The following is a 72089-nucleotide window of genomic DNA, read 5'->3' as shown; positions in this document are numbered from 1 at the left end:
CTATCATAGTTTGATTAGAAAAGAGTTGGATTTGATACAGATTTCAAGTGTTATAATATACTGTATTAATGACATGACACTGCAATTCGAGCAGCTGTCTTTGAACAAATTTCCTGACATTTGACCTATGACTACATGCTCAAATTCTCCTTACTATCCAGAAATAGGCATTTGTTGCCTAGTTGACCTAAAGTTGCTCAACATGCTTGCTACAAATACAAAGGATTTCTTTCAAGGCCCATTAATTGCACCATAAGGTGCTTATCCTTTCTCTTCCAGAAAGCAGTGTCTCTATCAGCTCTGACCCTTGTCATTAAAACTGTCAAAAGATCTGAGAGGTTACCTTACTTGAATGCTAACATGTTAGCCTGCCACAGTTTCATGGATGCTGGAAGCTGACATGAAACTCCTGGGTCAGAAGCAAAGAACTTTATTAAAACTCACAGCAACAGCAGTGCCCAGAGTAGAAACGTTCTTGTGCCATTTTCCTGAGTTCCAACACTTACAGGATAATAGAATGCCAGGTGACACCTGTATACTGTGAATTGCATTATAGGAAGGCAACTCTGAACTTAGGGAACTCAAATATTTTATAATGCACAAATCATGCTTGTTCATTTGCTCCAGAAGGCAACATTATCTTTATTTTCCTGAACAGTAAGTATAGCTGACCTGTGTTCGGGAGGGAGATGCTATCTCTATTTCCAAGGCTGTAAACAAACCTTTCCTTTGCTCCAGTGTGAGACACTATCTTCCTGTTCACTGAACAACCCACCTTGAAAAGATAGTCTGGAACAAATATAGTCAGCGCTTCTGTTACCAAGACATGCAAAGATCCACATATGTTTATCTCCCAACAATGACTAAGTTTCTTCAGGCCACTACTCCATCAAATAAGCTAATACAGGAAGCTAATCCCAGCTACATAAATCATATTCCCAGTCCATTTTTTGTGAACAAAGGCTTTGTGAACAAAGGCTTCTTCTAAACAAAGTTTTTGAAATCTGATAAATATAACTCATTTTTAACAAATAAAGAAATATGTGCATTCTAAAAGCACAAAAACATCTATTCAAAATGCCTTACCATTTACTTTCCTCTATTTCTCTCTGGAAAAGTGAGCTCTTGTGTTTAATAACATAAGTGAGCTCCAAATGGCTTACTCTAGAAAATGAGGTCCAAAAATTAGTTTTGTGATTCTTTTTTCTAAAATACTGGCCCCCCTTTCTCTGTTCTAGTTTCCATTCCATACATAACATTATTTGTGAAAACCTATCTGGATATTGCAGGAATATTGGGACCATAATTTCATAAATAGAACATCTAAACTTGTGAACAAACTGTTACCCAGCTGCATACTGCTGTGAAGAGAGTATTTTGGGGTCTTTGATGAAAAAAGTGTTTGCTGGATTTGTTCTGCAAAACTTGTCACTAATCCACATCCTACCAAGTTCTTCTTACAGTAAGAATTTTACATACCAATTCAATTAAGGCCATTATGTTTCATTTTTTCCTGTATTAGAGAAATAATGTTACATATTCCATAAGCTTTAGAAAAAAGTATTCATAACTCACTACTTCACTTGAATTGAACAGCTACCCATTTGTTTAATGTATCACACAAAAGGAGTTTCTCTGATCTAAGAATTATTTTTAAATAACTGTTCCCTTATAAATAAGTATTTGTAAAGTAGATAAAGTACTTTTACAAGCTGGCTAACCATAAACCTACTTTCCAATTCCTCTCCTAGATGTTAGTCATCTTCCATGTAAATGAAAATTTAAATGGTGTAACATCACTCAACAATATAAACTTTTCTGGCAAGACGCACTACAATTTGACAAAATGTTTGAATAGTCCTCAAATATCATTCTTCTCCTGAATTGAATGACTAAAGCTGCACAAACTGATTATAAAGTAAAATTTAATAGATTATAAAATTTTAGATCTGAATAATAAAATTGGCTTCATTCATTAAAACTTTATTTCATGGCAGAGTTATGCAACTAGAATCCAATATAAGTTCTGGGTTAATCAGTCTTTCACCAGGGTTGTAAGGCATAATCGATTCCATTTGGGGATCTCTTACTTAAACTTCGCAGGAATTTTGTAGGTCAAGACATAAGTTATTCAAATACTCTTACATTTTCAGTAATCTCTCCTTTTGGAATGCAGTCAGACAATTTTTAAAACTACTAAAGTTTCATTCATTTTTGCTAGTTTTTAGATAAGTAGCTTTAATATGTCACAGGCTCTTTTTTATTGATATAAACAGTGTTATGTCAATTACCACGTACAATGTGTTGATTTGATACATTTATATATGATTACCACTGTAGAGTTAGCTAACACCTCTATCACATCACATAATTATCATTTTTTTGTGGTGAAAACATTTAAGATCTAGTCTCTTAGCAACTTTAAAGTACAGAATACAGTATTGTAGACTATAATTACTATGCTGTGCATTAGATCACCAGGACTTATCTATTGGTTTCAAGACTGTACCCTTAAACAACATCTCCCCAAGTCTCCCACCTCCCAGATCCTGGTGACCACCATTTTACTGCTTCTACAAGTTCAGCTCTAGGGATACAGACAACAAAACTGATACCTATCCTGAGCTGACACTGTAGTGAGGAATGGGAGTGATAGGACATGAATAATAAATGTAAAATTTAAATTACCGGCATTCCTCAGAGATATTGTAGGTTCCATCCCAGACCACAACAACAAAATGAACATCAATAAGTGAAGTCACACAAATTTTTTGTTTCCCAGTGCATATAAAAGTTATGTTCATGCTATACTGTAGTCCATTTAAGTGCTATAGCATTATGTCAAAAAACAAAATCAATGTACATACTTTAATTTTAAAATACTACTAAAATAGGCTATCCATCATCTGAGACTTCAGTTAAGTCATAGTAGTAACAAAGATAATTCATCACAGATCACCATAACAAATATAATAACAAAAAAGTTTGAAATATTGAGAGAATTACCAAAATGTGATATAGAGACATGAAGTGAGCAAATGCTGTTGGGAAAAAAAAAAAATGGTGTCAAGAGACACTCAAAGTAGGGTTGCCACACCTTCAGTTTGTTAAAAAAAAGAAAAAGAAAAAGCAATATCTGCAAAGCATAATAAATGAGGTATGCCTGTATGTAGTATGTTAGATAATAATAGTCATGAGAAAAAGGAAAAATTGAATAAAGTAAGGAGAATAAGAAATAATAGAACAGAATAAGGCAAGGTGGGGTTGGGGCTGGCGGACTACAATATTCAATAAAGAACTAGAGTAGGTTTCACTGAGAAGAACTTTATAGGGATTGTTAAGACATTTCAAAATATTGATAGACAGGAATCAAAATAATGGATCTATATCATCCCTTTAAAATGATATCCTTATTCTTTTATTAAACTTTCCCAAGAGTTTAATCCTAGATCTAATATAGGATTTTTGTTAGAAATATAGATAAAATCTGTACAATTAAAATGCATCAATATTTTAATGTGAACTCTTAGAATTTACTTTCTTAACTTTCATATATATAACATACAGCAATGTTAATTATATCTACCATGTTGTACATTACATCCTCAGCACTTATAACTGGAAGTTCGTAGTACCTTTTGACTGCCTTCATCCAATTTCCCCTCCCCCCTCCATATGAGATGATGGATGTTCACTAAACTTAATATGATAATCATTTAATGATTATCATTATGCTGTATACCTTAAACTTATACAGTACTGTAAGTCAATTATATCTCAAAACTGGAAGAAAAACTGCTGTATTTTATAATCGTATATAATACAGTTATGTTATATAATAGAAACTCTACCCATGCAAACATAAACAGAATTGGAAGGTAATATGTAAAAAAGATTTGTATCTTTAAAAAAACCTGAAGAGTATATATATCAAAAATAGGTTTAAAATACTTTAACCTGATATAAAATGAATAGAGGACATATTCTCAAAAAAAAGAACTATATACGAGTTATAAACAATATATAGCATACAGATACCCATAAATGAAAAGTTGCAAACTGTAATTGTGGGATATTCCTTTTTACTTAGAAAATTTGCAAATAATTTTTAAAAGGCAATAGTCAATGTTGGGAAATATTTTGCGATAAACTAATATGCACTACTAATAAAAATGCAAGTAGGATAAACCTTTCTGGAAAGCAATCTATGTATAAAGAGTCCTTGTATGATAGAGTAACATAATCATTCAATTTTTTTTCAAAAAGTACTTAACAGAACATGCTCACAACATGACATAAAATCAAAAATCCAAGTCGCAAAATCTCGAGTTTGTACAATGCACGTAAATATGTTTGTGAAAATAAACGTAGATGAAATATACATGACTCTAGAATTCAGTTTCATTTATTTATGCAAATAAATTCTTTCAGGGCTAATCTGAATCATGCCTTAGGGGTTATAATACAGGAGGGAATAACAGTGACCAACAATAGCCAACTGCCTAGCAACCAAAGCACAGCACAACTTTTTCTGTTCTGAATTTCATGTTATATATGTAATACTTCATGTCAGTTTAGGAAATTTTTTCATCAGTCCTCCAGAGAAATTTACCCACTAGTATCAGTGATTAAATTGAAGAGCTAAAATAAAGAGATCATTTTACTTTTATGTACAAACTAAGGGAACTAATTTGGCAAAAGTTCAGCTCTATTACCAGAACAACGCTATTACCTTGAAGGATTCTGCTTCCTTATATGCTTAAAAAGATTTAGAGAAGTGTTTCAGTGAGGGCCCTAGGCAGTGTTACAAAACTTTTCGTTGGAGATAAAATGTTAGTGAAAATTCAAAAGGGTATTAATTTGTGATATGATGATATATCTAGAAAACATGCAACTTAACAAATATGCTTCAAGGAAAAACCACTAGCCTACACAGAGTGAAGGCACCAGTGCAAATAAGTGTTAAGAGGTTTATGAAGCATTTCTATTTTTATTATGTAAGTTTTATTATGTAAGTTTGGTTTAGCTGTTAAGTAGATATGAAAGGGTTTATTTCTGAGCTAAAGAGACTCAAAAAAGTGGATTAAAGGCTAGCATAAGCAATCAATAGGGAGAAAATATGTTCATTAGCATACAATATATGATCTGTACTTCAGCAATTATCATTCATTATCAATTACCATAGCTTTGGTTTTACAGGTCTGGAGCAGTTCACAGTAGATGTTACTATACTAATGATGCAGAGTTTATTTTGGTGTCAAATTAATTTTAATACCTCCATAAATTACATTTGCCCTAAGTTTGTAGATTCATAAAAGGCCTGAAGGGATCAATTAAACTACTGCATTATGTAGTAGAAACTATATGTTCAGGCTATAGCTTTTTTAAAAGTCACATTGGTATGAGAATGTTAATGCTACTTTTTTGATCTACTAATAAACTCCATTCATCTTGAGATAATTTTCCTTCAGAAAACTTTTATATTAGTCATTTTCACTTCTTTCTGTTTCCAAACATTTTCACAAATCTTTTAATAAGATTTGGATTTTTTTCTCTTTGTACAATTTTGTATAATAAAAGACAAATGTAAGCCTAGTAAAATTTTCAGCAGAAAGTTGCTAAAAAACAAACAACTATCCAAAAGAAGGGAGGGAATGTTCTGGAAAGCAAGGCCAATTTCACTAAAAGTAAACAGTCTTGGAGTTGAAATATCCAAATACAAATATTGGCCATGTTGGATATGAGTGAAAAAAAAAAGCGATAGAGGTACAGAGAGAAGTATGTTGAATGTCTGCTATCTAGTCAGCACTCTGTCAGGCAATGCATACTAATCTCTTATTCAGTCCTCAAATAAAGTATTATTTCCAATGTACAAGTGCAGATCTAAGACTCACTATTCACACAATGTGGTCAAGATCACCCAGTTAAGAGATAATAACACCAGGTTTTGAAATCCAAATCTCTCTAATCCTAATGAGGTTTATATAAAACATGGTTCAGACCGAAGACTGAGAAAAAATACCTATAGGTGCCAGCAAGCAAAGGTGTGCTCAGTGATCAGTGAGGCCAACAAAGGATGTGGGAGCTGCCTGGAGGGGCTTCCACTAGACTTAAACTATTTTTTTTTTACTCTTAGTTATTTTATGTTTGTATATATTTATCAACTCCTTGTACCTGTGGCTCTTATACAACTATAAAAGTAAGCCAAATTTACAAATAATATTATAAAATTAAAAAAAGACCTATAGGGAAATATAAACATGCTGTGTTTTACATTTATTCAGACACAATTTTACTTGCTATATAAACTCATGCACATACATGTATGTATATATATGTTTTATAATTTAGATAGATGTATAGATAGATTTATGAACAGACTTAAATGTTATAGGCATTTAGTTAGGGAATATTTATTTTTAAATACTCCAAATTCCTCAGAACAGTTTGGACAAAATTACCTTTTTAGATTCCTTGCAGCACCACATATCATATCATCGGAACTGACTGTTATTTAATTAGACTTTTAAATATTCTAGAACTTATTCTAAAAGAGTATTTCTCTTCAAAACAAACTCATCTTAGGAAATTGTTTTCTATAAATTAGAAACGTTTTCTATATATATTTTCTATATATATTTCTATATATATATAGAAGTGTTTTCTATAATACCTCTATCTTTTAAAATATTTTTTAAACTTTTAAAAAGAAGGCAGTTTTAAAATAGAATAGATATATTGTATATAATGAAATATTATATCAAAATTACTTACATTGCTCCAACTATTAATATTTTATTATATTCTAATAATTTAAAACAGAAGATAAAGATTTATTATTAAAAACAGGTTTTTGGTTTTTTAATAAACCATTGCCTTTGCAGATAATTTTAAAACAGAAGTTTGAAAATATTCATAATAATGGCAATAACATTGAAATAGGTGAACTTTCAATAGGTATTACTTTTAAAGGACAATGTTCATTTGAATAAGTATTTTACTATAGTTTTTGAAAAAGTCAAATATTGTTTCAGTCAAACATCATAGGATGGTCACAAAATATTTACTGACAGGCAAAGATAATTCAAAATAAAGTAAATAAATGTATTCATAAAGACAATTCCAAATTAATATATGAGTAACTTTGAGAAAAAGAAACTGTCCCGGGGCTTCCCTGGTGGCGCGGTGTTTGAGAGTCTGCCTGCCGATGCAGGGGACGCGGGTTCGGGCCCCGGTCCGGGAAGATCCCACATGCCGTGGAGCGGCTGGGCCCGTGAGCCACGGCCACTGAGCCTGCGCGTCCGGAGCCTGTGCTTCGCGACGGGAGAGGCCACAACAGTGAGAGGCCCGCGTACCGCAAAAAAAAAAAAAAAAAAAAAAAAGAAACTGTCCCTAAGTGAAGAGTGTGATGAATTACTGAAAAAGTTCAAGCTGTGAAGGTCACATATGAGAGAGTAGGCTAAACTGGGGGGGCAGATATTTTAGACATTATAATCATGTAGTCCAATGCTTAGTTAATTTGGAATGAAAACTCTGCATAATGAAAACTAGGTCTTAAAACTGGAACTCAAACATGTCATCTGAGGACAAAGAGAACTGTAGGAATCACGCAGTGCTACAGGGTAATGATTTGTTGACATATCAGTATCCAAAAGTCCAGATCCAATTCTCAGAATCTTTTTCTAAGTGTATTCCCATATGCCTTATAAGCTTTCGTTTATAGACTAGTCTTTTAGTTTTTGGGGTTTTCACTAAACTTAAAAACTAAACAGAATATGAATCTCTCAATCACATATGTTTTTAAGTTGTTTGGTGTTCATTGAGATTAAATTAAATCATTAAAGAAAAAAGTACGATAAATTTGAGATTCACAAGACCATTTGGGATAAAAATGAGTAAATGTCAGCATAAAACTTCTAAATTTGGTATTTTCTTCTTTTCCAGTCAATTGATTCTTACAGAGAACTAATTCTTGTAAAGATCTTAGTTATCAAAAAAAATTCTTGACAAAATAAAAATGAATTGCACTAAATGCTTATTTGAACATAGTTTCTAAAAATACAAATACTATAACCTTTAAATAATTAAGCATTTTAAATCTCTGTATGAAAATATATAAGTAAACACAGATTATTATAATATGTAGCACATAAGTATGTTCAGAAAACTAGAACTTGGCATTGGGTGACTCAGACATAAATTACAAATTTTAACCTGGGAATCCAGTTTATCTACCTGACCCAGAACTTTCTAGTTTAAGAGATTAAAAAATACCATTGATATTTTAAACAGTGTTGAGATATAACTGATACATTTTAAATTATACATATTTTTGTTTGCTTATGTACAGATTTCCAGGTTTAGACTGTTACAAATTAAGCTGCTATGAACATTAGTGTACAAGTCTTTGTATCAACATATGCATCCATTTCTCCTAGGAATGGAATGGCTGGATCACACAATAGATGTATATTTTACTTTTCTATTGTAACATTAAATTATGTTTTGTACCAAATTATAATGACTATACTAACATGACTAGATAAATTTATGAATAGCTAATATTTGTCTAGCATTATTGGATGACACTAGATCTTTGAAAGTCTGTTCAAATTTTTATCTGACATTCTAAATTAGAATACTCTAACCACGAAAATCTGTAGTTTTTATTTTTTTGAATTTTAAGCTTATAGAAAAGTTGTAAAAGGGTACAAAAGTTTTCTTATATCTCTCACTCAGTTGCCCTAATATTAACATCTTTCATAAAGTTAGTGCAATTATCAAGAGCAAGAAGTTAACATTGGTACAATATATTAAGTAAAATAAGATCTCTCTTAAATCTCACCATTTTTTTGACTGATAACCTTTTCTCTTCTAGGACCTTATCTATATCACATTTAGTTGTCATTTCTCTGACTCCTCCAGTCTGAAACTGGTCTTTAGTCTTGCCTTTCCTCCATGACCTTGACACTTTTGCAGGGTATGATCAGTTATTTTGTAGAATGTCCCCTAATTTGGGTTTCTCTAAAGTTTTTTTTATGATTGGAATAAGTTATACACACTTGGCAATATTACCATAAAAATGATGTGTATCTTTTTAAGAAAAGAAAGTACCAATCTGTTTTCCAAAGTGTTTATGCCACTTGGCATTCCCATAGTCAGTGGTATCATCAGTCTTTTTAGTTTTAACAATTCCAGTGGTATGAAGTGGTATCTGTAGTGGTATGTTGAGCTTCCTTTCACGTGTTATATGCCACCCATATGTCTTCTTTGGTGAAGTGCCTGTTCAAACCTTTTATCCATTTTTAATTGAGTATTTTATTACTAAGTTTTAAGAGATCTTTATATGTTCTAAACACAAGTCCTTTGTTGGATATATACTTTGCAAATAATTTCTATGGTTTACCTTTTCATTTTCATAATGTCTTTCAAATTGCAAATGGATTTTTTGGTCTAATATTGACATTTTTCTTTTATAGTTTGTGCTTCATTTTTAAGTAATTTTTACTAAACCCAAGATTTCTGATGTTTTCTTCTAAAAGCTTTACAGTTTTATCTCTTAAATTGGGGTCTATTTAAAATTATTTTCCATTTTAACAAAAATTGAGGTAAGATTGAGGTTCATTTTTTTGCATATGGTCATCAACCATTCCAGCATCATCCGTCACTATCTATATCAGGATAGAAGCATGTACTAGAAAAAAGCAGGTATGCAGTCCAAAAGCACTTTGACATTCTCAAATATTCTTCTAATAACACAATATTTAATGGTTATATAGTTTACTGATCATATTCTCCATTGTTATCTACTTAGGGTATTTTCAAACTTTTGCCATTGAAAGTAAATTTGTGAAGAAGATATTTATAATATCTGTATACATATCTCTATTACACTAAGGCAAATTTCTAGAAATGTAATTTCTGTGTAAAATGACATATACATTTTTAAAGATCTTGGTATATACAAACAACTTACCTTCCACAAAGCTTATTCCACATTACTTCCCAACCAATATAGTATTAACGTTATTTTGTTTACAAATTTGTTAAGTAAAAAAAATTTTATTTTTTTTAAATTGCATGTTAAGTTACTGACTATACTAGAAAGCTACAGGAATCCAAACAGTACAGTACTGGCACAATAACAGTAATACAGATCAATGGAACAGGATAGAAAGTCCAGAGATAAACCCACGCACCTATGGTCACCTAATATATGATAAAAGAGGTAAGAATATACAATGGAGAAAACAGTTTCTTCAATAAGTGGTGCTAGGAAAACTGGAAAGCTACATGTGAAAGAATGAAATCTGAACATTCTCTAGCACCATACACAAAAACAAACTCAAAATGGATTAAAGACCTAAATGAAAGACCAATACTAAAAAACTCTTAGAGGAAAACATAGGCAGAACACTCGCTGACATAAATCACATAAATTGCAGCAAGATCTTTTGATCCACCTCCTAGAGTAATGAAAATAAAAACAAAAATTAAAAACTGGGACCTAATTAAACTTAAAAGCTTTTGCATAGCAAAGGAAACCATAAACAAAACAAAAAGACAACCCACAGAATGGGAGAAAATATTTGCAAATGAAGCAACCAACAAAGGATTAATCTCCAAAATATACAATCAGCTCATGCAGCTTGATATCAAAAAAACAAACAACCTAATCAAAAAATGGGCAGAAGATCTAAATAGACATTTCTCCAAAGAAGACATACAGATGGACAAGAGGCACATGAAAATATGCTCAACCTCACTAATTATTAGAGAAATGCAAATTAAAACTACAAGGAGATATCACCTCACACCAGTCAGAATGGGCATCATCAAAAAGTCTACAAATAATAAATGCTGGAGAGGGTGTGGAGAAAAGGTAACCCTCCTACACTGTTGGTGGGAATGCAAATTGATACAGCCACTATGGAGAACAGTATGGAGGTTCCTTAAAAAACTAAAAATAGAGCTACCATATGATCCAGCAATCCCACTCCTGTGCATATATCTGCAGAAAACCATAATTCAAAAAGATACACGTACCCCAATGTTCACTGCAGCACTATTTACAATAGCAAGGACATGGAAGCAAACTAAATGTCCATCAACAGAAGAATGGATAAAGAAAGTGTGGTACATATATACAATAGAATATTACTCAGCCATAAAAAAGAACAAAATAATGTCATTTGCAGCAATATGGATGGACCTAGAGATTGTCATACTGAGTGAAGTAAGCCAGACAGAGAAAGACAAACATCATATGATATTGCTTATACGTGGAACCTAAAAAAATGTTACAAATGAACCTATTTACAAAACAGAAATAGAGTCACAGATGTAGAAAACAAACTTATGGTTACCAAGGGGGAAAGGGGGGCAGAAGGGATAAATTGGGAGATCGGGATTGACATATACACACTACAATATATGATATAGATAACTAATAAGAACCTACTGTATAGCACAGGGAACTCTATTCAATACTCTGTAACAACCTATATGAAAATAGAATCTAAAAAAGAGTGGATATATGTATATGCAAAACTGATTCACTTGCTGTACAGCAGAAACTAAACACAACATTGTAAACCAACTATACTCCAATAAAAATTAATTTAAAAAAAGAAAAAAATAGATTAGGATGGCTATTGTCAAAAGAAAAAAGATAACAAAGGTCGGTGAGATGTGGAGAAATTGTAACATTTTGTACACTGTTGGTGGGAAGGTAGAATGAAGCAGCTGCTATGGAAAAGAGTATGGCGGTCACCCCCAAAATTAAAAACAGAACTGCCATATGATCCAGGGATCACACTGCTGGGTATATAATCAAAGGAAATGAAATCAGTATCTCAAAGAGATATCCACACTCCTATATTCCTGGCAGCAGGTTCACAATAGCCAAGATATGGAAACAACCTAAATGTCCATTGATGGATGAATGGATAAAGAAAATGTTATTTATATATATATGTGTATGTGTGTGTGTGTATATATATATATATATACACACACACACATACACATATATGAAAGAAGGAAATCCTGCTACATGCAACATCAATGAACTTGGAGGACATTGTGCTAAGTGGAATAAGCCAGTCACAGGACAAAGACTGCATAATCATACTTATATCAGGTATTTAGAGTAGTCAACATCATAAAAGCAAAGAGTATGTTGGTTGGTAACAGGAGCTGGCAGGAGGGGGAAATGAGTTGTTGTTCAAGGGGTATAAAGTTTCAGTTTTGCAAGATGAATGAGTTCCAGAGATCTGCTGTGCCTCTAGTTAACAGCACGGCATTGTACACTGAAAAATTTAACAGAGTAGTATTATTCAGTTCAGGACTAGAGGTGAGGATGGTTAGGTGTGGGGAGGGAAGGAATTGTCTTTCTTCTCTGACTTCATTTCAGGGTTTTATTTTTATCTCATTTACTTCCCACAGAAACTTTGGAAAATAGTTTTTCTAATTCCCATTTCAGGGAGTTAGTTACTAATATTAACACAGTTCATCAGTGGCTGGGCTGGGGTTCAACTATGAATGTCTGACTCCAAAGTCAAATATCTTTCCAATATTGCCTCTTCTGCAATAAAGTGTTTTGAATCATTTAAAAATAAATAAAATAAAATTGCATTTGTTAAGTTATTGATATGGTCATTTTTTCATATATAACTAAATTTGCTTTTTCTTTTGTGAATGATTTTCTTAGGAGTCTCACAATTTTCCTACTGTTAAGAAAGCTAAACATATACCTAAAATATTGTCCCCCATGCTCGTTATATATGCTGCAAATCTTCCCCCCACAATTTGTTTGCCTTTCATAGTATTGATATGTAAGGCGTTGTCATACAGAATCCTTATTATTAGATACTTAGAGCTTTCACTTTTTTGTTTGTGCTTCTGTATGTAGAATAAAAGCCTTGAGACCAGCTAAAGCACCATGAGATCAGCTGAAGCGCCATGAGACCAGTTAAAAATATAATGACGTGGAACATTCTAACACAGTAAGTCAGAAAAACAGATTACAAAAAGAATATATCCAATATGAAAACAGTTGTATTTTAAGGACATTGGATTTTTCATCTTTTTTTCCCCGAATTGTTAATGACCATTGCTTTGTTATGGTGGTAACACAAGTGACTTTTTAAAAAACTTGTCTATTTCCCACATTTTCTATTATGAATTTTTATCACTTTATCATCAGAAAGTGATTATTAAAGAAGCCGAACAATCTTCCCCAGAATTTTTTTGGGGGGTATCATATACGTGTTAATAAAAGCTCTATCAACACTATGGCTTCTTAGTAAGTATTCTATTAAGTTTGCTGAATAAACTTTCCAAGTTTCCTGACATTCTATTAGGGTAACTGAACCAATATTCATTTCCAACTGTGTTAGATAAGAAAATAACATTTTTTCTCACATTACTTCAGCTATGTTCATGTACTGTGCCTTAAACACTTCAGATGTAATTCAATTCTATCCACATTATAGGCCTATTTAGTGACCTTGAGTCTATTTGAACCATAATGTTTTAAGTCAACTAAGTATGTATGAGATCTAGAATAAGAGAATATATACAAGCTAGCCAGGCTGCTGCTGTTTTATACTATTGCTACCATGCTGTTCTCTCCTGGGTGATGATTATCTCATTAACTTTTAAACCCGTTTGGAAATAATTTACTCAAAATTTAGGCTTAATTAAACATTATTTAGGGTCACTGTAACACCGGGAGCCAATCTTATTTAAATTTTAACTTTTAGAACTCTACCATAATAAGTAGGAAATCATTTATTTTGTAAAGAAAGAACATGACCCTATTACTCAGTTGTAATTAAGATGGATGTGAATCAACTCCTGAAATTCTTTGTGGCATTCGCTGCAAGCCATCACTTACTTGACACAACAGCCCGATTTTTCATTAATTAAGCAATGTGTTTGCTAACAGGATAGGTAGCAGTTTTTCCTATAATATTTCCAGGATGCCTAACAAGCAGTCACTAGTCAAATTTGGGGCGCAGGATTAGAAAAATTAGTTTTCCAGAGTTAGAGAATACAAGTGACTGTACTAGTACCCAGGGTCAGTGGATGTAGAAAGACTGAAAACTGACTAAAGTTCAAAGGATGATTTCTTAAGTGTGTCAGGAGACTTAACTCAACAGGGGTCACCGATGGAGTATGCTAACGCGAGTGACTAAAGTTTAGACAGAAAGAAATATTTATACACATTTTAAAATAATCATATTAGCATTCAGTGAGAAGTTAGTATGAATCCAAGGTAACTGCCTAAGGATGAAAGAGTCTAGTATTCAAAACACGAGGCACTGTGCTATGAACTGCAGAGAGACTGAGATATATTGAATAGAATCTGGTTTGACATACTTTACTACCTATGTGTCTTTGAGAAAGTTATTTTACCAGGTGCCTCAGTTACACATTCGTACTTTAATATAGACAGAAGTTTAAACCAGGTAATCTCTTCAGAGATCTCCAGGTAATCTCCAGCTCAACTGAATCCTAAAACAGCAATGAACAGAGAATGTACTCAAACAACAGCATCTGCTTACTTAAAAGATTAAATTAAAAATCTTTAAACTATAAAATTTTAACAATGGTCTCCCTCTCCTCTCCCTAGGCAATGGGATTATAGATGACTTTTATTTTTCCCTGTACTTGCTGCATTGCTGTCTTTTTTTTTTGAAATCAGGGTTGGGGGGAATAGTAATTACTTTAAAAAGAGATAAAAGAAAACTCAGTCATATCAGAACCTTCTGGGACATTAGATTTGGAATTAAAACTTGGACAAGTGATTCTGATTTTTAGCTAGACCCTAAGGTACTGGTGCTCTTTCTTGGCTTCACTTTATAATCACTTGTGGGAGCTTACAGAAAATATCCATGCCTCAGTCCCATCCCATGGGATTTCAATTTAATTGATCTGGTATGTGACCCAAATATTTGCCTTTTTTAAAAGAGCTCTTCAAATGATTCTATTGTGTAGTCAATAGTAAGCAATACTTCTCTGAAACAGAACTAAGAATTAGTATTGTCTGAGATATGATACCTTTTGGACAAAATAGCTGGAACAATTTGCTACTTTAGAAAATGTAGCATCTGAGGATTATCTAACCTCCATAGACCAAAATTTTTTAAAAGGAAACTAATTATTTTTTACATGCTGGGAAATAGAATATTAGAAGCCCCATCTTTGAGAAAGGAAAGTATATCAGAAATATGTCTCCCAGAAGGGAATTATCCATAACTAAGAAGTGGGCACAATGCACATCACCAGGGTCTTGAGGAATATCATTTATTCAGACACTGAATTATAATTTTCTTCTCTGTGCTAGTAACTGAAACTAAACACCAGTAAACTGAAAAATTTTTAGACTTTTACCACCTAATCAAAGGGAAATGTGTCAAATGATTAGTGTCTTCTGCATGTCTTATTTATTCTTGACACTTATTATACACCAGTAACCATATTCTTACAAATGCCATCTTATTTTCATTCATTTATTCAATAGTGATTATCTATCACATACCAGATATTAGGGACGATACTAGAGATGTAAGCATACATTACAATTTGCAAGATAGTGGAGAAGTAAATGGGAGACTTGAATGCCATATGGTCAATGCTAGAATCAGATGAGCCCTGAGTACCAGAGGGCCCATATAGGAGAAACACACAACCCAGTCATGAGGGGCTAAGTTTTCCCAGGGGCATTTTCAAGTTAAAAAAAAAAAAAAATCCAACTTGAAAGAAAGCTAATATTTAATCAAATGAGTCAGGGAGAAAAGGAAAAAGTAGGTGAGGAGGTAAGGAAAAGATCTGGAAGGGTCACTGCTATAGGGCAGATAAATGAGTATATACGGTTGTAGAAAAGAGAGCATGGCATTTCCATGGAAAAGTAAGTTATTCAGCTCACTGAAGTATGTATGAATTATAGTATGGATTGCTGTATTAGGGTTCTCAGAGAAACAACCAATAGGCAATCTCTTCGCCCTCTCTCTCCACACACAAATATTGAATGAGGCCCCACCCACATTGAGGTCAATTAGTTTTTCCTCAGTCCACTGATTCAAATGCTAATCTCAGAGAAACACATTCACAGATACACCCAGAAATATTTAATATGGGTATTCCATGTATCACTCAAGTTGTCACATTAAATTAAACAACATATTAATGAAGAAAAAGACAAACAGAGTCAGATCAGATCTTAATTGGCTCCAGGAAATTTGGGTTTTATTCTTAGTGCAGTAGGGAAATACTCAAGGACTGAGGAGAAGTAAATGATTGGATTTTCATTTTAGAGAGGTTGTGCTGACTCTTGGGTAGAGAATGGGTTGGAGGAGGGCATGGTTAATTTCAGGAGACCAGTTGTGAAGCAGTTGTTATCATCTAGGTAAAATATAATAATAATGGCCAGTATTAAAGTAGCAGCAGTTATATTTCTCATCCTTACTTTCTGATATAGCTATAATTATTCCCTTTTGACAGATAAGGAAACTGAAGCTCAAAATATTTTAGTAACTTACAAATATCACAGCTAATATGGGCCCGGATTGAGATTTGATCCTAGAATTATTGATATCAAAGCCTAAACCTTGGTATAAATGAGAGAATTGATAAGTGGCTAGAAATGAGTGCTATATTTATCTAACACCATAATTCATTCATTTTTGTTCAATCAAAACATTTCATAAACATATATTGAGCACTCACCGTTTATAGCTCTTCATGCCAGGATTTTACAGAAATAAAAGTGAATGAGAGGGCTTCCCCGATGGCACAATGGTTAAGAATCCGCCTGCCAATGCAGGGGACACGGGTTCTATCCCTGGCCCTGGAGGATCCCACATGCCACGGAGCAACTAAGCCCATGTACCACAACTACTGAGCCTACCTATGCGTCTAGAGCCCGTGCTCCACAACAAGAGAAGCCACGACAATGAGAAGCCGGCTCACTGCAACGAAGAGTAGCCCCCACTCTCCGCAAGTAGAGAAAGCCCACACGCAGCAATGAAGACCCAACACAGCCAAAAATTTTAAAACAATTAAAAATTTTAAAAATGAAGGAGAGCATTGCTCTCAAGTGTTCAGTAAATAAGCCCAGTCTTTTTGCTGTAGGGATTCTTATCTTATGGGTTGCCTAATTATGAGTTAATTTCATAAGCTAACAGACGCTTCCTGTTTATCAGGTAACAAAGATTTTATGTAGAAGCTCTGCATAGTATTTATTAAAGTGGTATGCCACACATATTTTGTGCCAGATGTTCTACATTACTAAATATACACTCTCCATATGCTCTTCGAGATTGAATGAATCCTAAAATCCAGACTGAACAAATCCTAAAATACTACGGTTAAATAATTTATAGATAGAATGGCTACTGACTTTGGATAAAATAAATTTTAAAGGAGTTGTATTTTGAAATATAGAGATTGCCAATAATATAGCATATCTGAGTATAAAGTTGATAAATCCTTTATTGGTATACAACTACAGTGTAGTCGGCGGATCAAATAACTGCCTAAAGTTTAATATACATTAATTCTTTTCTGGGAAAATATATATCCTCCTCAACATTTTTATAATTTCCCCAAAATCTTATTCCCAGTATTTAGCCCTCCTTTTTCCTTTTAAAAAGCGGAGACTTTACCTTCAATAACACTCAATTTTCTTACCTTTACTTTATATTTCCCATTTTCCTGAAAATGAGCCTACATGTAGAAGACTGATGTAAAGGGCATTTCTTCTCTCAGAAAAATTGTTGTTATGGATTGAATTATATCCCCCCAAAACTCATATCAGATTCTTATCTCCAGTATCTCAGAATGTGACTTACTTGGAAATACAGCTCTTAACAGATGTAATTAATTAAGATGAGGTCATTAGAATGGCTCATAATCCAGTTTGATTGGTGCCCTTATAAAAAGGGAAATTTGGACACAGACAGGGAGAACTCCACATGAAGATGAAGGCAGAGATGGGGTGATTCTTCTGCAAGCCAAGGCCTGCCAAAGCTTGCCAGCAAACCACCAGAAGCTAGGGGAGAGGTAGGGAACAGATTCTGCCTCATGACCCTCAGAAGCAATCAATCCTCTGACACTTGGATCTTGACTTCTAGCCTCTGAACCACGAAACAATAAATTTCTGTTGTTTAAGCCACAAAGTTTATGGTACTTTGTTACGGCAACCATAGCAAACTAACACAGGAATGAACTGTAAAGAATCAGCTATTCTGCTTGTAATTCATTTTACTTGCTGACTCCCCTAGATAGCAAATCTCAGATTAACTTTTCCCTGTAATACTACTACTAGCAGGATACATATGAAAATCAGAAGTAACAATAAGTATTTAACAAAGACTTTCCATAGAAATATTAATTCCATAGGATATGATAAGTGTTAAGTGAAAAAGCCTTTGGACAGCAAACCATTTGGGAAAGCACCAAGTTAAAATTAGATTTCTCTGTTACAGGATTTTTCAGAGTCCTTCACATGTTAAAATGTATTGTGAATTAACCAGAGAAGATGACCTCATAAGGGTAAAAAGCATACTCTAATGCAGTTACCTTGACATGGCTATTTTGATGCAGTCATTTTTAAGCTGTGTCTAAATGACACTGTCAAAATAAAAATATTTATAATGTATTCAGCAAACAACTCAAACAAGCATTTCATAACTAAGGGTACCCAAAGTATAGGGAACTTTCACTTTTTACTTCATTTCTGTATCATTTGAAATTTTTGTCGGTATGACTTACTTTTAAAATCAAGAAAAACTATTTTAAGGCTTTTCAGAATTATGTGTTTGTTCTATCCTTCAAAACCTTCAATATAAGTGGTTTAATATTATAAACATATGTATGTATATGAGGATGTATGTGTGTATATATGTATATGTATACATATTATTTTTATCAAATATGTATGAAAAAGGTGTTATATAAAGAGCATGTATGTTTTCCAAATCATCAAATGGATAATATAAGAACCAGTATTATATAGATGTACTAACTGAATGACAAAGTATAAGTGGGATTTCCACTTTTAGTAATGGGTGACTATGTTATTTGGACCAGCCCTTCCATTAAAGGCAATTACATAAGCAAGATAAGCTTATTACATTGTGTGTGTGTATATATGTGTGTGCATGTGTGTGTGTTTTCTCTAAGCATCAAAGAGCTAAGAACTAAAGCATCGACGTGAAGAACTACTGGGTCAAGATCCAGGAAAAGATAGGAAGGAATGTAAGAAGGTGAGCTGAAATGTCAGGTTATATTTTCTTGGGGTGTTTCTATTCAGTAACAAGTCACAGCAGTGCTTCCGAGAGCCATGATGGCCCAGGGAGACAAAAGCTGTCTAGTGTCCACTGAGGATGGAACTCTAGTACACTACTCTATATGTTGAGCTGGAACTCAAAGGACTTCATCCTAGGAAAAAGGACAAACTGAAATTTAACAACTCCACACAGATAAGTAAAACCAGATAAAAATTACTTCACATACAGGGGAACTACATATAAATGGTGACCGACACTTCTCACTAGAAACACAATAGGCCAAAGACTATAGAACATCTTTTAAAGTCTTGAAAGAAAAAAAAAACTGTCAACCTGAAGTTCTGTATCTAATTAACATTCTCAAAAATAAGGAGAAAACAAAGACATCACAATTTACAAAAGCTGAAAGAATACATTGTATAAAAGCCTTAACCATCATAAATGCTAATGGGAGTTCATTAAACAAATAAGAATATTATAAACTGTATGCCAATAAGTTACATAACTTGTATAAAATGGACAAAGGCCTTGAAAACTGTAACTTCCCAAACCTTATACATGAAATATTCTAAAAATCTTAGTAGCTGTATACATTTTAAAACTGAATTTGTAAATACATTTACTAAAAATATCTTCAGAAAGAAGATTCCAAGCCCAAAAGGTGTCGCTAATGAATTCTACAAAACATGTGAAGAAAAAATAATTTTATACAAATTTTTTCAGAAAACAGAAAAAGAACATTTCTCAGTTTGTTTTATTAGGCCAGCATAACCCTAATGACAACAACTAAAATAGCACCAATAAAAAAATTATAAAACAATATTCCTCATAAACATTGACAGAAAATTAGTATTTGTAAATTACATCAAATATAGAAAAGGATGATAGATTGTGACTACATGAAGTTCATCCTAAGAATAAAGGTTGTTAAACTAAAACATTTTAAAATAATGTGATTAATTAAATTAGAATAGAAGAAATATTTGTCACAGTAGATGCAGAAAAAAGCACTTGACAAAATTCAATTCCTTTTCATGATAAAAATTCTCAATGACTGAAAATAAAAGGAACTTTCTCAGTACGATGAAAAGCATCTATAAAAAGCGTATGACTAATACACTTCATGGAGCAATTTTGAATGCCTTTGCTCTAAAATTGAGACAAGGCAAGATTACTTCCCCTAAGTTCAAAATGACTCTCACCACTTTCATTCAATATTAAATTCAAAGCTTCAGCTAGTTCAATATGGCAAGAAAAAAATAGGAAACATTAAAATTGTCCTTATTCAAAGACACTGTCTATGTAGAAAATCTTAAGGAATCTACCAAAAAAAAAAAAAGGATTCTACTTACATGGGTGTGGGTGTATGCTAAAACTCATCAACCTCACTTTATATTACATAACTTACAACTCAACAAACCTGTTTTTGAAAAAATGTCAATGTAACTCATGCATGGTCACATAGTAATAATTCTGCTACTGCTTCCTGACTAGCATTCAAAACTAACGTACAATCTAAAGTTTCTAGGACATTAATGTTCTAGGAAACATCACAACTAATGAAATAAAGAAAACAAATGGGCAGAGGCAGAAGTTGACTGTAATGCAATTGCAACAAAGGCCTCAGCTCACCCCATGGGGCCTTCAGTTTTCTGAAACTGAGTCAAAAGGGCTGGACCTTCTTACCCATTAACCGGTAATGAACTGTGGTGGCCGTCTCCATAGACAGGGCATAACCTTAAGTGATGTAGCTCTCTTAGGCCAGAGGAAATTACTGGAGAGGATCTCAACTATGAGACTTTGGCAGGAGTTAGGAATGTAAGTGTCTCATACCTAAAAAATCCATTCAAGTCCAACTCTTGTTGCTCTCGAAAACATTTTGTATAATAACTGCACCCCGTCTGGGAATAGCTCCACCAGTATTCTGGTTGATCTTCCTATTTCTGGTTGATCTTTCTTCCTCTAGTATTCTGGTTGATCTAAGAAGATGGGCTAAATAAACAGTTGGTCTTGAGTGTTTAAATGGTACTTATCTCCCCATTTATACTTTCTAGATTTCCTCATCCTTGGCTCATCCTCCACTGCCCTAGGAGGCTTATCTGGTGGATGGGTTGGGGCTGTGACCCAGACTCTCAACCATAAGGAATATGAGCTCCTAGTCATCATGCCTTTCTCAGGCTGCACTTGTCAATTTATCATCAAAATTGAGCCTAAAAATATGAAGAAATCACATGTTTTCCTAAGAGATCACATGTTTTCCTCACATATGCTAACCTGCCTGCACTATTTAACAGCATCACTACATCCTCCTGTTAATCAGAGTCAATTATTCCTATCCAGGGTAGTAACTGTTTTCCTTGATCCTGTTCTCTTGGCCCAAGGAGCCCAAATATACCATAGTGTTCAGCTATGGCATAAAGTTTAATATGCTCTTACTATGTGTCCTCTGATAGAAGTAACCTCTCTCTGAGAAGCAGGACCTCTAGATTCACAGGGGCTGGAGCCACGGGGATGGGCAACACACATTCCTCCAGTCCCTCACAGGTAACAATGGAATACAGAGCCAATCCCACTTCCACCCCTTCAGAGCCCATGTATCATAACTGTTGAACACAGCCCTGAAAACAATCATAAAGAGAGGGAATCCACTAAATCCTGGAGTTGCATCTTAGAGTACGGTACACACATCCTTGCAACATTCTATCTCAAGTTAGCATCTCAGCTGCACCTTCAGACAGCCGTTTCATCATTGTATCAGGACACATAATCGTATCCCCATTGCTGGAACTTTTTCTATGAAGTTCCTTCTGGCTCTATTTATACCCAGTCCTCTACTTACCACCGCCACTGGGCACAGGCAAGGGCAGAGGGAATAAATAAGTTGTAAAAGCAGGGGGCTCAGACCCCATGTCCAGTGTTGTGTGGGTAAAAATGTCTAAAAGCTGGCTCTCCAGATTAAAGAAGCCCCAGAGTTACAGCATTTTACAATTTCCTGGGTGTAAATATGCCCACCACAGCTGATTTCAAGCTACCAGTGTGACTTCACTTAACAGGTTTGGGAAAACATGTTTCTCAACAGCACCTCTCACTTACGGCACATCCACATGCACATGGGGGTGGAGAAGACCTGAATGGGCAGCTGTATAATTCTCTGCATGGATGATATGGCCTTCTTCAAAACTTTAAGTGTATGCATTTTGATTCTATTGAAGCTTGACAAACTCCACATGGTGCTCTTTCCCACCCCAGAAAACTGTAATATCACACTGTCCACTGGGTTGTATAGCCTAAGTGGCAAGCTTGTTTTATCACAGACCAAATCTGATAAGAGCCTTTTCCAGCTCAAGGTCCAACTCAAAGTAGACAGTCCTTGATGTCACGTGATAAACAAGTCAATGAAGCATCCCCAAGCATAAGAAAGTTTGTATTCAGAATGCAAATGCCCACCAGGGAATTGTACTTACTTCTTAGGAATGAGAGGTGAGAGAAGTGAAAATTTATCTTTTTTTTTTTTAAATTGAGGTATAACTGACTTGCACCATTGTTAGATTCAGGTGTACAATATAATGATTTAGTATTTTTATACATGACAAAATGATCACAAGTCTGGTTACTATGTCACCAAAGTTATATTTTAACTACATTCCCTATGTTGTGCATTACGTTCCTGTTATACTTTTTAACTGGAAGACTGTACCTCTTGATCTTCCTCACCTATTTCACTCATCTGCCTACCTGCCTCCCATGTGGCAATCACCAGTTTGTTCACTGTATACATGAATCTCTTCCCCTTATGCTCATTTGTATTCTTCAGATTCTACACAAGTGAAACCATATGCTATCTTACTCTAACTTATTTCACTTAGCAAAATATTCTCCTAGGTTCATCCATGTCATCGCAAATGGGAATATTTTTATGGCTGAGTATATATACATCTTTATTCAAATATTGATGACACAGGTTGATTCCATACCTTGGCTATTATAAATAAAGCTGCAATGAATATAGAGGTGCACGTATCTTTCCTAATCAGTGTTTTTGTTTCCTTCATATAAATACCCAGAAATGGAACTGTGGGACCATGTGGTAATTCTATTTTAATTTTTTGAGGAACCTTCAATAGTGTTTTCCATATTGAATGCACCAATTTACATTCTCACTAACAATGAATGAAGGATTCCTCTTTCTTCCCACCTTACCAAGACTTGTAATTTCTTGTTGTTTAGGTGTAAGTTGATTATTCAAGATTGTTCTTATTTGAGGTAGACTTGTACTACATAAACTTTCCTCTTAAAATTATTTTGCTGTGTCCCATACATTTTTGGATTGTTGTGTTTTCACTTTCATTTGTCTCAAGGCATTTTTTAATTTCTTTGATTTCTTCAGGGACCCATTGGTTGTTTAGAAGCATATTGTTTAGTCTTCCCATGTTTGTGTTTTTTGCAGTTTTTTCCCCTTGTAGTTGATTTCTAGTCTCATATTGATGTGGTCAGCAAAGATACTTGACATGATTTAAATCTTCTTAAATTTATTAAGACTTGTTTTGTGGGTTAGTATGTGGTCTATTCTGGAGAGTGCCCCACACGCACTTGAAAAGAATGTGTGTTCTGCTTTTAGATGAAATGTTTTATATAAAGTCCATCTGGTCCAATGTATCATTTAAGGCTAGTGTTTCCTTGTTTTCTGTCTGATCTGTCCATTGATGTAGGGAACTTTAACACCCCACTTATTATTGTATTATATCAATTTCTCCCTTTATGTTTGTTGATATTTGTGTACTTGTTTCTCCCTTTACATTTGTTGATATTTATGTACTTCGGTGCTCCTATGTTGGATGCATATATGTTTATAATTGTTATATCTTGTTGAATTGATCCCTTTATCATTATGTAATGTCCTTCTGTCTCTTATTACATTCTTTGTTTTAAAGTCTATTTTTTAATGATAAGTATTGCTAGCCCAGCTATATTTTCATTTCCATTTGCATGGAATACCTTTTTCTATCCCTTCACTTTCAGTCTGTGTGTCTTCAGATCTGAAGTGAGTCTCTTCTAGACAGCATATATGTGGGTCTTGTATTTCTTACCCATTCAGCCACTCTATGTCTTTTGACTGAAGCATTTAATCAGTTTAAAGTAATTGATAGGTATTTATTGCCATTTTTTCATTATTTTCTGGTTGTTTTTGTAGTTATTTTGTGTTCCTTTCTTACTTTGCTCTCTTCGCTTGTGATTTGAGGACTATCTTTACTGTTACGTTTGGATTCCTCTCCCTCTTGTGTGTACCTACGTTTCTGGTTTGTCATTACCATGAGGTTCATATGTAAAAACCTACACACACACACACACACAGTTACTTTAAGCTGATCATCTCTTAAGTTCAAATGCACTTTAACAACCCTGCACTTTTTACTCCATCTCCCATGCTTAAGGTTGACAACACTTCACAACTTTTTGTTTTACGTACCTTAACTACTTATGTACTATGGATACAGATGATTTTACTACTTTTGTGTTTTAACCTTCCTACTAGCTTTATAAGTGGATGATCTACTACCTTTACTATATATTTGCCTTTACTATCACATTTTTCCTCTCATAATTTTCATATTTCTAGTTGCAGTCTTTTTTCACTTAGAGTAGTCCCTTTAACATTTCTTGTAAATTTGGTTTGGTGGTGCTGAACTCTTACCTCTTGCTTGTCTGTAAAACTTTTTTTTTTTTTTTTTTTTTCCAGTATGCGGGCCTCTCACTGTTGTGGCCTCTCCTGTTGCGGAGCACAGGCTCCAGACACGCAGGCTCGGCGGCCATGGCTCACAGGCCCAGCCGCTCAGCAGCATGTGGGATCCTCCCGGACTAGGGCTCGAACCCGTGTCCCCTGCATCGGCAGGCGGACTCTCAACTACTGTGCCACCAGGGAAGCCCTATAAAACTTTTGATCTCTCCTTCAAGTCTAAAGGAAAGCCTTCCCAGGTAGCCAACTTGGTTGTAGGGTTTTTTCTTTTCACTTTGATTATCATGCCACTCCCTTCTGGCCGCCAAAGTTCTGCTGAAAAGTCAGCACAATGTCTTATGGGAGTTCCCTTGTGTGTAACTAGTTGCTTCTCTCTTGCTGCTTTTGAGATTCTCTTTAATTCTTGCCAATTTAGTTATAATGTATCTCAGTGTGGACCTCTTTGGGCTGTTCTTGTTTAGGACTCTGCTTCTTGTAGCTGGACTATGTTTCCTTCTTCAGGTTTGGAAAGTTTTCAGCCATAACTTCATCAAATACATTTTATAACCCTTTATCTCTTTTCCTTTGGGAACCCCTATAATGCAAATATTTGTATGCTTGATGTTGTCCCAGAGGTCTCTTAATCTTATTTCTTTTTTCTGTTCAGCTTGGGTGATTTCTACTACTGTCTTCCTATCCATTGATCTGTTCCTCTATACCATCTAATCTACTATTGATTCCTTCTAGTAGATTTTTTATTTCAGTTATTATCATCTTCAGTTGTTTTTTCTTTATATTTTCTACCTCTTTGTTAAAGTTCCCATTCTGTTCATCCATTCTTCTCCAGAGTTCATTGAACATCTTTATGATCATTACCTTGAACTCTTCATTAGGTAGATTGCTGATCTCCACTTTCCTAAGTTCTTCTGGGGTTTTGTCTTGTTCCTTCATTTGCAAGATATTCTTCTGTTATCTCATTTTGCCAAATTATCTGTGTTTATTTCTATGTAGTTCGGTAGTTCGGTTATATTTCCCAATCTTGGAGTAGTGACCTTATGTGGGATACAACCTATGGGGCCCAGCAGCACACACGCCTCTGGTCATCAGTGTTATGTGCTCTGCATCACCCCTCCACGTGGGTTGCATGGGTCTTTCTGTTGTGGCGTATCTGACTACCGTGGATGTGACGGTAGGCAGGGCTGGGCCCCGACCATGTGGCGCCTACCAGAATGTTGGCAGCCACTGTACACAGCCCAGGGGGACCTGGGGCTGGTGCTTGCCTGCAGGTGGGCAGGGAAGGGATCTGGGGCAGCTGGATACGGGGCAAAACTGGTGAACTGAGGATGTGATGGAGACTGTTATTCATGTATTCTTTCAGTCTTTAAGGTGGTGTCACTAATCTCTACCATTTCCCCTACCCCTGCCCCAGAATGAGATATTCTTACTTACTACCTTGGCTGGGTGGGGCAGTTTTGGAGCCTTCTACTTGGCCATCTCTACTGCAATAGATTTTACTCCACAGGTTGTACATATCTCTCTCCCCTAGGAACACCTGAGATTTATATTTTTCTACTCATTATAATAATTATTCCCACCAAGCTTTAGATGGTTAAGTGCTTCGATCATGCCTCTATTATTTTAGGATCCAACCCTCCCTACTGTCATCAGAGAGCCCAGTTCTGTAACACCATTTCCTACCATCAACCCTGGCCTAGAGAGGAGAGCCACCATTGAGCAGCTCAATGATGCTGGTGCCCATCTCAAGCCAGTAGTTGCCTGAGTACAGGGATGGAGGGAACAAGGAACTGCAAAAGGGCAGCAAACCTTTTAGGGGTAATGGAAGTGTACAGTATCTTGGTTGTCCTGGTAGTGGTGGTGGCACAGGTGAATGCATGTGTCAAAACTCAATGAACTGTATTCTTTAAATATATGTGATTCATTATATACAAATTATACTCCAATCAAGTTGTTTAAATATGAAGTCTAATGGTGAATTTACATTTAAAATAAAGATTAATACAGAAAAATGAAAGCTGAACAAGAAATTATGAGGTGGTTTCCATTTAAAGATCAGCTTGTCTTCTATAATATGGTGAAAATTGGGGGGATTTTTTAAACATATTTGATATTCTTTGTCAACTGTCACAAATACAGATTAAGTAAAAATTATTAACCTTAGTTAACAGAGTATAATATTTCATATTAGTTGTATTTAAGGTCTATGTGATATTCTAACCTTCTAAATGATATGCATGAAGGGAACGAATTATAATTTCCTCAAAATCTGAACTTATCAAAATTCAGTATCGGGCCTTGAGTTTGTGTCCTTAATGTTGGGGTCATATAAGATAGTGTTTACATAAAATTAAATTGATTATATTGCAGTAAAGTAACTTTTTATATAATTTTAGTGGTTTAACAGTTATGGAAAAAGGCTAAAAATCAGTTTGCTTGAATTTGTAAATCACTTGCCTGATGTCATAATCAATTTTGCAAAATCTTTAAATAGGGTTACTATTTCTTGATCTTTCAATGTTTATATGTTGACACACGGACTACTACTAAGAAAAAAAACCTGATTTCATGATGACAACCTAAAATCATTTCAGAGATGTTTAAGTCTTTCCCCCAAATTTATTGTCTTTAAAGTCCATTATTTCTGCCTAACCCATACCCCAAATTGTAATATTGGGTACTTATTTATTTGCTTAACAAACTGAATTTCCTTCTGTGGTACATTAAGCCATTTTATCCCCAGGTTATTGTTTTTCCCCCATGGAAGTCAACATTATTATTTTAAAATTTATACTGAAAAGATAAATGGCATAAACCACCAAGACAATTTTTCCACTACATAAAAACTTAAAACTTCTATCTATAATAAGACCCTGTAAAAAGTGAGAAGAGTAGTTATGATCTAAACTCTAACAAGGAGGTATTTGCAATGCATATACTCAACAAGGGATTAACAGCCAGCGTACATAAAAACTTCCTACAAACCAACTTAGGAGACAATCAACCAAATAAAAATGTGAGCAAAATAGAGTATAGCACAGAGGAAAACCAAATACGAAAATACTCAATTTTTCCAGTAGTAAGGAAAATCCAAATTAAAGACATGAGATTCCATTACAACACCCGTGAATTTGGCAAAATATTTGAAGTCTGTTAATACTCAGTAAAGGATAGAAACTCCCATATACTGCCTGTGGGATTGTAGATTCATATTATCACTTTAAAAAGCAATTGGCAATATACAGTAAGGTTGAAATGTGTGTAACCTGTAACACAATTCCACTCCTAGGCATATTCTCTATAGGAACGTCCATACACACACAAAATGAGACATATGACAAGAATGTTCATAGAGCATTTTTTGAAACAGTAAATAATCAACAAAAAATGAAGTTAAAGGACACTCGATGGGTTTTAAAGCACTGAAAATGAACTCATTATCAGAGATAAACCTCACAAAGTTGAGTCAAAAGCATGTTGCAGAAGTATAGGTACCATATACCATTTTGATAAGAATTTGACACAGTTGATCACTCCCTTCCTGTTTCTTTGCACATTTGGTTTTCTGAACAGACTCCTAGATTTCCTCCTAAATTGCTGACAAATTCTCAGTCTTTTTTCTGTTTTCTTATTTTAAGATCTGTTCATTTTGGAAGGTCATCATAATCTCTGTCCTTAGACATTTTCTCTTACGAATTTCCACTCTCTTGATTTTTTTCATGGCTTTAATGTTATCTATACACTGATGACTCCTAGATATATAGAGATATCTTTATTTTATATAGAGAGATAGATAGGAAGGTAGAGATAGATCAATCGATTGATCAATAGATATATAATCTCTGCATCCTAGGCCTCTTCTCTGAATTCCACATTCATGTATCCAACTAATGACATATCTTATTTATATTTATATGGTGTTCTATCCCCCCATCATCATTGACTCTAATTTTTGTAAAATCAGTGTAATTCCAACAGTTATAGTAATTATTCCCTCCTGCATATACTGCCACAATTTTGGTCACTGGGAGCTCCTCTGAGCTGGCTCCTGTGATCTTTGACATGACTCCATTAATCTTTGAAGCTCCTTGATTTCTGATACAATGGGATATCCCAACATCACCTTGTACTTTCCTTAACCCACACCTCAAGCCCACCATTTCCCTAGGGAGGAAAATGGTATTAGAGGACACAACCATGGTTCCATAGATGATTGTTGCTACTAGGGTGATGCTGCTTCTAAGCAATTTCAGTGGACAGTATTATATACAATATTTTACTCCTTTTAGTTTTTTTGTATACATATATATATGTATCCTAACTTTCACTAAAATACCACATCATTGTTTCTTTAATATATTTATTGCTTTATCCTATAGCATATAAAGAAAAGAGTATCAATTTAACAATAGCAGATTACTTTTTAAAAGTTAAACTGCTGCCCAGCATGGTTTTTGTAGACATAGACAAACCTATTCTAAAACTTTACAAAAGGCACAGGCCACAGACTAGCTAAAAGAATTTTGAAAAAGAATAAAATGGGAAGAATCACTCTACCCAAAGGCAAGGCTCACTACATGGCTACAGTAATCAAGACAGCATGATATTGGCAGAGGAATGGACACACAGATCAATGAAACAGAATAGAGATCCCAGAAATAGGCCCACATAAATATACCCAACTGATTTTTTACAAAAGGTACAGAAGTAATTTAATGGAGGAAGGACAACCTTTTCAGTAATGGTGCAGGAGCAGCTGGACATCTACAGGTTAAAAAATACAAAGAGACTCCACCTAAACCTCATACCTTATATAAAACTCAAAATGGACCACAGACTTAAATGTAAACAACTGTAAAACCTTGTAGGAAGAAAACAGGAGAGAATCTTCAGTCCCTAGGGCTAGGTGAAGAAGTCTTAGACTTAACACTAAAAATATGATCCATAAAAGAAAAAACTGATCAACTGGACAACATCAAAATTTAAGATTTTGCTTTCTAAAAGATCCTTAAAGAGTATGAAAAGATAAGCTACAAATAGAAGATATTTGTAAACCACATACCCAACAAAAAACTGGTATGTAGAATTTATAAAGAACTCTCAAACTTCAACAGGAAAAAAACCCAATTAGAAAATAAGCAAAAGACATTAAGAGACATTTTACCCAAAAGGTAATACAGATGGCAAATAAGCAATGAGAAGACGTTCAAAATCACTAGCCATTAGAGAAATGCAAATGCAAATTAAAACCATAAGATATCACTACACACTTAACAGAATAGCTAAAATAAAAAGATAAATTAGTGATTAATATCAAATGCTAGAAAAAAATGTAGAGAAACTGGCATACACTTTTACTAGGAATGTAAAATGGTATAGCTATTCTAGAAAAGAGTATGGCAACTTCTTACAAAACTAAATATATGGTTAGTGTATAATCCAGTAGGTGCTCTCCTGCCATTTATCCCAGGGAAATGAAAGTTACATTCACACAAAAAATCTGTTTGTGATTGTTCATATAATCTTTATTTGTGAGAGCCAAGAAAAGAAACGGAGAGAACCCAGATGATCTTTAATAGGTGAATAAAGATTGTGGTACATCCATACTTTGGAATACTACTCAGTAATCAAAAGGAATGGACTACTGATACATGCAACAACTTGGATGAATCTCAAGAGAATTATGGTGAGTTTTTTAAAAGCCAATCTCAAAAAAAAAAAAAAGCCAATCTCAAAAGATACTATCTATTATTCCATTTATGTAACATTCTTGAAAGGACAAAATCAGAGCTGGAAAAGACATTAGCGGTGACCAGGTGAAGGAGGAAGGTAGATGGGTCTGTAAAGGAGTTGCCTAATTGATCCTTGCAGTAGAACTGTTCTGTATCTTGACTGTGATCACATGACTCCACAGATGTGATAAAATCACATAGGACAAAAAGGAGTGCACGTAAAACTGGTGAAATCTGAGCAAAGCTGGCGGACTGTGTCAATATCAATTATTTGGTTGTAATATTAGACTACAGATACATAAAATGTTACCTTTAGAAGAAACTGGATGAGGGAGGAATCTTCATTATTTCTTACAACTGGATGTGATCGAAAATTATCTCAATATAAAAAGTTTAAAAGATTCAACTACTAAGTTTAAAATATATTTATAGTTCTTTTTGTCCTTGGAATTCACCCCCACTACACAGTCAAAATTTTTATATTCTAAAGCTGCTTGAAACAAATCTTTTCTCCATGTAGTCGTATTACCAATTCAATAAGCAGTTAAATTTTTTCCATTTGTTTTCAGTATCAGGAATTTTTTGTTAAATTGAGTTGTGTGTGTGTGTTTTTAAACACACATACACAGGTAATGCATTACATGATTTAAGTTATAACTACATGGAAAAATACATAGAGAAGTCTTGTTTCCCTTACTGCCCCCTCCTTCTCACCCTTTACAGGTAACCGTTTTCATCAGTTTCTTATCCTTGTACAAATAAATATTTGCCTCCCCTTATTTTACTCAAAAATCAACCTACAATATATGCTATTCTTCATGTTGCTTTCCCCTCCAATATTATTTATTTTGAAACAACAATTCATCTTCTCCTTATCAGTAATACATAAACAATGTCCTCGTTTAAAAAAAAACACTATTATATTTTACTGCATGGATGTATCAACATCTACTCAACCAGTTCTCTTTCGCTGAACTCAGGTAACAAGTAGTAACATAATGAGTAGTGTGAAACTTATGAAATTTCATACTTATCCTGGTGTATCTATGGTATACATTTCTAAAAGATTGTCATATTTAAGTGTTAAAACATTTACAGTGTTGCTAAATGCTACCAAATTCTCTATAGGTGGTATACCATTTTGCACTCCTTCAAGAAATTGCAAGCACGTGCCCAAAAGTTATTTTCTGTATTCTGTATATTCTGCATTTTTCTCAACTTGTTAAGAAATGGTTTATTACTGTAGTTAAATTTATTTTATTACGAGAGAGGTTGAACATCTTTTTAAACACTTAAGTGCTATTTGTACTTCACCATGTGATTTGTCTTTTCATGTCCTTTGCCCACTTTTAATTGGGTTGCTGTTAATTTCTAGGAGTTTCATTTATATATATTCCAAATAATTATATAATACTCTATATAAACCATGTTTTACTAGGCTGGTCTCTTGATTAAAAGTGTTTTCAGCTCTAATGTGGCCTATTTTCATTTTTATTCAACAGTTCCTCTCTCTGAGGCTTTCCCACAAGGACCAACTCTGCATTACCCCAGACATTCTCCCCATCCACTGATCTGTACAGGTATAGAGACCTATATGTGTGGGATTTCAACAAGTGCCAAGCATCACTTCAGGATCTGAAGCAAACCACAAAATGTGTGTAAATGGGAAATGCTGTTGTCCTAAACTTTAATCATTTAGCCTATAATTCCATTTACAACCTGTCAATGTCAATCACAGCCACAAGTTAAACTGCACTTTTAAAGTAACCCAAGGAATACTGAACAAGCCGTCCAGCCTTGTACAGTCATGTCTTCCCTCAGGGTAATTGTAGCTGTGGGGCACAGCAGGAAAGAACTGAAAGGACAAAAAGCCTGAGCAAAGGGTTGCTGGCGGGGGGGGGGGGGGGTAAGAGAAAAAATGAACACTAAGTTATATTTATGTGTGATATATTATTAAGGTTTTAGAAACTGTGAAAGACAACCCACTAAAGAAGTCAAATGTCCAAGTTGCACTTGGGAGTTCAGTGGTCGAGAGGAATGCAAAGAGAGGCAGAGGGTGTGGAAAAGAAATTAAAAGGAAGCAGGAAGAAAAACAACTTCCAGGAAGAATTAGAATCAAGAAGAAATAGAATTCAAGTATAATAATCTCCTGGGAGATGTCTCTACTATAAGATGAAAGGGAAGGAAAAGTTGTTATGAAGACATACAAGATTGGGTTGAGCCAATCTGTCTGTTTATTCTCTGATCACATTTTAAAATAACTTGTCCCAGAAACAGTTTCAGCACAGCATCAACATTTACTGTGTGGGAAATTGAGAGCTGGATTGTGGCATAGGCATTATCGGTCACCTGTTCAGACCCACTTCTCAAAGTTGTAACTTAGAAATCATCACCCCAAATGCAAGTGCAGTGGGGTGATGGCAGGAGTGAATATACCTGGGTGTGTATGAACTGTTAGGGAACATACCTGGGTATGTATGAGTTCTTCAGGATGGTACTAAGACTGATAGCCAGGAACCACCACCCACCTAGTCAAAAGTAACAGAAGAGTACAGCTGTGAAGCATTCCTCAAGAGCAACTCACCAGCCTTCAAATCATGGTAGAAAAAAGTCAGAAGGGCATGACCTACAGTGCTAACATTCCCAGTCATTATATTCCTAGGCAGCTGATCTATTAAGCTTATAGTATTTATGAAAATCAATATTTTAATAATATTTTTGTAGCACTGGTAGAAGACAAAGTTTGTACTTGGTGGCAAGAGGATCTGAGTTCAAATGATGCTTCTGCCACTTACTGGCTGTGTGGACTTGGGCAAATGACTCAAGGTCCTAAAGGATCCACGACCTATTCTAGAAAAGGGGGATAATAATCACTATTACTGGGATAATGAAATAGTTATTGTGAAATGGAATAACACTTGACACGTAAGTGCTCATGACATGTACCCTGTCTTCTAGACCATTCTTTAAATTCATTCCTGATAGAAAAATCTTAGTCCCTTTTCTGTCTTAGAAAGTGGGCTTTGGCCTCAATATTGGAATAAATATGGACAATAAAAGATAATATAATGAAGAATATTAAGGTACCTAAGGGAGGGGGAAAATCTATAATCTAACAATATAGAATGTTATAGACACAAAGTCTCAGACAAATGTTTGGTAATTATTTCTCTTATCTGTCATTAAACCTTGAGTTGGGTAGGGTTGAGTGGGAACAATATAATTTTTTGGAGGACACAATACAGTTTTACAACTTTGAATAGAATGTAAACTTTCAGAATCCTTCAGCATCAAATTCTGCTTTACATTTCACTAAATAAGTGAGAAAAGTTATTTGGAGAGGGTCTTGAATATATGGCTGAGGGGCTTCAGTGGCAAACAGGAAGCCAGCAAAGATTTCTGATCAAATTATGACATGATTGAAGGTGGACTTTGGGAAAATTTTCTTCAACATTGGTAAGCATTCACTGAGCACCCCACCAAACACAGGATGTATGAAGCAGGGCATGGGATGGATTGAAAGGATGGAGGCAGTTTGCAAGTCATCATAGCAGCAGGATGATCTTTTGAGAGTAAAGAGGGCAAAGGTAGGGCTAAGTTCTTGAGGACAATAAAGAATATTTTTTAACATCTTCTGTGGACTGGTGCTATAAAGATCCAACAAGAGAGCAATAAAGAAATGACAGTCTGTGCTGAAGAATCAGTTCATGTTAGGGAACCTACTTTGCACAGTAATGACTTCTCCAGGCAACTGTAAATAGATACACAGCAGATGAAGAGGGCAATGCTGCTTCTCAAGACTTGAATAGTCACAAGATTAGAAACATAAAATATGAAGATTCTGTAATAATTTAAGGAAATTGTTGATACTACCTTAATATCATACTATAATTAATGTTAATGAATTTAAAAAATAATTTTTAAGGTAGCACTTTGGCATAGTAAGAATACAAAAATGATATGTGAAGAGGTTAAGTAGCAATGACATCCACACTAAGAACATTAAGATTATTTAAATATAACATGACTAGCTGAGAAATAAGTAGTAAGTCAAGAACTCCTGAGGCTTGAGTGTTTCCCTTGAGGCTTACAGAGGATATAGTAATTCTTCTGTAAGTGTCTCTGCTTTGACATAGAGATGGTAAAATACCACTCGACTCAAAAATTTTTATGATTCACTGGCTTGTAAGGTGAGGCTTAGAGTGAATATTGGAAGGAGAGGAGGACACTAACATTTACTGAATACCTTCCAGGTACTGGTTGAAGTGCTTTACATGTATTTCCCCTAAACATACACCCACTCTTTGCAGTAAGTATTATTAACTCCAACTGAAGAAACCAAGGCTCAGCAAGGTAAGTAAATTGACGAAAATCACTCAGCTAGTAGGTGACAAAAGAACCAGAATTATAATCCAGGGCCTATGAAGCCCAAACTCCATGTTCTTTGTACTACACCAAAATAGTCAATTAAATTTAAGTATGGCCTTATAAAAATTTAGGTCAGATAAATATGTCCAACATAATACTGTATTTAAAATGAATTCTGAACATGCTTTACTCTCCCGCTTACAAGACAGTTACAAGACAGCTGTAGCAGATATGTGACCCTGAAAAGAGCTTCTCTTCAATGTGTCATTTTTATCCTTTTAGGAACTGCACCCAAAAGTTGTGCCAAACTGTACAATAACGATCAGGTTTACTGAGATGTTTATCCCAATGACCTGTCACCTTTCGAATGTTCAGTCCCTTCGAATGTTCAGTCTTTTAATCTTAAAAGAAAAGTGAAACTTAAAATCAAGAAGGTAGCCACCAGAGCATGTTGGTTTTTTACCAAATTCCCATTTTTGTTGCTAAAATATAAAGGCAAAGGAAATACCAGATGCAATTAGCACATATGTTCATCCCTGTGTGGGATGTATAATTGATTACATCAATGAAAATTGTATTTCAGCAGTACAATGTCAAGAAAGTTACTTCTGCAGAATTACTGCATTTATACAAAAAAATATATATATACCAATATAGGCAGCCAGTTTACCCAGTGGTATTAAAAATGTTTGATGTAGAGAAATGCCTGAACTACTTATATACAATATGCAACTATTCTTTCACAATTTGTTAAAAATCTTATAAAGACTAGTTATGTCATTCACTTTTCTACATTTTACTTTTTCATTAGACAGGAAAGTTTCAACCCAACATGTCATTTTTAAAGGAAAATAACTATACTTGTAGAGAACACTTAAATTCCTTAAGACTTTTGTCATTCTAGAAAAGAAAGCAACATTTTGTTTTAATGTTCTTTCAAATTCATTAAAAAGGAACCTTTCCTGAAATTTCAAGCACTGAGTTATTGAGGAAAACACATCTGATTTAATAACAATGATTATAAAATTATTCAGTCTCCAGTATTTTTGAAAAGTTGGCCTTTTTTTTCCACCTACATTTTAGTACCATACTTTGATTCTTTTAATAAGTTAACAAAGATTTAGAAAAAATACCTAAAATATAGAAAGTGTTACTAAAGCTTCTTCTACTGCTTTCAGATATTTTGAGGGGAAAACTCAGAACTTGATAAATCTAATCAGCCATCTCTGAAAAATATTGTTCCACTGAAAATAATCTGTACACAATAGCAAATGCATCCAAGTTACAGGGAATTTGGCCTTCTCACATCCTGTTACTGTGATTGAAAAGTGGGCCAACCTTCTGTGAAGTCAATTGGTAATGACTCAAGTTTTTAAATATGCCTCTCCCTTTGACCCAATAGTTCTATTCCCAGGAATTTAACCCAGAGAAACTCATACACAAGTTTCAGAATATATGTGAAAGAAAAATGTTCAGTGAAACACAGTACAAAATTGTAATTAGAAACAACCTAGCTGAATATCCACTGTAGATTAATTGACTAAATTGTGGTTTTTAAACAATTAAATGTTGTGGAGCCTCTAAAATGATCAGATAGAGCAACATGTTCTGATATGAACCAAAGTACATTATCTAGTGAGTGAAGAGTCAGGTTATAGAGCAGCATGTATATTATAGTTCTAAATTATATGTTCTTGTATGGATTGGAAGATACAGCTCAAGTTTTTAATACAAGATACTTCTGCACAGTGAAGTTAAAGGTGGGAAGTACTTTTTTTAGTATATACTTCTATATGGTACTAGCTACAATAGTATAAATTACTTTAATTTTTAAAAGTCACCCCCAATTAATTCAATTACTTTTAAATGAGGCAATTTTATATAATTTAGTGGTATTATGGCTATAGATTAAAGAAGAAAATCTCATTGTCTTATGATTTCATTTTGCGTTTCAGTTCACCAAGTCTGTGATATTTAACCTTTCCGCCAGCCACAGTATCTATTACTATCCAGGCGCTGGACAGTTCCCATGACAGTGTCTGCCTTAGAGAGTCCTGGATGAGGCCGCATTGGTTCCTGCCTATTTCAAACCTTCTCCCACCTACTCAGTTTCCATGAACTCCCCAACATCCTTTCACCAAACTCAATTTTTAGCCATGGCCAGTTCCTGTTATACTAGAATCCTGTTATACTTTGTCTTCAGAAGCTCCATGATGGTTTGAAAAAAATTCTTTAATTCCTCTCATTTCTTCTTAGGCCCTGAAAGAAAGGCTCCTGATCAACAAAAACATGATATTTATGATTGTATTTAAAGTTGTTCCTGGGAGATTTCAACAGCAACACTATTGCTGTTTTCCCTAGCCATCTCAATATGGCTAAGATTCCCAGAGAAGGTAAATACTTTGCAGTGGTACCCTGCTCTACTAAAAGACTTGTTGCCAGCACTCACGTCCACTTCCACGCAGAAACTCCACTACTTGAGCAACGCCCCATGTCACTGAGACCCAGAGAAGTCACAAAATTAGAATGAGAACAGTAAGTACTTAGAGAGTATCTTAGTGTCATTTATTTTGCATGTAAGCAAAACATTATTCCATATGCACATTAAAGAAGCCTCTCCACCAGATTTATCCTTCTATAGACCATAACTATTCCTTAAGTATATCACAGATCATTGTATGACAATAAAGTCCCCAAATGCCAACAACCACTCAAACATTTTTCTATTTCTTTCCTACAGTGTTCTTCCTCCATGACTTCTCTAAGCTCAGCTATTTTTGTTAGACATGGAAGGAAATGTGACACATAAAGAAATATAAAAGATTAAGAAATATTTTTGCATTCATTTAACACTACTGTGTGTCAAAATCTCTTGATGGCTAGTAGAGATGAGGAAAAGGCAATTTGTCCCAGCAATCTATAAATACTCCCTGAACTATTCATGTTTCTCTTATCATTTATCTAGAACGTGTTTCTACCCAAGATCAAGATTCCAATAATAGTATAAAAATAGCAACTAACACATACTGAGGACTTAGCACTTTTAGCACTTTTTAGGTACTAAGGTAGATATTGTATCAACATTTAATCATTGGAAAAACTTCATGAAGTAGGTACAGTTTACTATTTCTTTTACAGGCAACTCCACTGTTGGTAGAGAAACTTGTTGAGAATTGAATAGATTGTTGGTTTTTCCAATAAATATGCCCTTCTGGAATATTTAACTTATAGGCAAGCATGCTAATAAATACTTGTCTATCACTTTAATACAAATTTATCAGAATATAAATCTACCTGGAGTTAAAATATACCTGTTATATAGTATGATACATGAAATATGTTTCTGTCTTCAATGTATGTATCATCAATACTTGAAGAATCCTCATTGAGCATTGTTTCAATGAAGCAAGGTTATCAAGGTAAAAGGAGTACTATAATCAATTTTGGGTTTTAAAGTATTAAAGAGTCTAATTTGAAGAAAGGTTTGGAGGAAAAAGGTTAGCAAGTGTTTTACTTTCCACCCCGAACAAAGATGAGTGAGCTACTGAAAAAGGAAGAAGGAAGAAAGTTGGAAAACAAGAACAGAATAGACATTGGTGTACAGAGTGGTATACAATGCTCCCTCATTTAGGCCTGGATTGTGGGTGGGATGGGAACTCTTATATTTGGACACCCAAGAATAGAAAGCTGTGTATCTGGAGCTCTGCAAGAAAGAAAATCCATCCATGTTCCCTACCCCACGATGGCATCACCTAACACCCCAAGAAAAGCACAGGGGATCAGCTTAACCTGACCCATGCCTTTAGGCATATAAAAGAACATGAACACAGAGAAAGCTAGCAGGCAGGAGGGGCATTATAGATTGGGACTAAAACATTAGCTATCCATGCAAATGTAGAGATAGATACCAAAAAGTGAAGGTCATGACTGGTTGATTGTGCGTATCAGAAAGAGAAAGGAAAGGAACAAAGTGGATGCCTCTTCCTCCCACCGACACTGCAGCAATAGATTATTCCAAACACCTGCAAATCGACTCCAAGGCCAGAGAGGTACGTGAACAGGGTTTCATAAATCATGAAGTGATTAAGTTTTAAATCTGAAATGACTGATCACTGACTTTGATGTGGTTTCCACCCCCAAAAGACAGAAATCATTAATGTGATGTGACTGTATCTACCTGGATAAGAGCAGACTAATTTTTCTGGTACTGAGAAGGCAAGAAATTCAGAATAGAAATTAAACTCAGCTATGGGAAAAAATAGCTATAAATTTTCCATGCTAGATTTTGACATCTGCCAAGCCCGTAGCAAGTGATAAGAGACATCTAAAAGCTAAAGTTGCCTAATTCCAAATCTGTCCATTTCCACCACGTTCCCAGCGGCCACTGTCTTGGATCAGTCATCATTAACCCCTTCTCTGCTACATACTCTAACACAGGGATCTTGAGTTCTACATTCCCTGGATTTTTTGAAATTTGTTGTAGACACATCACAGCCTAAGTGGAAGGTATAGGGGAGAAACCAAAATTTTCCTTTGAAAAATGCCAATTTTCTCTTCCTATAGTACTTTTAATTGTTTGACAGAGAATCACTGCTAGTCCTTTCCTGAGTCTGTTTTACCAGGGAATTTACTGGCCAATTCTTTAGGTCCTATCTTATATTCCTTTGTGTTCTATAGTTTCTTCACTAGAAGCAGTAAGAACTGGAATTTCAGGGTCAAATAGCTTTCCTCAGCCAAAGTTCTCATCCCATCAAGTCATAATGAAAAACTTCAAATAATTCTTATTTTTATTTAAATATTATCATTACCTATATTGTCTGAATGCAGATGTAAATACAAAAAGCCACAAATATTTCTCCTTTATCTTCTTTCCTGTTACCTTCTCTTGATTTACTAATCATCTTCCACTGTTTTTACTCTTCCTAAGTCAGCTTATTTTCCTCCATAGGATGTAATTTAACAGCTTGTCTGGTCCTTTTTTCTGCCCTGCTCATATATCAATGCCTTCTTGTTCTGGTCAGCAAATCTTCTGCCAAGCATGTTCTCCCCACTCTTCATTAGATGTACTCTTTCTTTTGCCAGGAGCATTAGTTTAGTATCATGCATTATGGTCCAGAAAACTAAATTCTGTTTGACACCATCTACAGAGCCAGCTGTTCACTTTTCAGTTTTCTTTATTTTCCAAAGTCATGACCTTCAATTAGAAGAAATTAAAACCACCACCTGTGTTCCCAAGACCTTCAATTTCCTATGCAGGTTTCTAAATACATATACATTCTAGGGGTTTTTCTCCTTTCATTCATATTTTCAACAATTCTAATTAAAAATTGTACTGGTGTGTAAATATCAAATGCTAAGTGACTTCCTATGGATTAATCAATAATGTTTTATTGTCATTTAGTCCTCAGTATCAATGAATACTGACATATTAATCTTTATAATTCATTTTACTTTCTAAAGAGAATCATTTCAATTTTAATATATGGAATACATTTGAAGCAAAGAATATATATGAAAATATTTTGCAATTATATTCCTGTTAGAGTTCGGAGGAACTAATTTTTCAATGTTTAAAAGTTTTAGGGTGTGTTTTTCTTAAACACATCCAAGACTAAATCTTTAACATGTTACTCTCCTCTAGTCAATGACTATCTGTTATGTTCACTAATTACATGCCTTTATTCAAGCTATGAATTTCTACACAGATGAGATGAATGGTCCCATGAAAGATATGAAAAGCAATAAGCTTAACATGACTGTTATTGAATTAAGCTGAGGATAAGGGCTGTAATTCTGTTTTACCTTTTAAGGAAGACCAAAGACTTTTTCTACAACTTGAATATGTATTCAGGGAAAAAACAACTATGGATTTGAAAAGTGAAAAAATGATCAAAATCATCTTCAACAACATGTTTTTGTATTTTTGGCACTCGTGTTGCCAGTGTGACACAGAACCGTGCAATTTACAAATGTTAAGTTAAACAGCAGGTTAGAGCTCTTGGGAAGTTTTACTGCTTACACTTATTATTGAATTAGTATATCCTAACTCCTGAAAGCCAAGGGAAAAAATTCTTAAGTAATAAGACACTTCCACAGGATTTGACATGTTCTCCTGTATACAGTGGGTGCTTTCTAAACCCATTCTGAGTCAGCACCTAGATCCCATTATCCCTTACAGTTTAAATATCAAACTCAAGCTCTCTATCCCTAGGGTTTCCTGATAAAATACAAGGCACAGAGTTAAATTTGAATTTCTGAGAAATATTTAGTAGAAATATACCTCAATTGAAAAGGATATATTCATACCAAAAAGTATTTGTTTATCTGAAATTCTAATTTAACTTAGTATCTTGTATTTTTATTTGCCAAATCTGACAACACAATATCCCTGAATTACAGGAATTATTTCCATAGGTTCATTTTCATATGATCGGTTGCAACTCTGAATGTAGTCCTGGGCTCATAGCATCCATGAGTTCAGATGAGGCACCAGTATTGAGTTACTTCATAAGTTGCTTCATAAGCATCCATAAATTTTTCGATGGTGAGTTCTAACCCTGTAACCAGAGTGGAATAAAGGTTTTATCTTCCAGGAAAAGGCCCTGTGTCTTTATCTCCCTCCTTCTATCCCCCCAGCACCCTTACTCACTGGGGCACCCTTTCTGATTCTTAATAGAGCCATTCCAATGTTCTGAGGACCCCATCTGATTGTACTCTGGTTGTACATGATAATCACCTGGGAAACTTTGAAAATACGGTAACTCACTCCATCCCAAAGTAATTAAATCAAAACCTCTGAGACAGAGTATTTGTTACTCACAGATGATTTTAATGTGTAGCCAGGCGAACTTTGCTACAGAGAGGGGTAGTGATATTCAAATTTAGTTGCAAATTCAAATTGGGGGAGCTTTTTAAACATTCCTACAGCTCAGACTTATTTCATGAGAATATCTGTGGGTGGGACAAAAGCACCAGGTTTTTTTTTTAAGCTCCCCAGGTGAATCCAGCTACAGTTAAGAATCAATGCCCCATAGGCAGGCAGTGTTTCCACAGAACTTTAAATGTCTCATATCACCACCCACAGATATCCTCTTCTTTCTACTCTTCTCTTAGACAGTACAGATCTTAGCTCATTTTCTTTATCCCCACTCCCCCAACACCCCCCTCCAAAATTATTCAGAGTGGCATTTCTATCAGTGGCAGACTTTACTGAAGGTTTGGGGCATAGGGGTTTTATATTTGAGAGATACACACAAAAAAACTTTAATATTAGACATCCTTAAACCTCAAAGTTTTTGGTTACCCTGACATGTCTTATTTAATTTGCTCTTACTAAAGATATCTTGACCCATCAAATTCACTCACATTTTTATATAGGGCAACTTAGCCCTCCTCCACAGTGTCTGGCTATACACAAAGAATCTTTGAAGTTTCATTTTTTCTCTGTTCTTCCCACCAGTCTCTAGCATAAAAGAACACTGCACAAACACACACACACACAAATCATAAAAGATGGTATCAATACCCCTATCACCAGCACTGTGCACACACCTAGCCCTAAGAAAGCTGAGATGTTAATCAACCTGAACTTTAAGTGACTTTTCAAACAGTTACATAAATAACTGTTGTGGGAATGAATGTAATTATAAAATGTGGTAATGAGAATACTCCATTGAATTCTCTAATTTCAAGGCAGATTTTAAACATTTACAAACACTTGGTTACAAAAAGTCAAAGGATGTACAAACTCAGATTCTCTAGGTAGTAAACTTCTGTAAAAGCAAAAGTTAGAGAAGTGGTCAATAAATAACAATTGAAAATAAAATTTTTCAACTATTCCCACCAATTTATTTCTGGGCCATTCAATTTAAGCCTATTAAATATCTTTCAGTATTGTTTGTTTCTTTAATTATCATTTGTGGTTTTAATATTGTATATACATTTATTTTGCCTTCTCAAGGCTCACAGATTGACCATTTCTTTTTTATCATCCCAATTTCCCATTCATTCTCAAATTAGAAATGAATAATTAGGAAGTAAACACAAATTGTTTTTAAGTTGAGTAAATGCTTTAGTGGTACAACTTTGGTGTAAAAAAGTTGTTGAGTTTTCACATTAAATTTTGAAAAGGGATTTTGTTATTTAATAAGATCACAGTAATAGCTACAAATTACAAATTAATTATCCTGCCTAACAAACCAAATAAACTTCAATGGCATACAATGTTTAATTTCATAAACCCACATCAGCTGGGGTTTGGCTTGTATAGGCTAGGACTCACTGGGATTGACTCTAAGTTGCAGGCTGTGTTCAGGTGTGTTCCACCAAAAGCTACCCAAGGCAAATTCCTCTCGTGATGAAATACAGGAGTATAAAAGCAAACTCAACTGCATTTTCAAGCTTTTTCTCACATTACATCCACCAACATACATTGGCCAAAGCATATAACACAGTGAAGTCCAAAGTCAAGAAACAAGTATACTACCCATCATAAGGTTATAATAGACATTAGTACTACTAAAAACAATTCAAATTTACCACACTATCCCAGATATTTTCATTTCTGGAATATAGGTAATATGTTAATATTTTTCCCCCTATATCAAAGCTCAGTGGGAACCTCAAGTCTTTCTCCTCTCTCTCACCTCTTATTTCTTCCTCCAAGATGGAAGAAGATCTCAAGTACAAGAGGCACTAGAGTATTGTATTAAATAGTATGGACTCTGGTATCCAAGTTTTAATCCCTCCTCAACTATTTCTTAGATGTCTAACCTTGGGCAACTTAATCTTTCTGTGTATTGGTTTCCTCATCTGTAAAATAGGGATAGTAATACCTACCTCATAGGGTTGTCATCAGGATTAGATGAAATAATCCATGTAAAGTATTTAGAACACTACTAGCAAACAGCAAGTACTCACAAGTTATCTACCTAATAGGAGGAGAAAGCAATTATAAATAGACTTGGGTCAAGGTTAAATGTTTTCATATCCCCCCCCCCCACTTTATCCCTTGGAGCATCTTTCTTCCAAGTTAATATGTATCCTCCTTCTTCCTACAATGGGTACTCTGGTAAGACTGACTAGTCAAAGAAAGCTCCATTCCTGGAAAGCCCCACCTGGGGAAAAGAAGTTGGTGCAGTCTTCTTAAGAATCTGGAGCTCTTGTCCTAAAAATATAAAAGAAGTTCCTTTCTTTCATGATCCTTTTTCTAACTGAGTAGGAAAATATTCTCCAAGTAATTTCTGCATAGAATGAAAGCCATAATTTGAGCACTTACTTTGGGCCAAAAATTCTGCTAAACATTTTGCATGTATTATCTTATTCAATCTTCTCAAATATACTAGGATATGGATTATATTTTCACTACATACAAATGAAGAAAATTTAACTTGCCCAAGGATTAACAGCTAACAAGTAGCCAAAACTCAATTTAAAATAGATCTGACTCCAGAGCCTCTTTGAAACAGTAACTTTAGGAGTCCTTCAAAATTCTTAGAATATGGCATCTAAAAATATATATTCTGAAAATACAAAATAGGTATGAGATAGTGCTTTATATATAATCTGAGTATGAAGAAAAAAGATCACTTTGGCAGTTCAACAACTGATCCTTTTCCATACTTACCAAGGAGAACCAGGGTTGAAGCTCCCTTTCAGATTCTAGAACTTACCCAAAGGAAGCTCAATCAGGCAATCTAATTGTTTCCCAACTGAATCTTGCTTAGGGGTTACACTGGTAATAGGAGGTTTGCAAACCCCTGATGGAAACAAATCCCATATTTTACAGAGGCAACTAGTAAAGCCAAGATATGTACTAACCCATCTAGTATCACTCAGCTAGTAGTAAACCTGAGGTTAAAATTCAGGTCTCATATTTAAGATTAGAACTCAATTATACTGAGATTCTCGATTTTGAAAATGCTATAGCCAAAAAAAAAGAAAAAAAAAAGTACTCATTCCGTCACTAAACAATGAATGCTAGGACACTTTCTTCATCACCTCAGCTAAGAATGTCTTCCTGGCCCTTGCTCACCCTTCAGAATATTTCCAAGATAATATTATGACATCCACGGCTACCATAGATGACCACACAGCTGTGCACAACACAAGTTGATGGGGGCCTTAACTGTATACGGCATAATTTACACGGCACCCGGAGTTGTGCAACATAGTGATCCAAATGACATCTCGCTCATTCGATAAAAACTCAGATCACAGAAAAACGAGGGCTCTGATATTCCCTCCATCCATTCCATGAAATTTTTATCCTCTTTAGAAAAGGGGACAGTGCTTTTTCCTGGAGCATTTTTCACACTACAATAAGCCTCCATACAAAATCTGAAAATATCTTGTTACAAAAATGCAGGATAATGGCTTAGCTCCTGTTATCTTCTTTAGCTGGAGAGTGGATGCAAGTTCTAAGAGCCTGTCACAGATAATGGCAATTTCATATTAGCTCTGCTAAGGTACTCATAACATCCATCCAGTTTCAAAAGACTACAAAATCTTGTTACTTTCAGATTTATATTCTGCATTTTTATCAATTTGTAGGGTCTTCCAGCTATATTAGAGTGATATTATGGTCTGTATATGAAACAGAAAACTATCATCTTAAAATAGACTATAATATTGCACCTTATTACAAAATACAAGCACATTTTCTCCTAGAGACCATGGCTTACAATAATGACAGTTATCAATATGCAATTACTTTGGTTACCTTGGAACATACTGACATTCATTTATTTAATGATAATATAACACATTTGTATTCATTGAGGTAATCTGTAAATATGATTAAACATGGATGCCCATCTGATTCTAAGGGATAAAAAAAAAATTCTAATCAGAGCTTTTGCACCGCTAAAAATAGCTCATATTGAGAAAATTGCATTATGGCTTATTTCAAACACAATTGCAAATTATTATAAGGAAACAAAATCACAACTTGGATAACTGCTGTGCCTATGCGAGAACATTCATTCTACCCTATAACGGGACATTGGAACTAGACTAACAGGGCAAGTGCTTCAATTAACGCATCATTGATTGCTCAAGAGCAGTTGTCCATTTATCTCCATTATAGTAGATGGATGCAGAGAGATGGTCCAGTTGTGTCTAAGGTATATTATTGAGAACATAATTGGAGATGATGCCATGGACTAAACTGTTTTAATATTAACAAGAATTCATTTGGTTGAAGGTTGGAAATATGGCTTAAAGATTCATATTTATATCAGGATTTTTTTAATGCTCTAATTCATAAAGCTGTCTGATTAGGTGATCAATTAATATTCAGAGATTTATATCTGGGAAGCAAAAAATGTTGGGATTAAAATATACAAAAATGCCATAAAAAACCTCATTTTAATATAACTTAACTTACAATTTTTTTATACCTTAAAACACTTTGAAAATGTCACCAGAAACACATCACTCATTAAAGATAAGTAAAAAAGTTCTCTTACAAGTGGCTCTAATTAGTGGTCCTCCTGGAACTTAAGAACAAAACTCTTTATTCCATGCCACCCACAATGTTGTATTCTCTCAACATTATTGTTCTTTATCACAAGCACGTTAGGGGTTCCCCTGTTCAAAAACATCAATCCTTCTAGGCAGGGTTTCCTACACCAGCAATAATTAAGATGCTTCATTGGTCAAAGAAGTCATTTTTCAGATAAACTATAAAGTTTCTTTGCTACAGAGATGAAAAATTATGTTCCATCTTTGTTAATAGTTTGAAAAGCATTCATATGTGATAGTCTTTCCAAATGATACTTTCACTCTAGGGTAGCAGGGAGAGGAGAGAAGTTATACATTAGCATGTGAGTTCCATTCACCTTTCACCAACAGAAAACACATCAACTCTAAAATTCACAACTTTACTAAGAAAGAATGACTCAGACTCACAGGAATAAATTTACTTGATATCTATTTCTCCAATCATTTTTTTCCTTTATCAGTATTTTGATTAGAAAGCCAGCATTTTGTGAAAGATTTTAAAGTGCTTAAAAACCAAGGTGTATGTAAGAGTAACTTATTTCATTCTTTCATTTTTTAAAAAAAAGTTACGCCTCTGATTTCAAGGGAACAAAAATGAAATACACCAACTCCAGTCTAACTTGTGCACACGCACCAGAGTATCCCTGGGAAGGATAGGAAATAGAAGTGTGATCTGACCAGCCATCCTTCACCAGGCCATTTAATGGCATCTCTAGGTGGTAGATGATGTGAACTGATATTCTCCATTTGCATTCCATTCGCTGGCTGGAGATGGGGAAACTGTACTTCCCTCATTCTTTTGAAGCTATGTTCTCATTGTAAGTTAGGATGCATGAGATTTGGAAGGTAGAAGTGAAACAAGAGCTCTCTGCCTTCCCCTTCAGCTCTTTCTACTAGAAAGCAAAATTTTTAGAAATGTTGGGGTTTTTGGTCCAGTTCTCTAGTATCCCTTCTCCATCCTAGGGGATCAGAGGCTATTGCAGCTGCAGCGCCTTACTATCAATTCTGGCCTCCTATCCCTGGATTACAGCTGCAGGGTGTGTCTTGAAACCACAACACAAGTGGAGGTCTTAAAAGTAGAAGTTCTGCTAGGGAGTCATTCCTGGCACTTAGTGTCCACTTCTTGTTAACATCTAGTTCTCTGTATTAAACCACTTCCTGCTGAAGATGGTGCATCATTTCTTCACTGATCCCTCACTGATGCGCTGCCCATTCTTTCAAAGAGCAAGATCATCTCAGAGGGGACTCAGCTGGCACCAAGTTGCTCTTTCAGAAAAAATGTATGTATGTGTGTATCAGAAGTTTACTTATATACCACCTATTTATAATACATTTACACATAAAAATTCAATATTTTAAATACATACATTATAGATTACAGAGAGAATGGAAAGGGTGATTGATTATGTAGGGTAAACTTTTCTGTATCTTTCAAGAAGGAAGAAAGGAAATTAGAAGTTTATACAGTAAAAGGGGAGCAATAGTGAGTACTTAATTTTAAAAAGTCCTAAAGTACTACTATATTACTATTTATAGCCTGTTTTAACATGTCTTTCTTCCTAAGAATTATAAATATCTATATTAATAGATATAATACACTTCTGTTTTCCCACAGCTTCATTAAAAGCAAAGGTAAAACATTCACATTCATCAAAACTGAGGCAAATGACTTACCTAAAGGCAGTCATACAGGACCCACCCCCTGCTCTCATCCCATAGCTCACCATTGAACCAGGGGAGGGAAGCCTAGGTTCAAAGACGAGCCCTAACCTCTGCTTTCCCATCATCTGATGCTTGCACCAAGTACCTAGTGGTCACATCAACATGGATGTCCAGGATTTCCACACACTCCCACTACCACAAACTAGAAAGCATTTAAGGTTATTTTAAGAATTCCTAGGAAGTTGGATGGTCCAGAAAAGAATTTAAAATAATATTCTGATTTTCTTCATTTATAAGAGAGTCTGCTCCCCAAAGGTAGTATTACTAGCAAACTTCAGAAAATAAAAGCTGAAATATACTTTATCATCATTAATTTGAAATCCAGTTCTCCATAAAATTGATTCTAGAAAGGTTAAAGAATTGAAACTATGTAGGCTGGATTTTATTTATTCCCTGAAGAACCATCTCAGCCTCCGTGTGTCTCTGAATGTCTGCCTGTTTTTCCCATCTCACTCTCTTTCTCCTTGATATCTCTCTACCACTGCTTTCAGCTCTTCTCCCCAACTCCAAGTACATTTTCTGCCTTTCCCTCTCCCACTTTTTTCTTTATTAAATAGCCATTGTACAAAATTGAAATTGTTATTTCCTGTTTTATTTAGTTTTAGTCTCTAAAAGTAAAGGATTGAAAAGTTTTATAATTTTCTCTAAAAACACTAATTTTTCTGTATATCAGTAACTGTCAATTAAAAAAAAAATTCCCAGCATTTCTCAAAACTGCTGCCTCACATGAAATGTGATACTCATATTGTGAGCTTACTTCCAATTGGAATCACTCCTAACTGTAAAGGACTTTTAAAAAAAATAATTCTTACATCTAGAATATGAAAATTATATTTAGTTTTGGCAGTAAGATTTTTTTTAATCCAACTTTTTTTTAACATATATCATGACGGATGGATCATGATACAAATATCATTGTCTATAAATTTTTTAACAGCTTATTGGAGTATAATTGCTTTACAATGGTGTGTTAGTTTCTGCTTTATAACAAAGTGAATCAGTTATACATATACATATGTTCCCATATCTCTTAACAATTGATTTTTTTTCTTCTTCACTTCATATTTTTGCAGTGTATATTCTAGCAGGAGAAAACTTACAAATTTATAAATAAATATCAATTGATTAAAATTCCAGTTTCTCTATATGCTATAAGGATAATGTGACACACATAAGTATAAAACTTTTACATTTTAGGGCAACATCAGTGTTGTTTAAATAGATGCATTTTCCTTATAAAGGACAGATGTACTCATGAATAAATTGCATCCACATTATATTAACATGGCTTTGTTTGCAACCCAGCCAGTTTAATAAGAACTAGACAATAGAAAACAAAACCAGAAAATGTTCTGTAGGAAGAACAGTGGCTGTTCTAAACAGTCTAGCCTTATCTCTTCCTTGCTTCCATCTGAGGCTTCAGCTCAACTTTTATTGCTCTATAATTACTTTGATCTACTGGGTTTTACAAAATTAAACATTTTTAAACAGCCATGCCATATTCCTTTCAGTTTAATTTCAGCCTATACTGGTCGAATTCTGTCTCCTCTTTTATCATGCAGCACTTGGTGTGGAACGTGCTCAGATTCGACCTGGCAGAGTTAATTGCCAGCCAACACAGCTGCACCTGAACCTTATCAGCGACACAGCACTCTGTAGCAAAAAGAGCCCGACTGGGTGTCCTAATACCCTAGTAAAGTTTCCATCCTGAATGACCTTGAGCAAGCTCATCAATTCTCTGCTTCTGACTCTCCTCACCTGGAAAACAAGAATTGTTGGCTTGACGAATATAGAGTTCCTTGAATAAAAACAGTCTATTATTCCAAGACTTATTTTCCAAATGTCAGATATACCCTAACTGAAGGGACACACTCTGTAAAGGTGAAAGTGGCTTTTGTAACAAATACAAGTATAACCCAAACAAGTCAACATTTATGGAAGAAGCAAATGTGATCCAAGTATGGTGTTTGATGCCATGAAAGATAATCAAAAAAGTTCCTACCCTTGAGGAGGGTAAATCAAATTAAGGTTACAAGGCATTATGTTCATAAAGTAAGATTCCAAAAGACAGATTAGCAAGCACAGACCACAGGAGACAAAATGGCACGAAACGGTGCCGAGGAGAAGCATGAAATGTCAGGAAGATCTAATCAGGAAGGATTTCCTGGCGGTGTCTCTGTTCTGAGTGAATCATTGCAAGTAAGGTTTTTGTACTAGGAAAGTGTACTAGGAAAGGAAGGTAAAGAATTTGGGGCTCAGGAGGAATGTATGAAGGTACAGAGGCAAAAGAAAATATTTAAAGGGCAACAGTGCAGTCAATCATATATAGGGGTTTCTTCCCCTGCAGAGTTATGTCCTTCAGCACACCTGAGGCAACGTAACTGTAAACTCATCCAGTTAATTTATGCTGAAATCACATCAGCAGGAGAGGCTAGCTGTCTGTACTGCCCCTGCAGCTCTGATTCTCAGGCTCATTACAGCCACGGGTTTATACTCCCATGATATTAGACTTCGTGATCCAACATCTCCCAGACACTTCCTCAGAACTTACCAGGTGGTATTAATTAGATCACATGTTGCTCTGCCTCCAATTACTGTTAACTTACTTTACATGTTACTTCTCTTACTAGCATTACCAAAAAGAGGAGACCCCCAATCAAATACCTGCGGGTGACATCAACAAAAGTCACACTCAGCCAAACCCTCACCATTTAATGGAATTCCTACTGCTGTTCTTGCTTGCCTCACCTCACTTTTGTGGTATCAAGAATATAAACACTCTAAAGTTTTTAAGAGGCTTTAAAAACTGTTTTTCCAAATGTTTTCATTGGATTGAGTTAACCCATTCTATTTTTACTTACCATAACTAAAACATTTTCCACCTCTAATAAAAGATACTACTCTTTTGATAATACTATCCAATGAGGAGAAAGGTTCATATTAGAAGACCATAGAGAATCAGATATTTTTATCATTACAAAATATATAACAAGTCCATAATAAAATTTGCATTTGAGGAAATGTATTAGCAGCTATGGATGTAATAGATAGGTGCTGGTAAGTGAACAGATGGAGGCAAGTCAGAAGCCATTTCAGCCTTCTAGATATAAAATAAGAAGGCTCCTGCTTAGGCTGGGATGATAGCATGGAAATAAGAAGGCATAAACCTAACACACATCCACAGACAAATGTTAAAAGCGCTTAACGATGCACCAAATTAGAGGTAGAAGTACCAAAGACATGTAAAGAGTTACATTAGAAGACTAAGAATGACGTCTAGGGATGCCATAGTTGCTAAGACAAACCTTGTTCCTTTCTTCAAAGAGTTTAAAAACTATCAACATATGGTTGTAAGTAATCAGTTTTTGTTTAAAGTGCTGCATTAGGGGAGTTCAAGTTATTATGGAACAGGAGACTCAAGCAGTTTGATACTTAAGGGAAGATCTGAAGGGTACACAGAAGAGGAGGTGGCAAGAGTAATGCATTCAAATGAGATCCATTTTCAGTGCAGTACTTCATTTGAGGTGTTCATGAGAAATCCAATTATTTTCAAACAACTCTATGCTAGACACTTTACAAATGCTGTTTCATTCAAGTCATACAGCAGTCCTACAAGGTAATTATTACTCCATTTCTAAACCCCAAAACCGCAAACACATTAAATTGACCATGGTGGCAAGGCAGGTAAGTACCAAAGTTGGAATTTGCCCCAGTAGGCTGCCGAAAGACCCTGCTTTGGTACATTAGGTGTTTTTCATTCTGAAGGAATTTATGTCTGTACTCACTCTCTTTGGCACTAGCTCCACTCTGAATAAACCCAATTCATCTCTTTGACAGTTCTTAAAATATTTAAAGACACAATTATGCTCACCAACCCAGCTTTCAAGTTTTCACCACGTTGTAAGGATATATATGTTTGCATATTCTAATCACAAGAACTATTACCTTACCCACCACCTTGTGGCTTGTTTATTCTCGTCAAAGCAGTAATATCATTTTATATTGAGACACAGCCTGATTTCTGTTATGAACCACATATACGTTTCTCAGCACTCCATCCAATTCCTTTTTTATACTCCACATCTCCTTTCAATCCCCTTCAACCTAGATTTCTATCTCTTTGACCCATTATTTATCACAGTCCAAGTCACTTTGACATTAGTTATCAGTAAGTGTTTATCACAACACCCCCACCCCCACCTGTTCCTTTTAGCCCTCTGCCTCAATCTTTCATCTCTATTACCTGATAGTTTTTTTAGTTCTTTTATTTGCCTCACCAAGCTTCTCCATTTACTGTTTCTCTTATTCATGAGCTACCTTAAGGTTCTGCCCCTTCCTTGGGCTAAACTCCTACAGAATTGTCTGTGCCACAGCTAACACATTTATCTCACTGCGATTTTAGCAATTTTCCTATTAGAAAAACCTATTAGATTTTCTAGTACAAATCCTAATAGATTTTCCATTAGATTTTCTAATAAGAAATCCTAAAATTTCTTATTAGAAAATCCAGAAGCAGTTTTCCTATTAAAGTAACCATTAATCAACACTGACTAAACACTGTAACATTTACAGGAGAGCAAAGTTTTTCCCTAGTAGTTCTCTCTCACACATTTCCAATTAAAACCTGCAAGTAAAAGCTTGACTGAAAACAGGTGAGCTTTACTAAAGAACACCTGTTTTAAGACTTGAGTCAAATGGAAAGCCCCCTTGTTACATTTGTTTAAATATGTATAACATTTTCTTTTCCTGTGTCTGAGATTTAAGGATCATTGGTTTGAAACAATAAAGTACATAAGTGAGTATCTTTAGGGAATTTAAGGAAATTTGTCAAATATCTGTGACAAGTAGGTATTTTATAATTTCTAAACATTGATTTCAAAACCACTTTCAGCTTGCAAAGACAGGGGTTTATTCTGTCCCACTGCCCATTAATGTTAATAGGAAAACATAATGAGCTTTATGATATGTGTAGGGGAGTGGAAGACTTTCAAACTGAGAGAAGACGCCGTAATTGTTTTGCTGCCTTTAAACTAGCAAAATCCACTAGATGGCTACACCAGTAAAAGTTCCTATGCGTTATATACAATATCACCAGAAGCAGTTTTCCTATTAGGTAACCATTAATCAGTGCTGACCAAACACTATAACATTTACAGGAAGCCAAAGTCTTTCCCTAGTAGTTCTCTCTCACACAAAACACACACACATACTTCATAGCACTTCTGAGGAGAGGGAGTTCTGACCCTAGAAAATTCTCAGGACACAAAGGTTATATCACTGTGACTATAGTTTTCAACAGAAGTGAAGACCAGAGGCAAGAGAGAGCATGGGCCCGTGAAAACCAACTGAGAATCACTCTTGAATCTATTTCTTCTATAATTTCTCTCCCTGGGCACTTTCGAGTCTTTTTCTCTACTTTAAATTTTATCTCATATGTGTGGTATAATAAGGTAGGCTTCAGACTCCTCTCTCTTTAGAGAGATCTCATCCCTGGAAGACGAGGGTGAGTAGAAGAGTACCATTTTGTCCCCTCTGGGTGTTCCTACCTTGTCAGATGAAGAGATGCTTCTTTTTCAGAAGTAACTGAGATCTTCAAACCTGCCTCCTCACCCTTCCCCTCAGAGGTTCTCTCATCAAGCTGCGCAGGGGCGAGAAGACTCACTACGCACACACAGCCCCGGCTTCCTTCTCGCCTTTTGAGCTGTGGAATACGCGGCCGCTCCTCCCACTCCTGCTCTTCAGTACTAAGTACACCTGAGCCTACAGCACCAATTTACAAAGTGGGACCCATGAGCAGCAGTAGTAGCAACACCTGTAAACTTGTTAGAAACGTAAACTGTCCTGCTGCATTCCAAGCCTACTGAATCTGAAACCCTGGAGTTAGGGCCCAAAAACCTGTGTTTTCACAAGCCTTCCAGGGGATCCTTATGCATGGCTAAAGTTTCAGAAGTACTGTTCTGGAGCAGTGCTTCTAAAATTGTAACATGCACATGAATAGCCTGGGAATATTGTTAAATGGCACACTGTGATTCTGAGATGGAACCAAGTTCTGCAGGTCCAGCAAGGTATCAGGTGACTCTAATTCAGTTGGTCTTTGGATAACCCACTTTTTCAGCTTTGGCTGAACACTGGAATCACCTGGAGAGCTTAAACACCATGAATGCTTGAGCCCCACCCCCCCCAGATATTCTGATTTAATTAGTATAGTGTGCAGCCTGGGCATCTGGACCAATTTTAATTACAGATCCAGTTGATATTTCAGTATCTATGTCAATTTTTCACTAGTTCTAAATTCATAAATAGAATAATGTGATTGGTACCTTAAATCCCAAGTGGGGGGTTCATTGGGAAGAAGTTAATAGCATAACCTTACTCTACTGCAGTCCATGGAAAGAAATGCTGTTTTTCAAATTCATTTGACAATTACTGTTCTTTCCACAAGTGTTAAGACCTAAGATTTGCAAGGTCAAGATTAGATTATGAGCCTAGGAGAAAGGGAGCAAAGAGATTTCTCAGTCTGCTTTTTTTTTTTTTTTTTTTTGTGGTACGCAGGCCTCTCACTGTGTGGCCTCTACCATTGCGGAGTACAGGCTCCGGACGCGCAGGCTCAGCGGCCATGGCTCACGGGCCTAGCCGCTCCACGGCACGTGGGATCTTCCCGGACCGGGGCACGAACCCGTGTCCCCTGCATCGGCAGGCGGACTCTCAACCACTGTGCCACCAGGGAAGCCCTCTCAGTCTGCTTTTTAAAAGGAGGAGTCACAACACCCTTATGGTTTGTCAGGCTCATCAGTATAAAAGACTAGATAAGGGAATTGAGTCAACTCTAATGGGTAAGGTAGTATAGATTAGTGGAGTTTCCTCTGTGGCAGCTAGCCCTGAGTACCTCACAAGAAGGAGAAAATAGCAAGGTGATCACAGAGTTGGGAATCTTTATATTCTTTTGAAGACATGCCTAAGAATTAACATCTACTGAGAACCAATCCAGTAAATAATTGTCAGATGCCTACTTTTGGGCAGGTACTGGGGATAAGATAATGAAGAAAGGGAATTCCACTTCCAGACTGGTAGCCTAAGGAGGAGACTGGCAATCCTGCTTCCTAGCAAAACAACAATAACTGGTGAAAAAATTCTGTCTTTAAAATCTTTAAAAAAATTCTAAGTCTTTGCAAATTTTCCTAAGGACAAAGAGAAAATGAAGAAACACACATTTAAGGAAATCTACTAAAACTCATTAAGAACAGAAAGTCTATGACGTTTAAACAAATACTCACCCCCTCTCTCGCCAATAAATTAGATCACTTAGATTAATGGGCAAATTTTTAGAAAGATGCAAACTACCAAAACTGACTCAAGATAAAATAGAAAAAACTACCCACAGAAAAAAGTCCAGTCCTAGATAGCTTCACTGGTCAATTCTACCAAACATATAAAAAATTAATACCGGACTTCCCTGATGGCGCAGTGGTTGAGAATCTGCCTGCTAATGCAGGGGACACGGGTTCGAGACCTGGTCTGGGAAGATCCCACATGCCGTGGAGCAACTGGGCCCGTGAGCCATAACTACTGAGCCTGCGCGTCTGGAGCCTGTGCTCCGCAACAAGAGAGGCCACGATAGTGAGAGGCCCGCACAACGCGATGAAGAGTGGCCCCCGCCTGCTGCAACTAGAGAAGGCCCTCGCACAGAAACGAAGACCCAACACAGCCAAAAATAAATAAATAAATAAATAAATAAATAAATAAAATTAATACCAATTATTTACGAAGTTTTCCAAAACACTGAAGGGGAGTCACTGCCCAACTCATTCCATAAGGCCTGTATTATGCTGATACTGAAACTAGACAAAGACATCACAAGAAAAGAAGACTACAGACCAATATCTTATGAGTATGGATGCAAAAATCCTCAACAAAATACTAGCAAGCTAAATTCAGCAACACATAGAAAGGATTATACACCATGACTAAATGAGACATCCCAGGAATTCAAGGTGGGTTTAACATTCGAAAAATCAATTAATGTTATACATTATATCAATAGAATAAAGGACAAAATCCACATAACCTTTCAACAGACTCAGAAAAAGCATTTGGCAAAATCCAACACACCTTCATGATAAAAACTTTGAACACAATAAGATAAAAGGGAACTTCTTCAACCTGATAAAGGGTCTATTCAATGATACCCTATCAAAATCACAAATTTTTTTTCTGCAGAAATTGTCAAGCTGATCCTAAAATTGTATGAAAATGCAAGAGACCCAGAAGAACCAAAACAATTTTGAAAAAAACAATGTTGAAGAACGCAAACTTCCAGCTTCAAAACTTACTACAAAACTACAGTAATCAAGATAGTGTGGTATTGGCATAAAGACAAACATAGGTAGACAGAGTAGAATTGAGAGTCTAGAAATAAACCCTCACATTTATAGTCAACTGATTTTCCACATAGGTGCCAAGACAATTCAATGGGGAAAGAATAGTCCCCATTGAACTTTCAACAAATGGTGCTGGGACAACTGGAAAGGCACATCTGAAAGAATGAAGTTGGGGGCTTCCCTGGTGGTGCAGTGGTTGAGAGTCTGCCTGCCGATGCTGGGGACACAGGTGCCCGGTCCGGGAAGATCCCACGTGAGAGGCCTGTGTACTGCAAAAAAAAAAAAAAAAAAGGAATGAAGTTGGGCTCTTACTTCACACCTTTACATGGCTCAAAGACCTGTCTATAATATTTATAAGTATAAAACTCTTGGAAGAAAATATAGGCAGAAATCTTTGTGACCTTGAAATAGGCAATGAATTTTTAGATATGACACCTAAACTACAAGCCAAAAAAAAAAAAAAAACCACAGTTTGGACTTTATCAAAATTAAAAGCATTTGTGCTTCAAAGGATGTTATCAAAATAGTAAAAAGACAACCCACAGAATGGGAGAAAATAATTGCAAATCATATATCAATCAACAAGGGATGTGTATCTAGAATACATAAAGAACTCTTAGATAACTCAATAATAAAAAAAGATAACCCAATTTTTTAAATGGGCAAAACTATTTCTTCAAAGAAAATATACAAATGACTTGTAAACACATGTAAAATGTTCAACATCATTGGCCATCAGGAAAATGTAAAATAAAAATCACTACTTTATACCCACTAGGATGACTAAAAAAGACTGATAACAAGTGTTGGTGAAGATGTGAGAAATCAGAGCCCCTCATACACTGCTGGTGAGAAGGTAAAATGGTGCAGTCATTTTGGAAAATGCTCTGGCAGTTCTTCAAAAGATTAAACAGAGTTACCATATAACCCTGCAATTCTACTTATAGGTTACATATCCATGAACAGTAAAAACATGTCCACCCCACAAAAACTAGCACATGAGTGTTCACAGCAGCATTATTCGTAATAACCAAAGAGGGAAAACAATTCACAGGTTCATAGCTAATGAATGTATAAATAAAATATGATATATCCATGCAATTGGAATTCTATTTAGCCATAAAAAGGAATGAAGTACTAATACATGCCACAACATGGATAAACCTTAAAAAATTATGGTAAGTAAAACAAACCAAGCACACAAGTCCACATATTATATGATTCACTTTGTATGAAAAGTCCAGAATGGGTAAATCTATAGATATAAAAAGTAGACTAGTGGTTGCCTAGGGCTGAGGGAGTGAGGAAAAATGGATAGCTGACTGCTAAGCGTACGGGATTTCCTTTGGGGGTGATGAAAATGTTGTAAAATTGATTGTGATAATGGTTACATGACTGTGAATATGCTGAATCCATTGAACTATATACTTCAAATGAGTAAATGTTATATATGTGAATCATATCTCAATGAAATTGTTACCAAAAAATAGTGACTAAGATCATCAGTAATCCCTGCTCCCAGGGAATATTCCAATCTCATCATTTTCTCCCAGAGTAGTATAAACTGCCATGGGAAGAGACAGGAAGGGTATTTAACTTTGCCTTAGGGGTGGGCTTTTTCAAAAGAACTTCCCAGAGAAATGATAAGTCAGCAAAGATTAGAAGACTAAATAGGAATATTGAATTAAGAGAATAACTAAAGCAAGGAGAATATTTCAAACGAGGAAAGTTACACCATGAAGGGCTACAGCAAGAGAGAGTTCGAACATTTGAGGAACTAAAATAAAATCCAACTGAAAGAGTTGGATGATAACTAGGGCATGTGTGTGTGTGTTGGTGGGGGGGGGGCGGTGCTAGATGAGAAAATTACTGTGAAGAACCATGTGGTCCATGGTATAAATCTGAAATTATACTACATCCTAAGAAAAAAATGGGGAGCTACTGAAGAGTTTTAAACGGAAGGGGCATTGGTAAGATATCTTCTCATGCACACACCATGTTTGGATTTATTTGTCTTATCTAGTAGTTTTTGAGTTCCTATACATATCGTCAGGAAAAAAAATCTTGCTAATATGACACATAAATCAGAAGACATAATTTGTCAGGTTGACAAATTTGGCTACTCAAAACATTTTTTTAAAAATTCTTTCTGGCAAATATCACTTTGCTGACTTTACCAAAAGTAAAGTCAGAAGGCAACTGCCAAAACCTTGAAAAGCAAAATCAGAAGGCCATGGCAAGACTAAAAAGAATTTATAAATTACCTGTCAGATAAATATTAATTTCCCTAAACAATAAATAGTCCTTATAAATCAAAGAAAAAAGCCAACTTACAGAATGAAAATAGACAAACTATGAACAGAAAGTTAAAAGAAATGGAATACAAATGACTCAAGGCTTTAAGGGTATTCTCCAGTCCTCTTAATGACTGTGAGGCTCCCAAAATCCTTTTATAAAAATTATTCTGTTTAATCAGAGTTAGTTCTGTTGCTTGCATCTAAGCACACTCCTAGGAAGCTTACAGTTTACTGAAAACCAAAATATATGTATGTCATGTATTCCAATACACAAACTCCAAGGTAATTAAGTTGCTGTATTTCTTATGTAATAACATGTTCTGGGATGAGTAAAGAGTTCTCAGGGAGGTTCATTTCCCTAAGTTCTCTGAAAAAGGAAAAGAAGAAACTTGCACAACAAATTGCAATGGGAAGCTGTTTCCTTATCTAATAAATGTCACTATTGTTAACTGTACCCTTGCACTGAATTGAAGAAAACAGTAAAGAAATAATAGTAATAAACACTATCTGCTTTACATTGTGAAAATTAATAAAAGGAAACTTCACTGAAATCAGGCTAGGAGGCCAGAAAGGGGAACTCTCATTCATGTACCACTCAAGAACAATACAGATCCCAACAGAAAGAGATGTACCTTGCATCTCCAGAAGGAACACTACTTTACTACCTTCAGCAGGAGGAAGAAAACATTTCTCCTTGCCTGGAAACAGTTCAGCCAATCAGAGATTCCCACAACTCAGCCAATGAAAAGTCACCATACTATGAACTCCCAGTTTCCTCCAATGGACTTTCTGTTATAACAGCCCCTCCCAACTTCTCTTTCTCTTCTGAAAAAAGAGTTTCCTCTCCTTTCTTTTACCAGGCTTGCATGTGGTTTGCCATAGTTCCACCATCCCAAATTACAGTTCTTTGCTGTTTCTTAATAAACCTACTTTGCTGGTAAAATAACTATCTGTTTTGTTGTTTTAGGTTAACAACATACACTATCTTTTTCAAACCACACAACATCCCAAGGTAGGAGCTCATTTTACATATGCTGAAACAACTAACAGAGATGTTAATTACCTTGCTTAAGGTCATAACTAGCTTTGAACCAGATAATCTAGTCCTCCTCTTAACGGCTACATTGCATTACCTATCTAAAGCACAGAGAAAATTACTTAAGGCTGTTTACCTGCCTATTAGTAATAACTATTCATGAATGAAAAACTGTATTGTTTCTGACCTAAAGGATGGTCTAGGTAAGAACAATAATATACAGAGCTACTACAAAAGACTAAACAAATGCCTTGAAGACATCTTAAGATTCCTAACACCATCATTATTACCCTGAGAACATACCCAAATAGTTCCAGGAGGCAAGTTAATATTAACCCTACTATAAAGCACTCTACATTTCCTGTAAAGCATTTGTTCTCCATTTTTTAATTCATTGTATCTAGATGTTTCTTTTTGCCCATTTGAACCAGTGCTGCTTTTTTAAGTTACAATTCCCTTTATTTTTTTCCAAATATTTTAAGATTTTTTTTAAAGAAGATTTTGAGATATGGAAGGACTCAAGCTAAGGATGAATTCAAGGCCCAAAACTAGTCGAATTACAAAAAGAAAGGAAATCATCAAGTGTTTGCTAGTCACTCTCATGCATTTGCCAATGGAGCACCATGTATTCTTCAACAGACATTTACCAGGAGCCTAATTACTTTCCAAGGTGACAGGAAAACACTCAAGAATAATTAATGCATGGTCTATGTCTTCACAAAACTCACAATCTAATAGAAATGATAGGACATAATCAAAAATAACTATAATCCAAGTTGAAAATAAATGCCATGAGAAGGAAATATATTACTTTTGACTAAGAAAAAGAAACAGAAAAACATTCCAGAGAAGTACAAATCTGACATGCAAATTGTCTAGGGAGAACATTCCAAGTGTAAGGGGCAACGTGAGGAAAAGCTCAAGGAATCAAAGTCTTGGTGTCTGTGCGCAACATAGAAAAGTATGATTTCACTGTTTGGTAGCATTATGAAGGGCAGAGTGTGGGATTAGACTGGAAATAGAGTTTGACTTGTGAAAACTTTCAGTGCCTGGCTCATGAGTCAAAACGTAATTCTAGAGGCCATGATCATCTAAACTAGGTACAGATACACTGAATTCTGACTGTGTTTAGGCCATAGCGGGTGCTCAATCAGTGATGCCAACTGCATCATTATTTATTATGACATATCTTTTACATTAGTAGAATTAGTGAGGTGGGCAAAAGAAATGACCCATAAGTAAATGGATACATTTAGATTTTAGTCTTTTTCTCTTACATTTATTCTGCATGGCATTTAGAGTTTTGAGAAGTACGTGACATGCATAATGCTTCCCAAAATATTTACTTGATAGGTTACAAAGTTAAATGAGTTCTCATACTTGAAATAAAGAACTGGATGTCCTAAATACTTACATAAACATACTTACTTACATACTTACATAAACATAAATCTGGGTTTGTTTGTTTTTTTCATTTCTGTGCCCAGCATGAAGCTGTTAGAATACAGTTGTTTTATACATCATTAAATAATAATATTTATCCTGCAGAGTTAAGCCATATTAATTGCATTTCTCATTTTTTCTTTTGAATGCAAACTGAAACAACGCAAAAAATTACAATCATTTGAAAGTTGATAACTATAATGTCCAAAATTTAATTTTTCTACTCAAGTTATACTAAGCATCTATTTTCATTATATGAATAATAAACTTTTAGACACATGTAAGCTTAATTCAATTCCTCCTTAGTTTGCTTTGGGAGACACCTAGTTCCCTACTATTGGGATCAAGGTGTTTTTAATTACCATTTAAGTTGTGTGAAAATTAGCTTTGAGACATCATTTTTCTTTTGTTTTTGGTAATATATGTCTCCTACCTGATGCCTGTCCTTGAGAGAATCATTTTCCTGTTGATAAAGTATGCCCAGAAAAATACTAATCATTTGTCATTTAGGAAAACAGGGTACATATATCATATGTGCTTTTGTTTATTAAAATATTTCTGTTGAGTACACACTAAGCTTAAGAATCTGTCACATGACACACCATATATATATATATGTATATGTGTGTGTATGTATATGTGTGTGTGTGTATATATATATATAAAGTTGAATTCAAGTTAAAGTTCAAACTCAGCCATGGAAAAAGATGACTGTGACTTCATAATTAGCAGGGCAGAGGTCCAGGCCTCTTTATAGGTCAAACATGGTGGTCTCTATCATCCTGTTCTAGTTGTTGGTGGATCTGTGCTAATGACAGCCTATAAATTATGAGCCCAGAAGCTGAGAGTCGAATACAGTGTTTATATCAAAGAGTTGGTTGTGTTCCCTTGAATCTGGAAACAGGTTGGCCTAGGAGTCAGCAGAATTGGGTTTTGTCCCAATTTAGCCACCAACAAGTTTGTGAAACATCTTCTCTAATCTGGTCCTCATCTGTGAAGTAACATTGATTCTAAAGGAAGACCACCTCTGGTCATAATGTTATAATAACAAGAAAAAGCACTTATATGGCATATTTCCATATTCATTGCCTAAAATAATACTCACCATGAACCTGTGAGGAGGTATAGAATAAATGTGAAAGACAAGAGGCTCATAGCAAATGCAAAAATTTCAGAAGATAACTCCAAGGCTAATAAGATATTTCCCAAGTAGCCTGTCATAGCCTTACTAAAATTACCATGACCCAGGGTCTGGTCCTCAGATTTACAGGCTTCAAAACTCTCATTTACTGACAGGATTATCACTACCATCATTACTTTACAAATAAAAAATCTTTGGCTGAAGAAGTTACAATTCAGTCCATGATCTAAATGGAAATGAGTAAAACAAGACAGAGCCTGCTATTGATAATAATGAGCAGAGCAATGCAAATTTGGCAGGACAAATCAAACTGGTTGTAAAATAAAAACATTTTACAAGCCTGGTAAAGAGGTTTCAGCTGTTTGTGTATGCAATGTCACTCTCATTAGTAAAGGTTATCTTGCAGCTCCAGTCTGTAGTTTCTTATTAACAAAATGGAAAGTGAATATACATACTAAATTAAACGTTTCACCTCTTCAGGGCCATATCTGACAACTCTGTTTATCCATGCATTCACTCAAATCAACAGTCATTTATTAAGCCTTCTATATAGAAGGCAGCTTCATTTTGGGTAGCATAGAAAAAGTCAATACTTTCACAAGCAGATTCATATTTTTTATTGAATCATAAAAATGTAGCTTACAACGGAGATATATAATAGCACTGATATCTTTGGCTGAAGCAAAATGTTATCCATTCAAAACTGGGATATGTCCTGTATTTTACACTCTTTCTAGACGCTGCAATTCAGTATCTGCACTGCAGAGCCAAGGTTGGGAGTGTCGCTCCCCAGGGACTTGCTACAGCTGCCCCTACACCTCTGTTTTAGAAAGATCCACCTTTGCCTGTTCCCAAAAACTTACATTTCAGCTGCTGCTGGAAGGATTTTTGTTCTATTATACTCAGGTTCTGAATCAAAGGTTATATGGGAAAATAGTCAACGATTCTTTTAAAATAATCTATGGAATGAATAACTACTTAATTGACAAAAAATTACCAAATAGTTACATACCTCTTTAGCTCCACTTACTTGTATTCTACCAATTGTTCAATGCCAAACTTACATGCCACTTCTACAAAGATTTCCCTGTTCCCTTCAGCTACAATTAAGTTCACCTTTTTTAACATTCTCATTCTGAGGAGGGTTGGGTTAAAAACTTTCTTTTTATAAAAGATAAAGTAATAAAATATAGTTTCATTCTTAATGTTCTTATTTTATTTTTAAAGCTAAAATATATTCTACACAACTTTAATAGTAATCTCTGGAAGAAATAAAAATAAGATAAAAGTATAATAGTAGAACTTGTAAATTTAAAAAAAAGAAGAAAGAAATGGCCAGAACACACAAAAGATAGAAAGCATGCAACAAAATCATAGAGATAAAGTTAAGTATATCTTTTATTAGCAGCAAATATAAATGGCTTAAACGCTTCTGTATATATTTTTTAATGGCTTTCAGCTTAGTTTAAAAAAAAAAAAACACCAATTATATAACTTACAAAACACACAGCTAAAACAAAATAATACAGAAAGAATATGGGAAGGAAAGGGTTAACAGCAGATCTATAACTCAGTCCCTCCTTCCTCAAGGACACCAGAGACCCTTTGACCTCAACTAGAACTCCTTATCACACCGATAGAACTTAATAACCGTAAAAAAAAAATGAGGCTCTTCCTGTGGCTTCTATATACTCACGTAAAGAATCCTTCTACCAGGATATATCTGCTCTGACTGGATTCATTTTTTTTTTCTAATGAATAAGCCTGAATTTTAAATTGATTATCCCAAGCTCTGCTGGAAAGTTGCAGTTAGTCACATAGTATTCCTAGTTACATGGCTAACTAAGAGATCTCCAAACTGAGCAGCTTGCCTCTGCTAACTCATCTGGCACAGAATTAGACCTGGCACTCCAAACCCAAATAATCCCAGATCTTTGTCTAGCTAGGAGCATCTGACTGATTCAGGCACTCCAGGACAGCAATTTAATGATGGGCATGGCTCCCTTCTTAAATCCTTTGCACAATCCTTACTGCAGCTTTGTGCTAGGTCAGACTGTTTTGTTTGAGCCTGATGGACAACTGAGGCCTTTGTGATAGTGCAGAGGATAGTATAAGGCAGGGCCATGATTTATAATAAGACCAATAAGGAAACAAACAAACAATATTGCCATAGTGTGGCATTATTATTTTTTGAAAAGGTAGACTTTGAGGCAAAGGACACTAAATGGAATTCCAAAAAAAGTAACAAAAAAAGAAAGATGCAAACCAATATCCTTTATATATTGCATGTGGATTTTAAAATGTTTAATCAAATATACATAGCGATATATAAAAGGATTTTATGCCATAACCAAGTAAGATTTATCTTAGCTATATATAGAAAGGATTATGTATCACAACCAAGTGAGATTTATCCTAGGAATGCAAGACTGATTTGAACATCCAAAAATCAACTAATGCAACATGCCATATCAATAGAATAAAGGACAAAAATCACAATATATGATAAAAAAGGAAAGATCTCTCAACAAACAAGGATTAGAAAGGAACTTCCTAAACCTCAAAAAAATCTACAAAATAGTTACAGCTAACATATACTTAATGATGAAAGACTAAATGTTTTCTTTCCTAAAATCAGGGACAAGACAAGGATGTCAACTTTCACCACTACTATTCAATATTGTACTGGAAGTTCTAGTCAGTGCAGTAAGAAAAGAAAGAGAAATAAAAAACGTCAGCTTGCAAGGGAAGAAGTAAAACTGGGCTTATTTACAAATGATCTGATTGTCTATGTAGATATCCTAAGGAATTTACAGAAGAAAAAAAACTACTAGAAATAATAAAAAGTTTAGCAAAGGTCATAGAATACAAGATTAAAATGTTAACTTTATTTCTATATACTAGAAACAAACAAACAATATAAAAATGAAATTAAGGGACAATTCCATTCATAATACTATCGAAAAGATTTAAATATTTAGGAATAAATTTAACAAAAGAAGAACAAGACTTGTAACAAAAAACTAGAAAACATTGCAGAGATAAATTAAAGATCCAAGCAAATGGAAAGATATATCATGTTCATGGATTGTAAACAAGGTAATTTCTCTCAACTTCAACATATCAGATTCAACATAAAAATCAAAATCCCAGGAGCCATTTTTGTAGAACTTAACAATCTAAACTTAAAACTTATATAGAAATATAAAGGGCCTAGAACAGCCAAAACAGTTTTGAAAAAGAATAAATGAATTAGGTTTACGTTACCTGACTTCAACACTTACTATGAAGTTACAGTAATCAAGACAGTGTGGTAGTGGCATATGGATAAGCACATAAATCAATGGAGCAGAGGTAAACCCCTAAATTTATGGTCATTTAATTTTTGACAAGATGCCAGGCAATTCAATGGGGAAAGAATAATCTCTTCAATAAATATTGAAGGGCAATGCCAATCTATATGCCCCCCAAAAAATGATATTAAAAGCTTCCCTCAACCTCATATCATACAAAAAAATTAACTCAAAATGGATCATAAGCTAAACGTAAATATGTAATACTGCTACAAGAAAGCATAAGAGAAAATCTCTGGAATGCTGGATTAGGCAAAGATTTCTTATATATGACACCAAAACAAGATCCATTTAAAAAACTGATAAAATTTGAAAAAAATAAAAAAGGCTAAAGTATACCATCATGATAAATTATATTGAACCGTTTGGTATACTAACACTCATAGCACTAAACAAAATAATCTTTAAGAATGGTATAGGCTATTCTGATCTTGTGGCTTCCTGGTAGACAAAATGCTTTCAAGGGATAGGTCTTTATTTACTCTGTATATTTCAAAAAGAATATATCTTGTTTAGTACTATAAAATTCATGTGCTGTTTGTGGTGGATTAGGTCACTGGTCTCCATGCTTTAATCTCTTTGCCATGGCCTCATGGGAAACAAGAGACTTCTCCCCTGCCCCTTGACTTTGGGTTTCTCCATGTGACTTGTGCAGGTGAATGGAACGTTAGTGGATGTGATGCAAACAAAGATTTGAAATGTGCTTATGTAATTAGTTTTGCCCCTCTTGAACTCTTGCCTTTCACCATGAAAATACGCTTTGGAGAGCTCCTTGTCCAAGAAGGAGGAGGGATACGTGTTAGGAGGGACCTAACTCTTACCTTCGAATCACAACGGAACCCAGTCTTTATCAGTAAAATCCACCCAACTATCCCATAGATGCATGAATAAGTAATACATGCTTATTGTTGAATACAAAAAAAAATTTCTCTTTAATTTTGTTCTTCAAAAGAAGAGCAAAGAAGAAAATGAAAATAAAAAGACAAGTCACAATCTAGGAGAAATTATTTTCAAATCATATGTCATCATATATCTGATAAGGGACTTGTAAGGTCCAGAATATATAAAGAACTTTTACAAATGAATAACATTTAAAAAAACCCAGTTTAAATATGGGCAAAAATTTGAGTAAACATTCATGAAAGATGATATACAAATACCTAATAAGCACGTGAAAAGATGTTCAACATTATTAGTCATTAGGGAAATGCAAATTAAAATCATAATGAGAAATCACTACACTCTCATTAGAGTGGCCATAATTCTGAAGACTAATGACACTAATGTGGATGAGAATACAAAAATACTGAACCTTCATACATTTCTGTTAAGAATTTTAAATGATACATCAACTTTGAAAACCAATTTGAAAGCCAATTTGGCAATTTCTTAAAAATTTAAACAGATACCTGCCATGCAACACAGCAATTCCACTCCTAGGTATCTACCCAAGGGAAATAAAAACTTAGGTCCACAAAAATAAATAAATAAATAAATAAATATATATATATATATATATATATATATATATATATATATAACATGCATGCACACATTCATGCACACACACACACACACAAATGTTCATAACAGCATTATTCAAAAGAGCCCAAAATGGGAAACAAAGTAGATTAACTGGTAAATGGATAAGCAAAATAATGTTATATCCATACAATGAACAGTATAAAGGAACAAACTCTTCATACATGCTACAACAAGGATAACCTCAAAAACACTATACAGCCAAACACAAAAAAAGACTACATATTGCATGATTCCATTCATTTGAAATTTCTATATAAGGCAAACCTATAGAGACAGAATGCAGATTAGTGATTACCTAAGGTTATGGATGGGAACAGGCATTGACTACACACGCAGAAGAGAACTTTTAGGCTGATGGAAATGCTCTGAAACATGGTGTAAATTTATTCTTATTTTACTACTGAGTAATACAAGATCCTGTGTAATGAGATAATAATACAGCATTCCATTTAATGAGACATGCACATATATCTCATAGTTAGTGCTATGATTCTACTTATTATTGTCATTGCTATTATTAAACCATAGGAAGGTTATGGTAACCTTACCTATGTAAGACTATGTAACCATAAAAAGAACTTGATCCTTCCATCCAAGATTATCCTAAACCCATGGCAGCTCACAAAAGACCAGTCTGTTACTTAAGTTGAGAAATTGGTATCTTTTCTTATTATATACAAAATATTTTGGCCTTAAAATAACTGTTTCAAAGAATGAATTCACTCTGTGAGTTATAGTATTTCTTGACATTTGCTAACACTTTCTAGTTCCAACCCATTTTCATATATAATCTTTGTCAATGAAGAAGAAATGGAAGGCATTTTATCTCCAGTTTACGTTATGGAACTGAAGCTTGGGGATTTTTAAACGAACTCCTAAATTCACAGATATATTAGGAAGGGGAGCCAGGACATGACCCTGAGTCTTTCTACTCCCCGATGTCTGCTTCCCCCCACTGCAGTGCCATTTATCCTAAATGAATTCTTTTTTCCCCTGAAGGCACAAAATAACATTTTAAATGAACAATTTGTTTAAAATATATTCAAAGAAATTGAGTAACAATAATCAAAAACCCTGTCTTACATTGGAATAGTACCATCTACTTTTTTTTCAGTTTTATTGAGGTGTAATTGAAAAAAACTTTTAAAGTGCAACATGATGATTTCATGTATGTCTAAATGAGTTCTTGTAACTTTTTATACTATGCTCTGTGATCTGGGTCACTGGAAGAATTGGTTTTGCCAGGAGTTTTAAATAAGTGCATAAAACCCTTGCTTAAAAAAAAAACTTCTAAATACAAAAAACAGAAATGAACAAAGGCTAAATAGTAACCTAATAATTTCATACTATTATATATTCATAAATCAAATAAGCATAATGTGGTTTAAAATAAGTAAAATCATGTAAACAAGGAAAATTTAAATATTACCTCAGAATTCTACTAATCGGCTAATTTTTCTTTTCTCTAAGTACCTGAGTCATCAAAGGGAGTTTATATTCTGGGAAAATCTACCAAGTTGCTTTTTAATCTCAATAATTAAATATCATGAAAGCATATAGGTATTAATATATATATAAGTATACATTGAAGCACATTTTATTCAGTTGATACATATACATATTATACATTTACATACTTATATGTGTGCATGTGCCTACTAACGAAAAATAACTTAATTTTTCAAGTTGTGTCATAGATTTTCTTGTATATCTACTTAGGAATTATAAAAAATTTTGTGCAGTCAAAATTCCAGTTAAATTGTGAATAGTGAATCACTCAAGTAACTAATTCTCGAAGAAAATAATATTGAGCTCAGTTGACAGTCTCTTATTCATATCATACTCTTTTCAACGTGAAAACTAGGCAGGCAAAATTTGAACTAAGAAAAGGTTGTTTCTGATTCCTCCTACTCTCTCTGAGAATTTTTCTCCTTGCTCACTTCATCCTATAACATTTTTCCTTGGGATGTCCAGACCTCTCTGTTCCAAAAGGTGCTGCTTACCTGAAACATTCAGAAAGGGATCAGATATACAAACTCCTGCCAAGGTGTTAACATCCTACTGAAGATCAAAATTGAACTCTCATACCTCCTGATGGTTTACGGGTAGGAAGGAAAAGCAATGGAAAGGGCTTTAGATGGAGGTAACTAACAGACATGTGTAACATTCTTTGTCTTCTCTGATGACCAACCCTTATCAAGATTCTTATCACTTTAATTAATAAATATTTATTGACAATAAGATCAATGTCATAGGCTAAAGGCCACTATGTTGAAAGAATTTAAATATATCTCTATTCCTTAGGATTTGAAAATAAGTTGACAAGGAGTCTGGCAGAACTATATTTCATTTGAGAAAAATGAAACAGAGAAATTCTATGTCATCTCTTTTATGCTTAGTCCATTGCAAAAGAATTCCAAGAAGAGAGAACAGAGCCAGATCTTTAAATATTAATATTTGTAAGGTTAAATGGTTAATAAATTAAACTTATGGTAAGCTTCTGAGATTTTTAGGTATTGAATGAATATATGCATAATTAATTAGATATAATCAGAGATGGACAGCCCCACTTAAGTAAAACATTAGCATCATTACATGAACAGAGAGAAGATGGGATAACTTAAACAGTGACATTATTTTCAAATCACTTAAGCCAAATAATTCTGAATCCAAAAGCTTTGATGATGTATAATTCTGCTGAAAGACTGAATTGTAATCAGCCTGTGATACATTATGTTGCAAAGCTGCAGCACTAGTGCATAACAGAATCTTATTTTCCATTAATTCTTTTTTTTTTCTGAAAATGCAAGCACTCCATATGCTTAATAGCCCCAAAAAAAGAATGTTCTCCCATTTTGAGATTGCCCATTAGTGACTATTTTATTTTTTAAAAAAACACACATGCAAAGAAAACAGTGACTCTCAAAGCCATTTTTGAAAACTGACTTAACCTATGTGCTAAATCAAGGACAGTAACCTGTTGAATAGTACTAGTTCAATTGTGTATTTTAGCAAAAAAATCAACAACATCTGCTGTATTTATAGTGACTTTTGAACTCATTTAATGTGATACTTCCTCCACAAGACTGGATTCAGAGGCAGGATGCAAAAGAAAGAGCTCTAGTAGAAGCAAAATTAGATTACATGGGAGGATCTGTCACAACTATAAGGACCCCCACCCCCTGCAATGAAGAAAGTTGCACTGGAAATAGACCCCTTTTATAAATATTAATCTAAGAATAGAGACAAACAAGATACCTGGGCCATAAAACTACCTCATATTCTAGAGCTGTATTGTCCAAAGAGGTAGCCACTAGTGACTCTTTAAGTTAAAATGTTTTAATTAATTACAATTAAATAAAATTTTAAATACCATTCATCATTCACAGTAGTCATGCTTTAAGTACTCAAAAGCCACATGTGGTTATAGTACTGAACAGCAGAAAAAGAACTTTCCCATCATCACAAAAATTTCTATTGGACAGCACTGTTCTAGAACTCCGCATGGACAGGGACCATAAGTGTTTGAACCACTAATATAAGTGCCTAGCACAATACCCGGTGCATAGGACATATTTAGTAAATATTGGTCTAATTAATTAACAATCAAATGAATGGCCATCATTTTTTTTGGTAGCTCCACTACTCTACCTAAGGCTGGACAAAGTCACCACTAATTAGATGATTCACAGCCTTGAAGACAAACCACCCCATCTAAATTCCCACTTTCTACACCAAAATGGCTGAAACTGGAAGGTGATTTGTGAAAAGGTTAGATAAATGCACTTTAACATGTCATATTTAAGCTATTTTTGGTAAATGATATTGTTTACCTATTTTTTTTATTCTGGTCATCAGAATCTTTACTGCAAAAGTCAGATGGTATACTTGTAACTACAAGTTTTAATCATTAGAATACCCGAAGTGGTCCTTTAACTCAGATCTTTATAAAAACAACAACAAAAAGTTATAAATTACTGAACTCACATGATAAAATGAGAACAATAAGCAGCTTTCTACAATATATATTAATTTTAGAGTGTATATAATACATTGTACATAATATACCATGGGATTCTGATATCGGTTTCTAATTCTCCTCAGAGGAAATTTGACAAGAAAAAAAAAAAGTGAAACTTTTAAAGTGGTTAAAATAACTATTCCTGTTTTCGTTTGCTCTGGATTTCTCCTCTGGTATGTTCCATATTCTTCTGTTCTCCTACATGATTCATAAGGATGAAGATGTTCAGGTACTTGAAACAAAATTACTAGTACTACTTGCAGACTTTCTCAGCTTTTGCCTGCAATTGCTCCAACTTGATTTTAAATACCTACTATTTTTCAACAGATTCTTATGAAAGTTTTTTTCCTCCACATACTCTGCAAACTATGTGCCATTAAATATGTTTTGATTGGAGCTCTGTCTTTTGGCCTGAACACTCTATGCAATCTAAGCTCTGTCTTTTCTGTTCCCTGCCCTGCCCTGTAATGAAAGAAATGGGTATGTGCTGCTGCTGACTGAGGTCCATTCCACAGAAACATGAAG

The sequence above is a fragment of the Phocoena phocoena genome, chromosome 7 (genome assembly GCF_963924675.1).
Source record: "Phocoena phocoena chromosome 7, mPhoPho1.1, whole genome shotgun sequence".
Classification (NCBI taxonomy): Eukaryota; Metazoa; Chordata; class Mammalia; order Artiodactyla; family Phocoenidae; genus Phocoena; species Phocoena phocoena.
The sequence above is the reverse complement of the archived record's forward strand: the minus strand, read 5'-3'. Positions refer to the sequence as shown.